The sequence below is a fragment of the Juglans regia genome, chromosome 9 (genome assembly GCF_001411555.2).
Source record: "Juglans regia cultivar Chandler chromosome 9, Walnut 2.0, whole genome shotgun sequence".
NCBI classification, from domain to species: domain Eukaryota; kingdom Viridiplantae; phylum Streptophyta; class Magnoliopsida; order Fagales; family Juglandaceae; genus Juglans; species Juglans regia.
Genome location: NC_049909.1, coordinates 18,036,909 through 18,098,327, shown reverse-complemented (window position 1 = coordinate 18,098,327; position 61,419 = coordinate 18,036,909). Strand labels below are relative to the sequence as shown.

At 36.7% G+C, this 61,419-nt stretch overlaps 5 protein-coding genes and 2 long non-coding RNA genes across 11 annotated transcripts in view; 3 read left to right on the top strand and 4 right to left on the bottom strand.

Moving 5' to 3' along the window:
- The window catches only part of LOC109014233 (LRR receptor-like serine/threonine-protein kinase FEI 1), a 10,615-nt gene extending 8,538 nt beyond the window's left edge, over positions 1 to 2,077 (bottom strand). Inside the window, exons 1-3 of the mRNA XM_018996611.2 lie at positions 1,894 to 2,077; positions 908 to 1,135; positions 362 to 497 (exon numbers count right to left, since the gene is read on the bottom strand). Of these exons, the coding sequence (XP_018852156.2) occupies positions 362 to 497; positions 908 to 1,004 (233 nt within the window). The 5' untranslated portion in view covers positions 1,005 to 1,135; positions 1,894 to 2,077. The remainder of the gene's footprint in view (positions 1 to 361; positions 498 to 907; positions 1,136 to 1,893) is intronic.
- Positions 2,078 to 5,372: 3,295 nt separating this feature from the next.
- LOC109014232 (pentatricopeptide repeat-containing protein At1g71420) lies at positions 5,373 to 8,390 on the top strand. Its single transcript, XM_018996610.2, has one exon. The coding sequence runs from the start codon at positions 5,629 to 5,631 to the stop codon at positions 7,891 to 7,893; it is 2,265 nt and encodes a 754-aa protein (XP_018852155.2). The 5' UTR covers positions 5,373 to 5,628; the 3' UTR covers positions 7,894 to 8,390.
- Positions 8,391 to 13,250: 4,860 nt separating this feature from the next.
- On the top strand, positions 13,251 to 17,023 carry LOC109014241. Its single transcript, XR_001999700.2, has 2 exons — positions 13,251 to 13,504; positions 16,641 to 17,023. It is a non-coding gene; the product is annotated as an uncharacterized LOC109014241 (long non-coding RNA).
- Positions 17,024 to 22,518: 5,495 nt separating this feature from the next.
- Positions 22,519 to 23,953, top strand: LOC109014237 (F-box/kelch-repeat protein SKIP25-like). Its single transcript, XM_018996616.2, has one exon. It carries the CDS (start codon positions 22,677 to 22,679, stop codon positions 23,895 to 23,897), a length of 1,221 nt encoding a protein of 406 aa, XP_018852161.1. The 5' UTR covers positions 22,519 to 22,676; the 3' UTR covers positions 23,898 to 23,953.
- A 9,581-nt stretch (positions 23,954 to 33,534) lies between these two features.
- On the bottom strand, positions 33,535 to 37,555 carry LOC109014239 (phytochrome-interacting ankyrin-repeat protein 2-like). The gene is made up of 4 exons (XM_035693925.1): positions 37,320 to 37,555; positions 36,940 to 37,062; positions 34,195 to 34,366; positions 33,535 to 34,058 (listed from the first exon to the last, which is right to left on the bottom strand). Exons 1-4 carry the CDS (start codon positions 37,437 to 37,439, stop codon positions 33,844 to 33,846), a joined length of 630 nt encoding a protein of 209 aa, XP_035549818.1. The 5' UTR covers positions 37,440 to 37,555; the 3' UTR covers positions 33,535 to 33,843.
- An 8,081-nt stretch (positions 37,556 to 45,636) lies between these two features.
- On the bottom strand, positions 45,637 to 46,715 carry LOC109014243. Its single transcript, XR_004802390.1, has 2 exons — positions 46,635 to 46,715; positions 45,637 to 46,001 (listed from the first exon to the last, which is right to left on the bottom strand). It is a non-coding gene; the product is annotated as an uncharacterized LOC109014243 (long non-coding RNA).
- An 82-nt stretch (positions 46,716 to 46,797) lies between these two features.
- The window catches only part of LOC109014231 (pentatricopeptide repeat-containing protein At5g65560-like), an 18,820-nt gene continuing 4,198 nt past the window's right edge, over positions 46,798 to 61,419 (bottom strand). Inside the window, exons 1-7 of one of the 5 annotated variants that reach the window (XM_018996605.2) lie at positions 54,315 to 54,608; positions 53,790 to 54,035; positions 53,188 to 53,280; positions 50,271 to 53,098; positions 50,051 to 50,165; positions 47,936 to 48,014; positions 46,798 to 47,219 (exon numbers count right to left, since the gene is read on the bottom strand). In XM_018996605.2, the coding sequence (XP_018852150.2) occupies positions 50,342 to 53,098; positions 53,188 to 53,280; positions 53,790 to 54,035; positions 54,315 to 54,425 (3,207 nt within the window). In that variant the 5' untranslated portion in view covers positions 54,426 to 54,608 and the 3' untranslated portion in view covers positions 46,798 to 47,219; positions 47,936 to 48,014; positions 50,051 to 50,165; positions 50,271 to 50,341. Of the gene's footprint in view, positions 47,220 to 47,929; positions 48,015 to 50,050; positions 50,190 to 50,270; positions 53,099 to 53,187; positions 53,281 to 53,481; positions 53,770 to 53,789; positions 54,036 to 54,314; positions 54,609 to 61,419 lie in introns of those variants that run through there. The other 4 variants (XM_018996603.2, XM_035693924.1, XM_018996604.2 and 1 more) reach the window with 4 other exon arrangements.

Here is a 61,419-nt window from a genome sequence, read left to right as displayed (position 1 = left end):
AAATACAAAACATGGTCAAGGAAGAGTTTACTAGAAAGCACATTAAAACTGCAAGCACCTCCTCCAATGCTCATTAGCTGCTTCTCATGATTATCAAGAGCAAAATGTAAAGAAGTTTGGTATGTAGATAGTAGACATTTTTTTATAAGCAAGAATGTTTGTATTTAGTAGACATGCACTTCAAAGTAATTGCTTTGATCAAAAAGACAAAAGAGATAGGTTAAGCAATGCTTTAAGGGCACATACTTTGGACATACAAGAAACAAAGAAACAATCACTGATTATGTGTTAAAAAGGAGGAGGAAAATGAAAATAAAATAAAAGATAGAATACAGATTTGGAAATTATTATGAAAACTCACAAGTATATTACTCTCTTTGTTTTTGGATCACATTTCACACCCTTCCAATTGCATGGGTCCGGATCTTCAGGTCTCCAATGAAGAAGAACTCCATCTGAACTAACCACTGCTGTTCTGAAACTTAGAAGTGCCTGACCTACAAATCACAAAGCAGACGTAGATGACACAAACAAGGTGAATAAATCCACCTAGAAGTCAACTAATGCTTGAACTCGTGAAGTCTATAACTGCATTATCATGTGTGTGCATGACACTTGCATTGTGAGAGCAAATACTACGACTGAGCTCTAATTCAAAATAACTTCTACATGAGGCTAGTCAAATAGTTGCTTCCACCAAACTCGACAAGTGGCACAATAAAAAACAAGAAGTAATCTAGAGTAAACCATTTCCAGTATAAGCACCAAGACTCTGACTAAATGAAGATGAAAATTGCAATAATTAAATCATCATTACTTTGCGACTTTGAGATGTGAAGAATTAACTCGGAAGTTATAAAATGGAAAAAGAAAGAAAAAAAAAATTACAAATACACAAACCCCATACCATCAGGACTGATGGCTCTAATTTTGTTCGTTACGGTAATAGTCAGTAGAACACAAAGAAGCCACAGCCCTCGCCATTCCATCAGACAGAAGCCCATAGTGGCACTGATCAAGCATAATATAGCTATTACAAAACATCTAACGCACCAAACTCTAGAATGCCTGCCGTGAACATATAGTTCTCTTGGTGATGATATATCTAGAAGTCGCAAAAGAAAGAAAGCTGCACCTGGAAGAAAAGAAAAGGGACCGTTAGCTACAATAGCAACAATGAAACCTATTCGGGAAGATAAGCAGAATAATACTGAAAACAATATTGCCGATTCATATCAATCATCCGCACCCCCTACCATTCCAGGCCAATTCATATGATAGTACAAAGAGATCTGTAGTGAATGCCATTCTAGATTTTTTTTTTTTATATATATATATAGGTAAAATTGAAAACTAAAAAGAAGTAGATTTTTAACACAGCATTTTCACATAAAAAATACCAATGCAACAAATACTTCTTCCGAATGATAGGGACACTATAGCCACCAATACAATTATCCATACTCCCCACTTCTTACAGCCTTCTAAACACAAGTAAGACTTACGAATTTCACAATTTTAGGGAAAAAAGCCTAAAATCAAACTACCCAACGTTCCAAATAACAGCCACAACAGAAATTAAATATTAAAAATCATGTAGTAACTGATCAATTTAGCCTAAGAGTAATTAAGCTCTAATGCGCACAACTCCAACTTCCATCAGGGCTGGAGATACTCTAGCGAAAAAAAGAAGAAGAGGAAAATCTAGCAATTCAAAAGGAAAAAAAAAAAGGAGCATTGCATTTCCTCAGTCAAAACACTGACGTCAAACCCAGCTTTACAACTTCAAAAATCAAAATCAAAATAAAGAATTGGCGACTAGTGTAAATGGGGTGAAATCTTGAGCTGGAGTTGAGCTAAAATGTTACATAAAATTGCAGGATCAGAACGCACCGGTGGATTCGATCTGAGATGCAGAGAGAGAGAGGGGGGGGGGGGGGGGGGGGGGAGATGCAGGTTGAACTGTAAAAAGGAGATAAGAACGAAACCGCCCCCTCTCACTCCTCAGTGTGAAGAAGTATCTGAGGTTTGAGTGATTCCGAAGAGAGAAACAGTGAGCGCGTCTGTGCGAGGGTGTGGGGAATAGATGCTTGGTTACATAAAAGGCTTTCGGGGGGGGCAATCAGCACCACCAATTAGATCCACGGGTTCGCACGTACGAATAGAGACCTTGCGTACGTGCGACCGACGCCCCTCTCTTTCTAGAACGAAACTCTGCCAGCCTGCCCAGTGCCCGCTCCGCCTCCAACTCCAAGCCCACCTTTTTTTTTTTTTTTGGGTAGTGATTGACTGATAGGGTTACTATCCTATTTTTAGACATCTATTATCCAATTCTATTATTAGCCATTTACTATTTAAATATATTTTAAATTTTTTTTATTTATTTATCATTTTTTTTAAAATAATTTTTCAACATATTTAATCATTAAAAAAAATTAAAATATATATAATTTTATTAATACTCACTTTTTTAATCATTAAATAAAATAAAAAATTAAATATAAAAAGAGTAATAGATAAATAATAATAAAATAATAACCCTATCATTATTTTTTTTTTCTCAACAAAAAAGAAAAATAGGAAAGAAAAAACATGGGCAGTTTTCTGCCCCATAGTTTTTTTATAAGTTTTTTTTTTAGTTTTATGAAAATAATAACACCATTAAGAACTATATTTTGTAAGAAAATAATAAAGTCCATTAAAAAAAATTTTGGGAATAAAACTTTATTATAAATATTTTGTATTTTGTGAAAAGTTTTATGATATAATAAAATTATTTTGAGATTTGTTTTAGCTTGAAAAATTACTTTTCCTTTATTCAAAAATATTTTTTTTTCATTTCACGTGAAAAAGAAAAAATAAATAAAACAAGTATTAGAATCCTTATTCTTTTCATATATATATATATGAATAATTCTTTTCACCAGTCACTATTTATCTCCATACCTTACACTCTATAAAGAAAAAAAAATTATCAGATGTAAAGCGTAAAGATGAATAATAACTTATATATAAAATATATATATGTATGCCTAATACATTATATATTTAATTAAATGAAGTAAAATATAGAATGCGATCGTACTCTTTTATGTCTCGCGGGATATGTGCAATTATGCAATTAAAGATGAAAAATTTACTCACAGTTGGGAAAGAGCTATGAAAATTGCATAGGATGGAAGAATACAATCAATCTCCATGGAAGTACAGATCCTCCGCCATCTATACTTTCTACGAAGCTGAACCCTTATTGCCAGCTCTCCCTCAATAGCAAGACCAGTTTCATGTACTACTTTGTTTTTAAGTCAAATCAAACAAAGTCTTCAGGACAATCTGCTTTAGCTCGAGAGGGACTAATGAAAATGGCCAAATTTCTGAGGACGTCAAGCTTTTAGCAATTTCCAGGTCCCATCCATTTCACATTGCAAGCTAATCCTGCCAAAATGCATTAACTGGCCTTGACATTTGACATGTTACATGATTACATGGGAGAGGAACTGTGGGAACAAATCTTATTTTTTACTTTTTGAAGTCATAAATAAATTTTATAAAATTAAATTTATAAATTAATATTATTTGATAGGTTATGTTAAAATATAAAATTATTTTTATTATAAAATATATATTATATATATTATATAAATTTATTTCAATTTATAAATTTATTTTTATAAAATCTTTTTATAACGTAAATCTTTTTTTTGAAAAAATGATATAGCAGGAAACTTGTCAACCGGTGCTAAGCAAAGAAAATACCATTGGTTCTTCCTATCAGCAATGCTTTCCGAACGTGGGAGCCACGAACTACAGTAGATGCTCAAAGTCTAGCAGCCGAACTGAACCGCTTACAGTGATGCACCAAAGATGCCGACTTTAATCAAAAGTCTTCTCTTTGAAGAACTCTTTCTGATTTTTTTGGCATCTGTTTTTTTGAAAGAATTACTTGGTTTGATGTAGCTACATTAATAGCTCTTCTCTCGAGCTCTCTAGCCTGCTCAAATGGACTTGCTGTCACATAAAGAAAAGTGATGTGCATGCATATGACAGAGCAGCCTCAGAACATGACCATTCCTGTTTTTTATGGCAGCAACTTTGGCTTCAAAATATTAATAATTTCTCTAGGACTCATTTGTACGACAAAATAACACTTGCAAGCTGCTCCTACTCGGCATGACGAGCTTTTTCTCGCACCAAAACTCATTTTCATCTCCTATATGAGACGTGGAATCTTGATACATCCTCCGATATCACCTTCCACGCGCCACGGATGGTAGTTTTGGAATTAGCGATATCAAATCTTTTCGATTTGACTGTTCTCTTCATTCTAGATGTGGCGCGTGGCATGCACGTGTTGCCATCGCCAATAATAGCTCCCCGCTGGCGATTTGTTATAATTTTCGGTTGCTACGCTATGTTTTCGCCTTTTCTAACCATGGATCAAGTGAAAGTGGACGTAAAAATTTATTCCAACCAGTCCAGACCAACAAGTTACAGCACACAACCTTTTACTACGACTTCTAGTCACAGTTCTATAGTTTGTTTATCAGATTATATAAAAACTGTCACCAAGTGATCTCTCATTGAGAAAAATGGGTGGGAGCCATACTTTTGTCTCTAGCTCCAGATTCATCTTTTTCTTTTTCGTGTTGTAATATGTTAAAATGGGAAGACTATAAAGAACTCTCACCCATTAAATATTGTATCTTGTAACCATTAGTTTATCTATGAATACTCTACTTAGCTGAGATAAAAAAATAAAATAAACAATAGTCAATCTATTTTATATATGTGAAATTATCACTTACCCTAACAGCTTAAGTCGATGAAAATATATAGAATTTTATTATTTAATTTATATTTTAACATTCTCCATCACATGTGAGTCAAACTCTTTCTCAATAAATGAACCCAACATAAAATATTTAATTAAATGATGTAGAGTGCTAAGTTAGGATTCGAATTCAATACCTATACTCTGATGCTATATAAAATTATCACTTGTTTCAAAATCGTAAACTAATAAAAAGGTACTAAAAAACTAAAATCTAAGTACAAGATAACTGATCAACATATATAACATGTTCAATAAAGACAGAAAGAGAGTAGATTAGCACCACGACATATATCTCAACAATGTATAATGTTGTGTACTCCATGAATGTCATTTGATAAAAAAAACTAAGATCAATTATTAAAAATATTATTTTTTATATAAATTTCATATTTATTTATTTAAAAAAATGCAAAAAATTTATCCAATCTTAAAATTGCAGATATCATTCGATCTCCTTTTCCTTGAGTAAATCGTTTACCCTTTTTTAAGTTTTTAGAAGTGGAATTAGCTCGACGGCTTTAGCCAAATTTATAAGCTCTCATTAAAAGTGGAAAATCCATGGCACTTGACAGCCCTTGACTCGCTCGACCGTTGTCGACACTCCATGATCTGTTCCATGGCAACTCTATTCAGATTCTCATATAATCTACAGAAACTCTCAACTTAGTGCCTGTAATGCAGAAGTAAATTTCGAATTCATTTTTCCCGAGGTTTCTAAGCAACCAAGCAAAGCGATATGCCAATTAACAAGTGCTCTGCAATCGAAGACAGAATCGTTGTTGTGAGATTCCGTGATGCCACGTCCGACCATTCGCGGGTGGTATGTTTCCTTCCGACACTTCGGATCGGCCCATATTACCACAATGCATGGTCTTGAGGCAGAAGCCAACAATCTGCTCGAGAAGGTGCGTGTGCTCGACACACGCAGCCACCTCTTAGAAGCTCTCTCACTGTTCTACACCCTAGCACCGCCCCACTCCCACCAAGTCTATGCCACTCTCTTCCACGCATGTTCTCGCCACCAATGCCTCGAAGAAGGCATATCTTTGCACCGCCACTTGCTATTCTACAGTCCCGCCAACCCGCCTGACCTCTTCGTCACCAACCATCTCATCAACATGTATTCTAAATGTGGCTACTTGAATTATGCTCACTGTCTATTTGATGAAATGCCCAGGAGAAACCTTATTTCTTGGACTGCTCTCATTTCTGGGTACGCGCAATACGGGCGAGCAGACGAGTGTTTTCGTCTATTTTCAGGAATGTTGGGGGACTGCCGCCCGAATGAGTTTGCGGTGGCAAGTGTACTTAGTTCCTGTGGGGAGCGGGATAAAGACCGTGGTGGGCAGGTACATGCACTTGCGTTGAAAATGTCTTTGGATGCTTGTATTTACGTTTCGAATGCTCTTGTTACCATGTATTGCAAGAGTTGTGGTCGTGGTGGTGTTTATATTTATGATAGGGACGAGGCTTGGAATGTGTTCAAGACCATAGAGTTCCGGAATCTTATTTCTTGGAATTCAATGATTGCAGGATTTCAGTCTCGCGGGCTTGGAGCTGAAGCTATCAGTCTTTTTATGAGAATGCACCGTGAGGGAATGGGGTTTGATCGTGCCACGCTTCTCAGTGTCTTTTCTTCCTTGTGTGGTAGCACTGGGAATGACGTTGATACGAGTCTCATACTTTGTTTTCAGTTGCATTCTCTCGTGATCAAGACTGGGTTTCTCTTAGAAATTGAAGTAAAAACTGCATTGGTTAAATCTTACACAGATCTCCGAGGAGATATTATCGACAGTTATAGGCTGTTCATGGAGACGAGTTGTGGTCGAGATATTGTTTCATGGACTGGTATTATAACGGCATTTGCAGAACGGAACCCAGAAGAAGCTCTCTTCCTGTTTCGTCAGTTGCGACGAGAGGACTTAGCTCCAGATTGGTATACTTTCTCAATTGTCTTGAAAGCTTGTGCGGGCCTCGTGACTGAGCGACATGCCTTGACAGTTCATTCACAAGTCATTAAAGCTGGGTTTGAAGGTGACACTATACTTGCAAATGCCTTGATCCATGCGTATGCTAGGTGTGGCTCCATTGCCTTGTCTGAGAAAGCTTTCAATGAAATTGGTTCTCGTGATTTGATTTCTTGGAACTCAATGCTAAAGGCATATGCCTTGCATGGGAAAGCTAGAGAAGCATTGCAACTCTTTTCACAAATGAATGTCAAACCTGATCCTACGACCTTTGTGACTCTGCTCTCAGCTTGCAGCCATGCTGAACTCATAGATGAAGGAATCAAAATATTTGACACTATGTTTGGGAATTATGGCATTGTTCCTCAACTTGATCACTATGCTTGCATGGTAGACATTTTTGGACGAGCTGGGAGAGTTCTTGAAGCTCAAAGACTTATAAATAGAATGCCGATGGAGCCTGATTCTGTAGTTTGGAGTGCACTTCTTGGATCATGTAGGAAACATGGTGAGACAAGCTTAGCCAAGTTAGCAGCAGATAAACTGAAGGAGTTGGAGCCTGGAAATTCAATAAGCTATGTGCAAATGTCGAACATATATTCCTCTGGCAGCAATTTCGATAAGGCTGGCCAAATTAGAAATGAAATGAAAGGCTTTGGTGTGAGAAAAGAACCCGGATTAAGCTGGGTTGAGATTGGGAATCGGGTGCATGAATTTGCCTCTGGAGGCCGATCTCATCCAGAACGGGTGGTGATATGCAGGCAGCTTGAAGGACTGATTGGGCAGTTAAAGACAATGGGTTATGTGCCAGAGACAAGCTTGGCACTGCATGACATAGAAGAGGAGCACAAAGAGGAGCAACTGTACCATCACAGTGAGAAGCTAGCTTTGGCCTTTGCCATAATGAATGAAGGCGGTTTGTGTTGTGGTGGAAAAGTAATACGAATAAACAAGAACATCAGAATTTGTGTTGATTGCCATAATTTCATGAAGTTAGCGTCAGATCTACTCCAAAAAGAGATTGTTCTCAGAGACTCAAACCGCTTTCATCATTTTAAACACGGATTGTGCTCATGCCGCGACTACTGGTAGCCACGACTAGCCTTGCAGACTCAAATCTATGAGGTTTTCACTTGTGTATGCCTGCATGGTTCATCGATTCCATAGGCATTAATGGAAAATAGTCATGTTGTGACTTCCTCGATGATAAACTTTGGTTCTTCGAGTGATTGGTCCAAAGTAGGACATGATTGCCGTATCAGTTCCATTCTCAGTCCATGGAGAAGCAGAAATCATGACTATGAGTTCTTGGTGAAGGTTGTTTGTGAAGCATGGTCCTGCGCTCATCCAGATTGCACAACTGTTGGCAATGATCTTGAGGTGATTTTGGGGAACATTCTTCGCTCTGACAGAATTACTTGCAAGACGGCATGCTGCTGCAACATTATATTTGTCCCTTCATCTTGAATATTGTTATTAAATGTGACATATTTTAAGTGATGTCACGTGTCATTCACTTAACATACATAACATAATTAATTGATGTGATTAGTGATGATTAAATTTATTAGGAAGAACATCATCTTACAACCTTTGTAACATTGCATTACAAAAGTAGAAAAAAAAGGTCGCACATGATTTGATTGCCCGTGGGGCCAGGGTTTGGAGTGCCATTTGCTCCCGGGCCCTTGAGATTTTCATATAATAGGAATCACCGAAGAAAAGGTGAGATACCAAAAAAGGAATTTGATAGAGAATTAATACTTGAAACGTATTTTCTTCTCTCATGATTTGCTACAGGGAATAATTGCTAAAGGAATATAATTTATATATATGGTTTTAGACGGTATAAGTTTTGCTTTTTTGTTTTAAAAAAAAATTGGAGAAATTTGGAATCCACTTAAAAAAATTAAATTTATCATAATAGACTATTATTTTTAAACGGAGCGTGAGGAATTTGAATTCTAGGATAAGTTTAGATAGTGAAATGAGAATTTTTATTTTAGATAAAAGTTTAAAATATTATTTTTAATATTATTATTATTTAAAATTTTAAAAATATTAAATTGAGATTTGAAAAAAATTAAATTATTTATTATATTTTATCTGAAAATTAAAAAAATATACAGCATTTATAAAACCCAACGCCCAGGGCCAAAGCAGACCAGGCAGAAGGAAAATCAGCCTTTGAAAGAAAACGACGCCGTTTTGTTGGTAAGTCTTCTTTCTTTCTTTTCCCTCCCCACCGCCAACGGTTTCTTCCCTCCCGAATTTTACTCCACTCCGTCTCTCCCTTCTCCCTATTTCTCTCCGATCCCCATTTATGCCACTCACCCAGGTTTCCCTCTACCTCTCTGCCCAACAGCCCTCTCGAAATTGTTTCACCCTCTTTCTTTTCTTATCTGTGATTTGAGATTTCTACCGCCCAAGCCTATCCAGCTCCAACGTCTCTCTTTCCCCCTCTGTGTTCGGTTCCTCTCGGTTTTTCTCTCCACATCTCTCTGCTGTCACTGCCCTTACACGCCAGATGACCGCACGTCGCCATCGTAGCTCAATCACCACGCTGTCACCCATACCCGAACTACCGCAACAACCCATGCTTTACACCATAGAAAACAGAGTAGCGCTCCTTTCCTCCACCGTGAACGCAAACCACAGCGATTCCTCGTCCATGTTGAATCACTCCAACCCGTAAGAAAATTGCGACAAACCACCTTGCGCTGCAGTGTTTTTCGTGAACCAGCCAGCCACACGTGGACCACGAACACCCAACGCTACAACCAAGCACCACTGCCAACTACAAACCACCAATCCGCCGTCAACCACCTCAGATCCGTTGCACCCATCACCACCATCGTTGAACCCAATAACCCACGTCTTCCCCACGGCAAACGGAAACCATCGTTATCATCATGCCAAAAAACCACCGAAAGAGAGACTCGCAACGACCGTGAACTACTCAACTTCCACCCCCACGACCTCCACTCTGTCACTGCCGCCACAAACAAGTAGCCACCAACGGACCATCAATCCGCCACACCAAAGGATCCCCACGCACCGTATATTGCACCGCCACGAAGCCAAGAACAAGCTGACGATGCTCAGCTCAGATCTGCGTTTTCTCAGCCCAGCTCCGACGCACAGCGTTTCTCTTTTCTCCATACTGAGTGGCCGCTGTAGACTCCACCGCACGTCGTTCTCTCGGGCTCCGTCGCCGTCGACCCCAGCCGCGCCGCTGTCGATCTCCACCCAGACCCACCGCCACGTCCAGCCCTTCCTTGGTGAGCAGCCGCCCGACTCTCTCGTCTGTTTTTCTCAAATGGGAAGAGATTTATCCCTTCCGTAATCTAGCATCCACAAGGTAAAATTAATTACCAAAATGCACATTCCCGTTTCCGATGTTTTCCAAAAATAAAAATTTAATGTGAAGTTATTTTCATGTCTTTTTTTTTTTTTTTGATATATTTTATTAATGTGATTAATTATATTATTTTTTAATATAAAATAATTACTTTGATCAATCATATTATTAAAATATGTAACATAACTCGACAAAAAAAAAAAAAATGTAAATTTTTGTTGAAGAGGATTGCAAATAATTTCAGAGTTATTTGTGAATAATCTTGACTTTATAAATTTGTGGAATCTATAAAAATAGATATTTAAAGAAAAATTCTAAAATTTTAGTAAAAGATTTAGTAATGAGTAATGTTGTAACACACCAGTATCGCGTGGGTCGGAGAATTATTTATTGCCACTTTAATAAGATCATATTCTAACCATATAGTCACAGACTCCAAATTTTTAATAACACATAAGATTTTGTTTTAAATCAACCACTCCAATATAATTATTCTAAATATTATAAAATCTCAAAATAAATATCAACCTTCCAAAATATCAAGCCGTCTCTAATAATCAAAGTATCATCTTTATACTTAGGGCAGATTTGGGAGGTGAGATAATAATTTTGTGTTTTATTTTGAAATTTAAAATATTATGTTTTAATATTATTATTATTTTGAGATTTGAAAAATGTGTATTGGGATTTGAAAAAGTTGAATTGTTTATTATATTTTGTATGGAGATTTGAAAAAAGTGTAATGATGAGATTAGATGAGATGAGAATTTTGTGTTTTGTCTTGTGCCCCAAACCTGCCCTTAATCTACTATACTCACGTAGCTTTATACATGCTTTTGATTCTCGATTATCGGTTGAAATATTCAACACATCTAAAAATATTGTGGAGATAGGAGTGAGTTATCAACAACTTAGTAAACAAATAACATATACTAATATATAAACATAAGCCTTTTTAGAGAGTTCATAATGCATAAGCAAATTATTTCAGTTTTAGTATGCAAGTCTAAAAAACGTGTTATCAGAATATTAGAATGACTTTTCAAGCTGTTCATATTCAAAAACCAATTGTTCATATTCAAATACACTTTATCAAAATATGATTGAACATCTTCATCATATTATATCGTATCGTATCGTATCGTATATTATGTTTAACTTTCATGGTAGGGTTATACTATATCCGGTGGCCAAATTAGGCAGTATTAGAATGCGAGTTTTTCCTTATTCATTATTGGAGACCCAAGTGTGCACACAAGAAAAAACACATAGAAAAAACTATTTTTATTTCCAAAATAGGCGCACTCATATCAGATATGTTGATACCAACCATATAACAGAATTAGAGCTATCATATAAGAACCAGAAACATAATCATATACAAAATCAGAAAGTCATGTCAAAAATTTTTTAGATGCATATCATATCAAACAAAGTGCCGAGCATATTCATATTATTTTCACATAATCAAAAACGGATTCAGAATATCTTCATATAACATATACAAATTTATGTACTTCATATTCACTCTTTTGCACAGTTCAGAAAGTAACATGTCAAATATTACTTATGTCTATACTAGTCATGCTAGAAAATACTTTTTCTTTTTATAACTTTCATGAGTAATGCAGATCACATGACTGATGTTGTTTTCACATCTCTTTTCAAAACATAACATGTGTATTTTTTATAAAGTCAACTTCAGTTAATTTTTTTATTATATAAAGTCTAGTATAGAAACTATACTTACCTAGATCTTTTAATTTTTTTGAATCTTTTCACAATCGTACTTAACGAATATCAATCCTCACTTTTATAGAATACTAAGCATTACTAAATTTCTAAAAGTACTTGTTAAAATTCTCCATGTACTTAAATACATACTGCAGAAATAGCTTTAATATTATCTAGTTATCATAAATCTAATAAATACTATAATCATTAAATATATTCTTAACTTATTATAATATAGCAAAACAACTTAAATTCATTTCAAAATTAGCTTAATCATATTTAAAACTCATATATTTATAAACTATTATTGAAATCATAATTCAATACTACTAACATATAATGTATTAGGAAATTGAAAATTGAAAATTTCTTAAACAATAATAGTTCATAAAATATCCTTAATCATATTTAATTTAAAGCCTTCAAAAATTTATTTCATATAATAGGCTTAAAGTGTTTAAAATAAAAGATTAAACACTTACAATTTATTGCCAAAATTTAATTATAAAATTAATACTAAATAATATAATTAAACCCTTTAAATATTTTATGTGAAATAAAGTTTGTGGGCTAATATATTTATTTGAGTAAAATTATGGCTAATCTTAAAATATTAAACACAACTCAAATTAAAATAATACATTAATTTCTTAATACAATAAAATAAAGCTCATTTAAAAGAGTTATGTTAGATTGCTATATATAGTCATTTTTACGTATTTCTTATATATTTTATTGACGTGATTGGCTAAAAGTTCGTTTAAATAGTGAGATGAGATGAGATAGTTTCAGACGAGTTGAATAAAATATTGTTAGAATATTATTTTTTAATATTATTATTATTTTAAAATTTAAAAAAATTAAATTATTTATTATATTTTATATAAAAATTTAAAAAAATTATGATGAAATGAGATTGAATGAGATTAGTTAAATTGAAAGTATTTCTGTATCAAATAAGCTTAAATCAATTGTTTTATATTATAAAAATTGATGCAGTGAATCGTATGAGTAGAAAATGTAAAAAGTTTTTGTTTGGAGTAATGTTATACAAACTTTCTAATCTCTACGCATCATATTTTTTTAAATTTATTTTTAAAATGTTTTTGAATTTATTATTTTTAAATTAATTTAATTCGTTTATTTATTATTAATATATTAAATATTTGATAAAAAAATATAGCATGTAGAAATTATATGAATAGTAAATGGTTGCGTAGCAGATTTGTTTTCTGCCGCCAAAAAGAAAACGATGAACTTGTGGTCATCAAGTTCACAAAGTTGAAAGTACAGACCACAAAAAATTCCATATAAACAAAATCACCGCGTGTCAAAGCGGTGCACGTGGCAAAACTGAGAAGTGAGAAGGACTGTGGGTCCCATCGCTATACGGGAAAAAATTTATTTTTTTCCGGTCGGCTAATTCTCGATCAGAGTGATAGATAGAGAGAGACGAAGGAGTAGGGGGAGGAGGACGAGAAGGAGATGACGAGGGGAAAGCAGAAAATCGAAGCGCAGAAACGAAATGCGGAGAGGAATCAGAAGGCAAAGGGATCTCAGCTTGAGGCCAGAGCCGTTGCCCTTAAAGTCACCTGCCCAATCTGTAAGGTATCTTTGGTTCATTCTTATATGTGGAAGTAGAACTCGGGGGATTCGGGAAGAAAATCTGATTTGATTGTTATGGGGTTGGCTTACATTCATTTCATTCAGAGGTTGATTTTTTTAAAAAAACAAAAATTACGAAAAAAGGGATTTCTCCATTTGGCTTTCTAGACAACGAGAAGATTTTGCTGAAAAGAAAAAAATTAATGTTTGACCTTGTGATTTCGCTTGTTCTCTTGTCACCATGTCTTGGGGCTTGCCTCAAATGTTTCTACGGGCATGAAATATGTAAGCTTGAATGGTGAAGTAATGGACCATAACAGGCGGTAATTAAGTCGAAAATTATGTTCGAGCAGTCAAACTTTGCTTGCAATATTTTGAAGTTCATTTTATCAATGTCGTCGTAGAAGTATTCCATTATTATTGTTATTGATTTGCGATACGACCAAGTCTGATCGATGAAATTCCTTTTGAAGAAACAACTCTTTTTAAAAGCTTTTATCCTCGAATCATAAGAAAATGAAAAGTTAAACTACTGGAGCAACTGTAGCCCTTTTTCGTATGTAAAATGAAGTTTTACTGAATCATGTGACTAGGCCTAGTCCAAGTACACAGGAAGTATACGAAAGATAACACCTAATTACAAGTTAGGAACAATATATGGATACAAGAAAGTCATGAAAACTAGTTAAGTTGTGGCCTTACCAACTTGATTAAGGAAAATGACATTTTTAGATGACAGAAAGATGGAACTCATTGGTTCTTGACGATGGAATATTGTAGGTCATTAGATTAGGGCAGGATATCTTTTTTGATGTACAGCTTTTCATTATTATAGTTTTTTTTTTTTCTTTTTTTATTGTTTCCTGCCCTGTCTAAAAATCTAAATGGGCACTGGGGATTACTGTGCTCTTCCTTCTGGAAAGTTGTTTAATATGGCATTATCAAAAGAGTTAATCTTCTGGCCGGTCAGGTTGTTGATCTCCATAGAACAGCCCTCCAATGAGTGAGTGCCACATAGGCTTCTCACCCTAGCTACCATGTGCCCCCACTGCAGGAGATCACGCACAGTGACTCATCCCCCGTCCCCTCTCCATCCTCTTGCACAGAACATACACAAGGAATGCGACCCTCTCTGCCCCCCTCTCCGCCACTCTCTCTGCCCCCCCCTCTCCGTCGTTGCTTCCATTGCTCCTGGCCCCCTCTCCTGATTCTAGTACAGAAAATCAAAATTTTCCCAAAAAATAAACGAATATCAATGATTAATGTCCAAAATTGGTTCATTACTATTGCCAACGAAAAAAAATAATGGGTTAAGGGAGTAAACTTGAAATACGACCAATTTGTCACCAAGATCAAAACTTTCCATTCCTATTATTTTTTCCCTGATTCTTTACCTGTAAACAAGCAGAGGAAAAGAGGAAGACAAAATTATTGTATGATGTATTAGTTAAAATTGTATAGGATTTGGCGAGCTTGAAGGAAGTGGCAGATTTATCGAAGAGATCGGCGGCGTCTTCATATTTGGAACTGAACAAACCCCAGCCGTTGAGCTTCTTTTCTACTTTTTTTTGGAACTCCTCTGCTCTCGGAATCTGATCCCCCATTTGATAATACGGAGATTTTTCTCCCGAGTTGGGAGAGAAGGTCAAAGAGGTAGAGAATTATGCAATGGAAAAAATGTTGCCGTCAAGGTCAGGTTTGATTGCAACGAGAAAGGGAGTGCCTTTCGGCTTTTGTAGTCTTGGATTTGGAATACTAGAAGAGTTTGTATGTGGGCGTCGGAGATGGTGGGCGGTGGAGATGGTGGGCGAAGGCGAAATTACTGGAGGGTGATAGAGCGGCGGTGGGCGACGGCGGCAAGAGAAGAGTGAGGTGATGAGGTTGAGGTCGAGGAACGTGAGGAACGACGGTGGCTTATGGGTTTTGGTTCTACAGAATTCATATTCCAATGTGATGCACCTCTTTTGGTTTATGTGGAATATGTGATGTGGTAAAATGCTATTGGTGTTTGTTAAGGCCTCAACAACAGCCCGACCAGTTCAAATCGGAACTGTTATCAAAACTGGGCATCTTTCTTACCCGTCATAACATATATGGAAAAAGAGTTCACGTGTTTCACATTTTATTAATTTCGTCTCAGATGTCCTGGACTCAATTCTACACTAGGAGTTCCCCTGGATTATTTATTCATGGTTTAGGCAGGTGGGGTCATAAATCTGGGGTTTGCTCCCTAGGTTTGGGTCCGAAGGGTCCTACCTTGGTGAGATTCCACTTCATTAAAAAAATAAGTGCATATTTCATTAATTCCGTTGACATTTATACATCTGTTATAAGCAAGAAAGTCCTACACGAGTTGAAAAATGTATCTCTAAAGTTTTCAGAAGTTGCTAAATGGTCTGATTAAAGACAAGTATTTTCTAGAAAGTTTTCGTATGATAAATTTCTAGCTGATGAAGCACCTTGCGATGTGGAGACTGAAAGTGAGTGGAAACTAATGAGAAATTAGGCTGTCTAGTTTCCCTTGTAGCATGGAGCTCCCCCCTCCCTTTCTCTCTCTCACCACGGTGATTTATCTTGGGAATAAGATAGATTTATAAGAAATTGGTCAAAGATCACAATGTCATTGCCATTGCCCTGCAAAAATGCATCGTTGATCTTGGCTACTAGCAGAAAGTTTAAGCATGTTTTCTTTTCTGAAGTTTTTTTTCCTAAATATTTTGGGTTCTTCTCAATTCAAGGTTGTTGGTGTTTGATCATTGGGAAAATTTGGCATACCATTAAATTTTTGCCATGTGTATTTAAGGAGTACGATATTTAATGTCCTTAATTACACTTTACCCATAGTTTTGTTTTTTAGTGAAAAACCACCTTTGCATCAAACCAGATATTCTTTTCTTGATGAAACAGGAAATGTTGGTGGTTTCTTGGAAATGGTGATTTGTTTATGGAATGGTAGGTGTTGCTAGATTATTAGGGAAATGTGACCTTATAGTGTAATCATATGCATCCACTCCCTCAGTGCTTGTGGTAGTATCATTATGTTTATAATATATTTATGCAAGTAACTTGCATGTATATTTGGAGTTCTTGTTAGTGCTGTTATGGTAAGCTATGATTTTGTGGTGAATTGTATTTTCAGGTGCAACTAGCAAATCAGAACCAACTTGGTGATCACTATGCCTCCAAACATCCAAAGGAAAAGCCTCCAAGTGACTCAAGTTGATTATATCTTTTGTTGGAGAAAAAGAGGGCAAAGGTACAAAACTGAAAGAACAAATCAATAAAAGATGCTCTCCATGTGTGCTTCCAGAACTTGTGTTAAATGAACCAAAAGCATGAAAGTATTTTAGCATATGTTTTCGTAGTGTGGATATTGACTATGAAATGCCTGAAGTATGAATAGTGCATGTTTCCAGTAGATGCTATTGAATAATATAGACTATAAGCTTGTTCGATCTAGTTAACTCCACATCTGAATATTAATAAGCAACTCTACAGCACTGTAGTCTAATATTATTTTCAGCGGAATGTTGTATCTACACTAAAGCATCCATGTAACTCTGGTCAATGCATTGAAATTGGATCCGCACAGTCCATCTATGTTATTATAAGAGACTGACAATAGGCGGTAATTCTATACCTTTAGGTGAAGAGCAAAGGAAACCATGTTGTCTTGATTGAAAAGCTTTGGCAATATTTTGAGTTGCAGTTACTCAAGATTTATAGGTTGAAGTAAGAATGTGGTGTTAGTTCATGAGAATAAGTTTCAACATAAAAAAAAAGGGCAATGTAGGGGAAGTCCATTTATGTCAGACAACAATAGAGACTAACTCATGAAGTCCACCAATGGTTGTTATAGCTTGATATGACTCAAGGAAATTTAGTGAACATCAACTCCACACTTTCATGGTAGAAATGATCAGATTCCTAGGAATCTTCCTGCATTTGGTGGAATCAAACATTGGCATGAATGAGAAAATAGGTTTTTAACGAGTATTGCATCTAGAGTAGATAGCACTCGTATACATAGTAATTCCCTGGCTATCAACTGCAAGTTGTTGAAACATATTCTTGTCACAACTGGAACATCCCTCTTACTAATGCTCTCTTATTACTTTAAGAGTGGAATTCTAGAAAGAGCCAGCCTCTCTCTCCTCTCTGCCAACTTTCGAACCCTGACCATTGGAGCAACACTATGATACAAGGGATGTTGGGTTTGAAAGGGCTATAGCCTAGTAGATATAAAATGTCCTACGAGTATTGTGTGTATTTTTAGTCGGGACTTTGTTGTGAAAACCCGTTGCCAATAAAAAAATAATAATAATAAAAGGGGAAAATGGTATATATTATATACTTATCTCACTCTTATCTTACTACGTTTGACATGACATTTTCTATCAACCATTGATTAAAAAAAATTATAACGAGAGTTAATCCAAATGGATTGGCAGTTATATAGCATAGGACTTAAATCCAACAATATAAAAAAAAAGGGAACTTTTGGAGGCTTGTTTGAATCTGTTAGGTTATGAACAAAGGGACAACTGTTGACATCCCTTTTCCCCCCACTTTAATATTTTCCGACCGTGCTTTGCTACTCATCATCTTCACATATTACATATCATATTTTTTTTTAAAAATTATTTTTGGTTGTATTCTTCATAAACTAATTGATTTCATCTACTCATTATCTATAGATAACACATTTGGTAAGAGAAAATAAAAAAATTTATGTGGTGTGTGGTATGAGAATGATGAGTAGAATTTTTCTTTCTGAAAAGGGTAGATGCTCAAATAAAAAATGAGTAAGTTAGAACAATCCAATTAAAAAATGAATAAATATAATGTATTGTATGTGAAGATGATGAATAGCATATAACTCAAAATGGACACAAATTACAATAGCTAAGATAAAAACCGAGTCCTCGATCTTTGCTTTTCTTGTATCAATCCTGAACACTTTTGGACTATTTTCCTAGAACATTTTTGGACTATTTTTGGGAATCGATCCAACTTTCAGTAATTGTCACAGGTCCGCCACATAATAACCAATTAAAATATGACAATGTAAACAGAATATTACTATGGGCTCGATCCAAGCCCAGGTAGCAGAAAGAGAACTTGTAATTTGGAGAGGCCCAAGAGGGCATATCAATGCGATCGATGATTCAACCATCCCAACAAATTAAATGGATTTGATAAAAGAAAGCAATTAAATGAAAGAAAGTAGAATTTAGAAAGCATCATTAATTGATAAAAAAAAAAGGATAATTATAAGGGCATGGAAATCTAGCACTGTGAGCACCAATCGTGAGGGTATCTACGAAAATTTGAGAAAACGGAGGACTCAAGAGGAAAGGGATCATAAATCACCATTTCATGCAATTACTCTAGAAGTTTCCGTATGTTGGGGCTTGTAAATGACGTGTTTCACACCACCAACTATTCGGATAACTTGAAACATATGAGAGGGGCCACTGGGTGTCCGGTGAAGCTATGATGCCTAACTTAGAGAGATGTAGTCTCAATATAAGTATGTAAGTAATAATAATTATATGTTACATTCAGGTGTTATTTATAAAGGTGCTGATGATGTAAATAACCATTAAATCCAAGGATTCATCTTGAATAATCCCTTAATAAGTGGATGAGATAACTATCCTGATCTATTGACGATATCATATCACGCGGTTTGCGCCATGAGCTCCTAGGCCGTAAGTCTCCCAATCTTGGGTCCGTAGGCTGAATCCGTCCTCTAGTTGTGGGCTTATTGCCATGGGACCTAAACATCTATTTTAAGGCTCTTGACTCACTATTTAAATAATAAATACGAAAACACTACTTCCACAAAAAATATCTACATAAAATTTATACTGAATTATTTTATTTTTATTTTTTTTACTTAATAGTTAAGAAAGTGTTTTAATGAGTTTGTGATTTTCTTCATTTTTTTAAAAATGTTTCAATAAAAACAAAAACAAACAAACAAACAAAAAAGTTTTTTACAGGTATAAATTTTCGGTACTATTTTTTAGGGTTGGGCAACGTGGCCCACACCCCGTTCGCCCCACCCCCTTGTGGCAGGGGGGGCGCCCCGCATCTGTCCCCCCTTAACGGAGGCGGGGGGCGAGCAGGGCCCAACCTCGCCTTGCATTTCTCCCGCCCTGTACTTATATATTTTATTATATAAATATATATATATACTATACATATTTATAAATATTTATTATTTGTACTATATATAAATATAGTAATATATATTAAGTAGAATTTTTACTTAATATTTTGTGTAAGTTGAAGTGTAGTAGAGTCATTCTTTTATAGATTGTCAAGGCAATACAAGAGTTCCACATTACTTAAGTGTGAGACTTGTATTGTGAAGGCAATACAAAATATTCATTAGCAAATTTAAAAACTACATAGTTTTTATTTTAAATTATAGTCATATTTACAAATTTAAATTTACAATTTGGGTCTAAAAATATATTTTTGATTGCTTTTAGACCCATAAATAATTTTTGGATTAGTAAACTGTAATTCATTATTGAAATGAACGGGAGCGGGATGGATTGGGAGTCTGCCCTGCCCCTGGGATGCGAGGCAGGGTACCCCACCTTCGGGATGTGGGGCGGGCGGCAAAGACAAGGGGCTAGCCCGCACCCCTACTTTTTTTTTTTTTTTCTATGGCTCTAGCATCACTTTATAAATATCTTCGATTGTTCGTTCTTAACTTAATTGGCATCACCATCAACCACATATATATATATATATATATATATATATAGAAAAATTATATTCTAAGTCGGTGTACATAATACATTTTATTAAAAGATAAATTTTGAAATTTAAATTTTATAAAATAAATTTTATTATTTAAGTGATATAGATGTTCTGCTTTTATCTTAAGAATATAATAACTCTCTCTTAATTATTGGCATCTGTGGATGGGATTCTCAATATCACATTTTTAACACTTTTTTTTTTGATCTTTTTTATTAATTATATAATAAATAGAACTCAGTCGTAGTGGCGCAAAAAAAAGTGTAAGAAATGTTGAAAGAAAATACTTATAAACAGATGGCTGGGCTCAAACTTCATTAATTCCCTTTATTTATCTATTTATTTTTCTCTTATATAATAAGGTGTCTCTTGCCTCTTGGGATGGTTGGGGGAACATAAGAACATCCTGCATATACTGCATTAAACGAAAATACAGACCAAAAGGCGACTTTTTGAATGAACCAATTAAAAAGCTCTTTATTGTCAACCGCCCAACCCAACAACGCACCAACCACCACCTGTTCTAACTTCTAACTTTTCTCATTTATTCTTCTTCTTCTCTCTCTCTCTCTCTCTCTCTCTCATTCATTGCTAAAGTCCAACCCAAGCTTTGTCTTGTGATATTTTTTTGTAATGTCAGTGCCTTAGCCACAGTATCTTCGTGATCCTGAAAGCATCCATGCACCCTCCCTGCAGCACGCATCTGCCACGAAAAGCTAGAGCCTGTCCGTTTCCCTGACAGCTTTTTGAAGAAGACTAAAAAAACAAAAACAGTGGTCACCGACTCAAGCATGCATGCATCCTCTAGAGTTGTAACTCAAAAACTTATCTTTCCTTCACTCTGCAACTGGGATCGAAGGTCGCAATATTCTGCAATCCACAAGGCAAACATGAAGAGATCAGGGTAGTGATCAAAATATAGTGAAAGTGACAAGAAAACAGACATGAACAAAAGATTGATTGGTTGCAACTATGTGATTTTATATGGGAAAGCAAGAAGACAATATGTCATAACCTATGAACAACTGGACAAGCACGTGAGTGTTCTAAGCATCTCTTAGTGCAGAAGATTGTCAGAAGTTTCTTTGCAGTAAAGATTATTATAGATATGTCTTGTATTATTCCTGTTTTATATTAATCCTATAACGTATAAACAAACAAGGAAGCACGCGAACATAAATTACCTTATTTTCCTGATAATTTGGTTAAATTACAAAAAATGCTTCCATCAATGGAAATAAATTAAGGCAAACGCTGATCAGGTGGTATTCTTATAATTATTGGTATTCTTATAATTCTTACAATATCATATGCACAAATAAAGAGCGCAACCCCATCAAAAGGCCACTATTAGAAGACAACATAAAGAGGGAAATGAAGAAAGAGAGAATGAATGAAGGGTGAAAGGATAAAAAAGAAAAATAATATCATAAGAAAAAGTGAAGATGTGACATTAAAGAAGGAAAGATAAGTAGATAAAGTGGATTCTACACAAGGGGGACTTCTTATGACTTCAATTTTTTTAACTTTTTCAACCTTATGAGAGAGATTCTATCGATGGAATCATTACTAGAAAATAGAACTTAGATCTCTATTATATAATGAAGAGGAAAGATTATAAAATACGTATATTATAGCGGATTTGTCCTCTAAACAATCCGTAAAAGTGGCTCAATCTCAAATCACATAAATTTATATATTTCTGTGTCTTATTTTTCTTATATTTATTTACTATTTATTGTTATGTATGTACATGCCAGCACCATATAGCCGCATCAAACCACGGTCGATAACTTCACACTAGACCGACCGAGGCTCAAATAGTATCAATAGGCCGAAAATCAATCTTTCTTTACTTCCGGCTTTGGGGTCTTTTTTAGGAGTTAACAATTATGATCAAATGCTTACGCTCCAGGGTGATGACGTCTTGGACCAGATCAGCTGCCTTCTCATCTCATGACTAATTGCCTTGGAGATAAAACTTTTTTTGAATTATTTATTTATTTTTAAGATAAAGAAAAAAGGTAAAAATAAGGAGAAATGTCCGACAGATGGGAAATGAATGAATGGAATATTTGCCTTTTTATTATGAGATTTGTTAATTATTTGAAAAAAAATATATATATATATATATATATACAGTGTACTGTGAAAACGACGAGCAGAAATTTTCTTTTATTAATATTGTCCTGACATCGTCATGATTAGTTCCTATTCACCTCCAAAAACTAGAGATTTCCATTTTCCACAGCTACCTGCATGTTTAAAGCTTACCTGCATTATAAGGTAAAGGGCTCCGGTAGTAGTAACGTTCCAATTTCCAAAAGCCCTCCTCCAACACAAAAGTGACAAAACCCCTGCAGCCGCCTCCCCCAACCCGGCTTGTATAGCATCCATGGCCGACGCCATCGCCAGTACTACTCCAACCACTGACACTGAGACCCTCACATTGGATCGCAGCCACCGCCATGATCTGCCTCATCATGATCAACCGCTGCTACCGGGACTTCCCGATCATATTTCCCAACTCTGCCTCTCCCTCGTTCACCCTTCGTCACTGTACTCTGTCTGCCGCTCATGGCGCCGCCTAATCTATTCCCCTTCCTTCCCTCCTTTCCTCTCTTTGTATGCGCTTCTATCTTCTTCATCAACAGCGTCTCAAAATCATTTGAATGCCATTGATTTCTTCACCTTCGACCCGATCTCATCGTGTTGGCATCTTCTCCCTCATCCACCACCTGACCCACCCCTCCGTGTCCTCCTTCACCACCCATCTTTCATATCCCGAAACTTTCCCATTCAATCCGTAGCCGTCTCCAGTAACCTTATCCTGCTCGCTGCCACCACCCATAATTTTTTCCCAGCACTTTCTCACCCTCTCGTCTTCAACCTACTGTCTAAAGCATGGACCTTTGGCCCTCCACTCGCCGCACCGCGCCGCTGGTGTGCAGCGGGTTCAGTGCGCGGCGCGGTGTATGTGGCCAGTGGGATGGGATTCCACTACTCCGTCGATACCGCTCGGTCGGTGGAGAAGTGGGATTTGCGCATACAAGATGAGAACGACAGATACCACCTCGGATATTTCGGATGGGAGTGGAAAAGAAAGAGCGGGCTTAAAGACGGGAGATTTAGCAGAGAAGCAATCGATGCGGTCGGATGGAGAGGGAAGCTTTGTATGGTGAACGTGAGAGGCGATGCCGCAAAAGGAGCGATTTACGACGTGGAGAAGGACACATGGGAGGAGATGCCGGAAGGCATGCTTGACGGGTGGAGAGGGCCGGTGGCAGCCATGAACGAGGAGGTCATGTACGCGTTGGATGAGGGTAATGGAGCTCTGAGAAAGTACGTCCCGGAGAGGGATGTGTGGGAGAAGATATGGGAGTCCGAGAGGCTCAGAGGTGCCCAGCAGATTGCCGCAGGTGGTGGGCGAGTGTGCGTCGTTTGCCGTGGGGGTCTTGGGATCATTGTGGTAGACGTGGTGTCACCACTTCGAAGATTCTGGGTGTTGGATGTGCCGGCGGGATTCGAAGCGGTGGCCGTTCATATCCTGCCGAGGATGGACCGGCTGGATATTAGTTTTCCGGTGCAACCTTCTACATCCATGGAAATAAGATGATTTTTCAATATTTATTTATTAAATTCATTTTGTTTGGTGAATTTTGGAGAGACTGGTCATGATGTTTTATTATTATTATTTAATTATTCTCTGAGATTTTCGTGGCTTTCTGGAAACTTTGAAAGTGAAAATTTGTCCGTTTCCTCAACAGTATATCGTTCGTTCGGGGAGGGAAAATTACACGAGAAATGTAAAAATTTCAACCTCATACAAACTGGTGTAAAAAAGTTGTTCTCATTTAAAAAAAAAAATTTATTATTAAAAAAATTTATCTATTTAAAACTTATAATTAACTTATTCAAATTCTATGAACAGTCAATTTTGTGTACCCTTTGGCTCACAAATCTACCTGGCGTGTACGGAAAAAACTCAAATGGAATGTTTTTGTCAAAGAGAAAATGGCATCACGATTTGAAAATTAAGAGATTAATTTCAAAATACACCCGATTTTTCTCCGTGAACTAGGAATAATTACCATAAAAATATCAGGCCAAAAAATGACGAGAAAAATGAGGATATTTTGCATCAGATTCATCACAAATTGAAATAAAAAAATAAAATAAAATAAAAAATCAGCTAGTTGTGGAGATCGAGGATATGGACAACTGGGTTTTATTCGGATGTCATTTATGCCATTGAAATACTTTCGAACCAGATCCTCCTCGCTGCTCTTCTTAGTTCTTAATCATTCCGCCGCCATGACTACTGACCTTCATGACCTTTGCTATTCCATTTCTAGAAGCCATAAAAAAACATTGCCTGGAGAGATCGAAGACCCACATACATATATAAAAGCTATAAAAAAATGGCCTTTACTTCAACTTCACGGCTCAAAACACAAGCTCTATTTATTAAAAGAAAATCCCCCTAACTTGCTTGCTGCAATTTTGGCAGGTCCTTCTCTCTCTCAATCTCCTTGGGGACAGGTTCTTTCCTCCTGTCTTCTTCTTTTCTTTATTTTTTTAACAACCGTAGACTTCTGCCACATCAGCAGCGGAGTACGCAATTCATCCACAAAGTCGTCTGTACGTAGCATTTTTTTTTTATAAGCAAGTTTCATTCATAATAAACCAGAAAAATATACAAGAGTAATTATACAAAGCTAGTGGGGAGATCTTTGTCACTATGAAAATTTAACAAACATTGAAGAATACAAATAAGGGAATTTTTTCATAGGCTTGCGTTAAATCTGTCCATTGCGCTATGTTATGCGCACATCGATTTTGATATTGATGAATTTTTGTAACCTTCCATTCATCAAAGTTACAAAGTTAATACTTGATATCTCTAATTATGGATTGCATTGTCCAATCTGTTACTGGTTTGGAATGTGAGATTGCTTGCACTACTAGCTTTGAATAACCTTTAATGATGGTTTTTTCCAAAAAAAATTTCTACTGCCTCTTGAAAAGCCATTGGTGATGTCGATGCTCCCAATATTAGGATTTGTGTTGTGAATGAAACCCCTTTTCACAAAAGTGGGCTTCCTCTATTGGATCGACAGATTGTTGCTATAGGGCTTCAATGGTAACTTACTGCCACATTCAATGGTAACAACTAAAAGCCTTCTGGTGGTAATTGTTGTTCAATCTCCTGTTGTTTGAATTTGGTGATCCATGCTTAATAGTGTTCTGCGAAGCTTTGTGAAACTGTTGACACAAGCCAGGTTGGTGAAAGGCAGGGGGAGTTATGAACCACTAAGGTATCAAAGAATATCCATAGCTAGAGTGGCAAAAAGTTGAAATGAGTGGTGTTCTTCTTCAGGTATAGCTAAACCAGAAGAGGGGTTAAGAATATTCAAGACCCAATTAGAGATAGATTGACCAGCAAAGTGTGAAATATTTATGAGCCATTTGGATTGTCTCCATAAGATTCTCGAGTAGATGTACTTGAGAAATAAGTGGGAAGATTCTCTTCTTCAGTTTGGCACAAAGAACAAAGGATCTGGTTTTCCTCTAATGATATAACTCTTTTTTAAAGGGATATAGTAGGAAGGATGTTTTGAATGACCTTCCAAAGAAAGAGTTTTAATCTGTCTTGCATCTTTAATTTCTAAATTTTCTTCCAATTAATAGTTGTGTGATGCATGGGAGAAATATTTTGAGAGATTGCCAAAGCAGCATAAGCTGATTTAATAGAATAGTTACTAGAAGAGTGATAAATCCATTTAGTCCTATCTTCAATGGAGTAGAAGTTTAAGTTGGAGAGAGGGATTTTCAGGATTTCCTTAATATAGTCAGAAGAAAAAAGTGCCTGGAGTAGGAGAGTGTTCCATCTTCTAGACTCTTTCATGCTTGGTTCAATGAGAAGATTATTTTGGTTAGGAAGTGGCCTTAATGTATGCAATGTGGGAATCCATGGGTCCATCCATACTTTGATAAAGGTTCCATTATTAATCTGATAACAGATGCTAGATTTGATTAAATCTCTTTGTTTTAAAAGACATTTTCAAAACCAAGAGTCTGTTGGTTTAGCACTCACTTCTAAGAAAGTAGTGTTCCTCATATACTTCTCAGTAAAAAAATGTTCAATTTTGCTAGGTATAGTCGGTATATGCAACCGGCAGGTAAACATGAGGAATAAAAAAAGTAAAAATGACAAAAGTAAACCAAACTTCTCTCTTTCTCTTTCTTCTTTCCCAAAAACTTTTCTTTCTTCTTCGGTTTCTTCTTTCTAGTCTCTCTCTTTTTTTCCTTTTTTTTTTTTTTTTTTTTTTTTATGGGATCAATTATTTTGTGGTTGGTTCTGTGTTTTTTGTCCAAGAATTTTGAATAGATCCATTTGTTGGATAAGTTATTTTTTTTCCTTCTTCATACACTAGTCCGTTATCCATATACAGATTTTATCTCAAGCATCTCTCTCTCTCTCTCTCTCTGAGCAAAATTTTCATTCTTCCCATTATTCTTATTTTTATTTGTAGGATGCTGATTTAATGTGTATATTGTGGGTTAACAACTTATCGCCAATGCATGAAAAAGAAGAAAGAAAAACAGTAATTGAAATTTGTTTAGAATGGTGGTGGTCTCCAATCCCGTAGAGAACATGCCATCAGAAAAAAGAAGTGGAGAGAAAGAGAGAGGAAGAAAGCGAGCAGATGAAAAAAGCAATGGAGAGAAAGAGAGAGGAAGAAAGCAAGCAGATGAAAAAAGAAGTGAGAGGAAGAAAAGAAAAGAGTGGGACCCAATTGTCAGACAATTGCATTTCGACTGCACACACCGACTGTATATAGAGTTCTTCAAAAATGTTTCCATAAACTATTGGTGTCATTGAGAAAGAACCAAGCAATTTTAGAAATGAGAGATTTGTTGAATAGAGAGAGTTGCTTAAAACCAAGACCTCCCATAGATTTTGGCATACATATGGATTGCCAGGATTTTGGGGTATATTTATGGATGCTTTGAGAATCAATACCCCACCAAAATCTACAAAAGGAAGAGTGCAATTGTTTTGTGATTGTACTGGGCATCAAGAGAGTGGACATGACATAAGATGAGATTGAGCTTGCAACTAATCTTATAAGAGTGGTCCTACTTACTTGGGATAGGATTTTAGATTTCCATCCTTGCAATCTGTTCTGGATTTTTTCTTGGACTTCTTTGAGGATTTTAAGAACTCTCTTATCTCACTTTTACTATTGGGAAGGGTATTACTACTGAAATGCATGGAAGATTTATTCTGATTAATGTTTTGACCAAACCAAAAGTTGTAGGTGTCAAGGCAGTGAGCAAAAGTTGATCAGTTTGGGGAGTAGCAGTTCCAAACAGAATAAGATCATCAGCAAAGAGTAGATGAGAAAGAGAGTGTCCCCTTCTAAATATATTGATTCTTTTGATGTTATTGAAAGTTCCTTCTCTAAGAATTAATCTGGACAGTACCTCACTGCCAAGGATAAAGAGGAAAGGTGACAAAGAATCTTCTTGTCTTATGCCACAAAAGGGTTGGAGAAATTCAGTTGGTATCCATTAATTCTTGGCAGTTCCAAAAGGGAGGGGGACACTTTGAAATTTAAGAACTCTCTTATCTCACTTTTGCTATTGGATAGGGTATTACTACTGAAATGCATGGAAGACTTATTCTGATTAATATTTTGACCAAACCAAAAGTTGTAGGTGTCAAGGCAGTTAGCAAAAGTTGATCAGTTTGGAGAGTAGCAATTCCAAACAGAATAAGATCATCAGCAAAGAGTAGATGAGAAAGAGAGGGTCCCCTTCTAAATATATTGATTCTTTTGATGTTATTGAGAGTTCCTTCTCTAAGAATTAATCTGGACAGTACCTCACTGCCAAGGATAAAAAGGAAAGGTGACAGAGAATCTTCTTGTCTTATGCCACAAAAGGGTTGGAGAAATTCAGTTGGTATCCATTAATGATGATGGAATAGGACACAGTTGTGATACATTCTTTAATCCAATTTATCCAAGTTTGATTGAAACCAAGGCGATGGAAGATAGCTAGAAGAAATGACCAAGTCGAAAGCCTTTTCCATATCAATTTAATGGCCATAAGAACAGTCCTACCCCTTTTTTTTTTTTTCAAATGGTGAAAAATTTCTTATGCTAGAATAGTGTTTTCTTGTATTAATCTGTAAGGAACAAAAGCTGTTTGATATGGGGAAATGATGCTTGGGAGGATGGTCTTGAGTCTGTTAGCCAGGATCTTTGTTATGCTTTTATAACAAACATTTGAAAAGCTAATTGGGCGAAATTGATGTACATCATTTGAGGCTTCTGTCTTAGGAACCAGAGCAATATTGGTGTGGTTTAGTTCCTTAAGAAATTTTCCATGGGTAAAGAAACTATTAATGGCGGCAAGAAGATCATCTTTGATAACATCTGAGTAGGTTTTGTTGAAGAGACTAGTAAAACCATCAGGACCAGGGGCTTTCAGGCCCCTTCAAAGCTTAGAAGAGGGTATTTGACTTACAGTACTTAGAATTTCATCCTCTAAAGGGATTTTACAAAGAAATTCATTGTTAGAGTCTGATATTTTACTAGGGAACAAACTATCCAGATCCAGGTTCATGATTAGTGGATTTGAAGATATTTTGAAAGTGATCCTGAAATTTGGTCTTGATGACAGAAGGGTCAGATAACCATTTTCTTCTCCCAACTCTAAGACAGTCTATGTTATTCTTTCTGCGCCTAATGGAAGTGGATGCATGAAAAAATTTTGTATTAAGATCAGCAGTAGTAAGCTAGGTGATCCTAGATTTTTGGCGCCAAAGGGATTCCTCTTTTCTGAGTTGTTCATTTAGATTTTCCTTAAGATTCTCTTCTAAGTTGATAGAAGAATGGGTGGGAAATTGAGATTGAACATTGTTGAGGGCAATGTGTAATCTTTTAATGTGGGATTGAATATGCCCAAAACAGTTGATATTTCACTTTTTTAATGCTTTCTTCATGACTTTTAATTTCCTGGATAGGATGTAAGCAGGTGTTCCAATGAAATGTGAGTTCCAAACCTCTTTGACCACATCAAAGCTTGATGGGTCCCTAGTCTAGAATTCCTCAAATTTAAAGGATCTAGGGGAGTTGTTATGGATGGTAGTTTCCAGTAGAATTGGAGAATGGTCAGAGGACACCCTAGGGAGATTTTTTTATGGAGGCTTCAGGAAAGAGAGCGCTTCATTGAAGATTAACTACCCCTCTATCTAACATTTCACTAATATTATTGGGGTCATGCCTATTGGTGGACCAAGTAAATTTAGGACCCGAGAATCCTAAGTCAATCAGGCCATTTTTTTCCATAAAAAGTTGTAAACCTTTTGGAGTGGAGGAATTGGCTACTGGTCTACCTCCTATTTTCTCAATTGAAGAAGAACTAAATTGAAATCTCCTATAGCTAGCATGGAACCAGGATATGATTCTGTGAGTGAATTCAGGAGGTCCCAGAAATGCTGTTTTTCGCATTTTGAGCTGGGAAATAAACCAAATTAAGGAGCCAAGGCATATGGGATGGATTTGAGTACACCAACACTTGTATGATATACTAAAAAGTTTTACAAAGTCCACATCCAAGCCCGAACGATACAAAAACAAAAGCCCTCCCCACTTCCGTAATGGGGGAAATTTACAAAAAGGGAATAACCTAACCTACTCACAACATTAGCAGTATTTACATTCAGCAACATTGTTTCTGAAAGGAAAATAGCATCAGGATTATAGTTCTTGATATTAGCCTTCTGATTGCTCGGGGTCGGGCAATACACCGACAGTTCCATGTTAAGAGCTTCATGGATTCAGTGGTGGCAGTATAGATCCTGTCACATTGGTCATTCGATTAAGGGGAAATAGATTCATAATTTGAGTATGAGACTTGTTACCATGATGTTGTGCTTCTGATTTCTGGTATGGAGAGAAGCGATTCCTCTTTGAGATGCACTTTGCATACTTCTTTTCTTTTTTCACCATCTTGACCAGTTGTGTGATTGGTATCTCCTCCTAGATTTCTTCTTTTTGGATTCCCTTGATGATTTCTTCATGGTTGCTGCTGTTTGGGTTTTCTTTTTCTACATTGCCCTCCATTGAAATCACTGAGCTAAGGAAACACTTTTTCATGGGTTGGGAAAGTGCTCTGTTCTCGAAGAGTAATTATTCCTCTTTTCATAGTCGCAGTATTATTGTGGTTTGTTTCTGGAGAGGTGATTTCTTTGGGCTGTTCTGGGTTTTTTTATTTAATTTCTTGGGTGACATACGTGTTTGTGTAATGGGTTTGTGGAAAGATTGGGCTTGGGTCATATTGGAAAGGATTGAAGGCTATGCTAGCTTGCCCTCATGGACTCACCAATAGTGAAATCTTGTGGTTGTGAGGATGTGTTTCTATTGGGCCAAAGGGATTTTGGAATTGGGCTATTATTTGTTTGAAAACATATAGTTCTGATCCAACGGGTATTTCTTTAGGTGTTGGGTTTTCTCGCAGGAAACTGAAGTGGGGAATTAAATGAGCTGTTTCTTTTTGAAAAAATTCAATTCATAAGCCTTACACACTGCACACTATTTTTTTTTCTCTTATCAAATGTGTGGTATATGGATGATGATTAGAATAATTTAATTATTTTAAGAATAAAAAAAATAAAAAAAAAAAAAAAAATAAAAGAAAAAAAAATTGTGGTGTGGTGTATAGGAATTATAACAAAGCTCTCATTTTTGGGATATTGCATGCAGTAGCATAGTGCATTTGTTTTTCTTGTGAGTTCCAGCAAGCTCCACATCGAATGAGGGGGCTATGTTGTTTGCTGAGAAGGGTGGGTATATCAGAGTGGATGGGATTAGGGGTGCTACCCGCCCCCTACGGGGCGAGGGCACCCCTTCCCCTTCCCCGCCCCTGAGATGCGGGGGCGGGGTGCAGGGCGGATTCCCAATTCGTCCTGTCTCTTTCTACTTTAAAAAAAAAAAACTACATTTTATTTGAATTAAAAATTATTTCTAAGTGCAAAAGTAATTAAAAATACATTTTTAGACCCAAATTATAAATTTAAATTTTGTAAATATGATTATAATTTAAAAACTATATAATTTTTAAATTTGCTAGTGCATATTTTGTGTAAATTGTAGTTTATTAATTTTTAAACTATGTAGTTTTTAAATTTACCGATGTATATTTTGTGAACAAGTCTAACAAATTGTAATATATAGTTATATATATATATACAATTTGTAAAATATAAATATATATTTATGTTTATATATATGCATATAATATATATATAAATGTAAGTGGGGCCGGGGCGGGGGAAATGCGGGGTGGGGTTGGGCCCTCCCCGCCACCCGCCCCCGCTAGGGGCCTTAGATGCGGGGCGGGGCAGCGGGGGCGGGCCCCGCAGCCCACCCTTAAATGGGATGCTTGACTTTTGACTAGTAGGTACCAGATGTTGGTGTGATGTCTCAAGAAGACGACTTTCATTTAATATCACTGTGTTAGCTGGATTGTTACCTGGATTTTCACCACTTGTCTGCATGGATTTTCCAAAGCTTTGCATGGCTGATTCTCTGGGAGAAGATGAACAGGAGCAGTCTGAAATTGCACTACTGCTGCCTATGTCGTTTACTGGTTTTTTTGGCTTGCTTTGTTGATAGCCTTCTTCTTCAATTTGTTCAAGAATTGACTTTCCTTTTTCTACTATAGACTTCTTGGACCAGTGGTTGTTTTTCTACTACAAAGGTTCATTACATTTTTTTTTTTTTTTTTTTTTTTTTTTTTTTTTCGGCTGTTGGCTCTCGGATTCTGATGGGGGTAGTGTTGGAAGTCTTTCATGTATTGCTGACTCCATCACTGGTTCTTCTGCTCTAAAATACCTATGTTGCTCTTGACCTTCAACGCGCATCCATTGACCATACAGAGGTTCATCGACATTTCCATGGTTTAGAGGACGGGATTGGTGTATGTGTCCTAAACAACCGCATCCATAACAAAACTCAGAGAGTCTTTCATACTAGAATATGATTTTTGTTGGAGGTTTGTTGAGACGAGGAAGTGAAAAGCCGTTGAGGAGTGGCTTTGTAATATTGATTTTAACTCTAATCCTTAAGAGCTTTCGGATACATATATTAGAAGCAATACTATGATCGACTTCTAACAGGTTACCCATCACTTTTCCCATTTTTTCTACATTCTTCAGTGTCATCATTTCCAAAGGGAGTCATGGATTTGGACCCAAAAAGCTGAATGTATGAGGTCAATTTCTTGTAAACTTTGGCCCGGATGCCACTCCTTAAGATCATATGGTATCCTTTGAAGTTCCATGGCCTGTAGTTAAAAACTCGAGCTTTTTCTTGTGAGGTGGGGAACGTGAATATAAATGTGTTGATGCCAAGATCCTTTATGTTTAGACTGGCCAAGGATGAAACTCCAGACTGCTTTAATGGTGGAGTGAAAAATATGCTTGTTTAGGAGTTTTGAAGAGATTAGTTTACCGATGAGGGGATGGTTTGAGATGTTTACAGCGGTTCAAGGATGATATCTTCTCATGAGTCATGAGTGCTTTAGTTTAGGAGATGAGGAGGTCAATATCAGGTTGTGCTTGTTTCATGGTTGAGCGATTAGGGATGGAGAGGGTTAGGCTCTTTGTGGCCGAAAGTAATGTGGATAGAGTTATGATCTGGAAAAGGGATTTGGTTTATGCTTGGGGAATGGTATTTTGGAAAGACTACTAAGAGGAGAGATTACTCATCTAGAGAGAGATGGATGAAACGGATAATAATATAATACAAATGTACCTGTACGTAGCATTGTTGTTAATATATATATATATATATATATATATATATTCCTGATTAGTACCTGTACGTGTACGTAGTCTGTTTTCGTGTTTTTTTTAGTTCATCTGGCATGCCACGTAAGGGTCTATCTTAGTCGGTAAAAAGTTTCTGTGACTGTAGCATGACCCTTTGCTAAAAGAAGATATTGGCCGGAAAATAATCACTGTCCGGTTGTAACAGATATGAAGAGATTCCTAATAATCCTTATCCAGCCATGATAGAAATGGAAAGAAATAAGGATCCTAATTAATCCCCAGTAAGAAATTTTAAGCAACACAAAGTGAGGGCTTCATCTTAAGTTGTCATTCATTCCTATTCACATTGTTGATTTGACACATTTTACATTACTTCATAAAGTCAACCACTCAAATAACATCAAGCTTAAGACACACCAACATTATTGGTATAACTGGAAATAAACATTTAAGATGAAAAATAGCATTTCTTTCAATAAAGTTACAATGATCATGAGAATGTAACAATAAAGTTTCCAAAGATACGCAAATGGCTTCAAGGAAGTCTGTGTAGTGAGTCATCATAACATTCCAAACGTCAAAAGTTGGCAACCAACAAATAAAGCATGTTAACTCCAGGGGCCAACCGAACACAAAGCAGGAAATTTCAAGCAAATGCAATAAACACCAAGTGAATCAAAAGCAACAGTACGAGGCCATGGCAATGAGGGTATTTTCAGCTCTCTGAGCTGTAGGAGGTCTCACTAGCTGATGAGTTCTCTTGCCTAAAGCGCACCATCTCATCATAAGCCCACTCAAGACCAGTGCAGTAATGGAGCGGTGGATTAAATCTGCTGTCATTGATGTCAGCTGCCAAGAATGCACCATTCTCTATCAGGAATTTCACTGCTTCCTTCCTCCTTTCTTTAGCTGCATTGTGAAGTGGTGTCCCTGGGTTTAACAAAAAACAAAGAGAAATAAATATCGTCCATCTGAATTCAAAATCATTGATTCATTTGGAGAAAAAGGAAGAAAAGACAGGAGGGGAATGCTGAAACCGCTTTATCTATGAGATGAATTGACTTACAACCACAAGCACCCAAAGTTCTAGCATCAATGTTAGCACCACGCTCTAGCAATTCATCCATAACCTCAAGGTGACCACCCTCAGCAGCAAGGTGGAGGGGGGTCACTCCTTTCGATTTGGAGCCCCAGGCAGCCACATTCACATCCATCCCTTCATCAAGAAGTCGTTTCACCTGTTTCAAAAAAAATTAACTCAACTACTCAGAAAAATATAACTTAAATTAAATTAAATCGACTTCTCTTTAGGCAGATTATAATTGCAAATTTATTAGGATAGCAACAAAGTTTAACTGTTACTAGCTTTCAGGTTAAAACATCGATCAGTAATGTGTGTATAAAAATTCCAAAGTTCCTCCAAAGTGCACTCCTTATCATTGAAACACCAATCATTCCTTTCCATCCAGATACACCACATAAGACACAGGGGAACCATCTTCCAAGCTGCATCCACTTGAGAGCAACCATGAAGCCCGTTCCAACACACAAGAAGATCTACCAACTCTCAAAGGCATCACCCAAGCCAAACCAGTTCTACAAAAAATTACATCCCATAATGCCCTTGCCACCTCACAACGCAAAAGTAATTGATCCATTGATTCCCCATGCTTCTTACACATGAAACACCAGTCCATAACAATAAAACCACACTACCTCAAATGGTTTGTCGTCAAAATTTTTCCGAGAGAAGCAGTCCATGTGAAAAAAGCAACTCTGGAAGGCACATGAGACCTCCAAATACACTTCCAAGGAAAAGGAGAACTATTATGAAATGTCAACAGCTTATAATATGATTAAACTGTGAACTTTTTGCTCCCCTTGGACCTCCACAGCATCCTATCCCCATCAGTACCACTAAGTCTCAAAGAGTATAAAAACTGAAAAAAGCTGAAACTTTATCAATTTCCCAATCCTGTACAGCTCTAGCAAAACAAACATCCCACTGAAAAGAACCATTAGAATGAACTAACACAGATCTGAAACAGAGGCATGCCGATCAGAAACCAGGCGAAAGATGACTGGAAACACCCCATTGAGAGCTTGCTCACCACACCAAATATCAAACCAAAAACAGATCCAAGATCCCTCTCCAACTGCATAACTAACACGGTTTACACCATATGAACTTCCTCAACCCATCTATTTTCTCTCTATTCCTATTGAATAATGTTGCCACCCACCAAATTGATAACCCATTCTCAAAGCTTCACACTTACAGAAAGATTGGCATTCTCTGTGTCCTTTTGTTGTTGTAGACTTGATTGTCTTGTTAACAATCCAAGATGAAATGGGTTTGGATTAGGGTTTAGGAAATATAAATAAAAAAATGAATATGTTCAGCTGGCTGATTGCTGTGAAAAATACCCAGAAACTCAAGTTTTTTAATAGTGTTATGGAAGACTTTCTACAAATTTGTCTTTATATATACAAGTAGAGTAAAAAGAAGAGCTATTGATGTAATTACATATCCCGAGTTACTGAATGATAGTAATGAAATTCCTAACACAAGCACTCGGTAGTTCTCATACCAATGGCCTCTCCATCCACCCTGATCTAAAGCTCATTTGCCCAGAATATTGATTCCTACTATTGAAGATACCTTTGTCTCTCACTAAAACCATCATATTCTACGCTAGGGCTGTACAAGAAACCGGAGAACAAACCGGAACCGACCCAGACCGGCCGCCAGAACTCGAAACCGGCCGAAACCGATCGGCCAGTGGTTGAATTTGCCAAAAACCAATGTCCAGCGGTTTGGTCCAGGTTTGATCCTGGGCCGGGCCGCTGAACCGACCGAACTGATAAAACGTTTTTTTTTTAATTATACATGTACGAAACGACGCCGTTTCACTTAAGTAAACAGCGTCGTTTAGGACTCAGTGTTTGAAAAAAAAAAAGATAAAGCAAACGGTGCCGTTTCTCTCTAGGGTTTAAAATCCCAGCACCTCTCTCTCTCTCTCCCACTGAAGCTTCGCAGTTCGTACGAAGCGGCAGGGTCACCTCCGTCGCAACCGAAGACACTGACAAACTGACCGTAGTTACACTGAGACCGATATCGACGGTTTTCTCCCCCTTCATCGGCCGGTTTCAGTTGAGATTTACATCATTTTAAGGGATCGGTGCGGTTTCAGTTTTGGACCAATACCTTCGGTTTAAGGGATCAGTGCACCGATACCTTCGGTTTTCACCCATACTCAACGCAGGTTTTCAGAATATTCTTCAGCACATAAAAAAGTTTCTAAAAATGAGCTTTTGCTCCCCTCATTGTTGTTGATAAGTAGAAATTAAATTATCCGAAACAAGGAAGGGATTTTATTTTGGATAAGTAGAAGAAAAAAAAAACATAAATAAAGCACAGTCCATTAGCGGAAACAGTTCACAAAGCATCATTAAGTCTTATAGGACCTAGGTACAATATTCTTATCTCTTAAGCGTTATAACAGTGAACATCATAATCGGAAGTCTCTCACCACATACTCCAACAAAAAACTTCAAAACCTTTATAGCTAAAGCTCTCGTAAGATGAGTTATTATATAACTTGAAAACGTGCAAAAGGAGTTCAAAAGAATTTGAGTTCCCCTCATATCAGGTCCTATATTAAATCCAAAGAAGTTACGTATCAATAGAAAAAGCAAACATACAAACCCTTTAATATGCATTAAAAAAAAAAATCAATCCCAAAGGCTCAATTCAGGTCACAAAATTATCCAAGAGTTTAAAAAAGTGAAGCAAAGCAAGAAATCTTACCTCCTTGACATCACCTTTACGAGCACCAATATGGAGCAGAGTCCATCCTCTATCATCCATATTTACACCAGATCTCAACGACCTCCTTCTCGAAAAGCTCCGACGAGCAGAACCCACCTGCTCCTGGGGCATACTTCCCAGGAAAAAAAATCACCAAAATAATCTCCTCGAAGCCAATATGTACGTATATATGGGAACAATCGTAAGATTTTCAAACAGTACAAAGCCCGCGATCAAGAAACTCCCAGATAAATTTTTTTGCAATTTTCAGTTCGGTAATATCCTCAAGACCGAGAAGACAGCAAATTCCATACACTTTTGGGAAAACTTAGTTGCGAAAACAAGAAAAATAGGTGGGGAGAGCAGACTTAGCGAGAGACGGAGAGGAAGGAATGATTGGCGATGCAGTAAGGTGTGATAGGATTCAAACCAGGACCCAAGACGCGAAGATTCTGAAGGACAACTACGGAGGTCACGCAGGGCGAAGAAATTTTAATCATGATATAGGTGATGCGAGGGGGACGGGAAATCTGGAAACAGAGCAGCAGAGGAAGAGACGGATATACAACAAAAAAACAGTCGATGAATCCTGGTTTGATTCGGAGAATCGGAACAAACCCTAGGGGCGATAGGCAGGGAATGATTGCGAGAAAGAGGCGGCTGTAAGAGGGGGATGAAACTTCGCAAGGCCTGGCTTCGGTTTCCTGACGATCTCTTTGGTCCTTTTAAGTTTTAAGTGAGCCTGTGAAAGGGTCGGGTAATCGGACTCTCTCAGGCCCAAGGTATGAGTCTTCACATTTTCTAGAAGGAGAAATAATATTTATAGTAAGGAAATATGCAACTTGTCAGTGTTGTGTAATTTTTTTTAAAAAATAAATAAATATAAGATTTAAATAAAAAAATTAATTTTTTAATAATAAATTTATCTATTTTTTAAAATAATTACACAATATTTATACATTTCATAATTATATTTAATATTACTCCTCCTTGTATCTTCTTTGTATGGGATAAAAAAGAATACACATTCTACTTTATCTAAAGAAAAATAATATTTTTAATTATTTTAATCATCATTATTTTATTATCTCTCATTGAAAAATTATTTTCTAATTGTCACTTATCTATCCCATTTTACTGTCAACTTCAAATATGAATTGAATATGATTAGAAGAATAAATAGTATTATTATATTTTTTTAATTAATACTCGAAGTGGGTTGCTTATTATGTACTGATGCTCTAATGGCATGATTGAAGCTCTAAAGGCTCGTTTTGACATTTGCAATATCCTAAAATATATATATATATATATATATATATATATAAAATTAGTAATGAAATAGTTTGTGAATAATAGTAAAATTATTTGAATTAATATATTTTATTTGATTTTAAAAAGAGAGAGATAAAAAGTTGAATAAAAATATTATAAAATTTTAATATAATTTTTTTAAAAAAATTGAAAAAATTATATTATTTTTTTGTGTTTTATTTGGAATATGGATGGACGGCAGGGCGCCCCCCCGGTCCCGCCTGGACACGTGGGTAACCAGGCAGGAATCCCAGCAGGGGCGAAAGACAATCTAGGCCCAGACCCACCCCCCACCGCACCTCGAGTTGGGCTTTAAACCCAGCCCAATTATATATATATTTATATATATATACTCTTTTTAGACAGGCGACAAAATGTCACCCCCCCCTCTCTCTCTCCCTTTGTCGTGGTTCTTCCCTCATGACTCAAACCTCTCTCTCTCTCCCCACCCATGGACCAATTTATTGTTCGGTAAGGATTTTAAATTGTAGTTTAGGATGCTTTTTGTTGTGTATTTTGTTGTGAAATGTGGATTTGTATTTCGGTTTGGGTTTTTTGTGGATTTTGATATTTTGTTGTGAATTTGTGATTTTTTTTGTTTGTTCCCACAACCATTGGTGGACGGGTGGCCCTGCCCTCGGTGTGTGAGAACAGATCCCGGATAGCAAACCCCACCCCACCCATGCGGGTAGCACCCCTAGTTTGGAAGTTTGAGAAAGTTGGTTTTGTGTTTAGATAATAATTAGTTAATGATCGAATAAAAAAGCTGAAAATTTGAAATTGAAAAATTGTATGGTGTTTGAGAAAGAAATATCTAAGAATACTTTGTTAAACAAACAATACCTCGTTTTCTAGAGAGAGATGTGGGCAAACCTCGTTTTCTAGGCTTGCCAAAAATGGGATTTGCATTTGGGTATTTAACAATTACGTGTACATTATGTCCCAATTAGGTACCACTCTCTCTCTCTCTCCGGTGGACCGATTTATTGTTTGGTAAGAATTTTAAATAGTAGTTTAGGATTTTTTTTGTTGTGTATTTTGTTGTGAAATGTGGATTTATATTTCAGTTTGGATTTTTTGTGAATTTTAACATTTTGTTGTGAATTTGTGATTTTTTGTTTGTTTTTTTCTCACAATTGTTGGTGGACAGTGACATGGTGAATTGGGAGAGCCCACCCTCTATGTGAGGGGGTGGATCCCAGGAGGCAAACTCCACCCTCCACCCATGCGGGGGCGGGGTGCGGGAAGAGGGCAACCCCACCTCGTAGGATGCGGGTCGCATCCTATATTTGAAAGTTTGAGAAATTTAGTTTTGTGTTTGGATAATAATTAGATAATGATTAAATGAAAATTTTAAAAATTTGAAATTGAAAATTGTATTACGTTTGAGTGATATTTGAGAAAGAAATATATGAGAATACGTTGTTAAACAAACAAGACCTCGTTTTCTACGCCCACCAAAAATGGGACTTGCATTTGAGTATTTAACAATTACATTTACATTATGTCCCGATTAGGTACTACTTGATTTGTCCCTAATAAGTAGAAAGAAGCTATTCTCGACTTTGACCACAAAATCATAAATTTTGTGGTCAATTAGGCTCGATTTTTCTAGTGCTTCATGTAGCTGCTAACTTTTATTGAGCCACCAGAGCTGCCAAAGCATCCAATTTAGCCATCCATCATTCATCATCACCGTTGGGATCATGGGCATCGAGGGAGGTTGGGGGTTCGAGCTTGAATGATAGGGCGTGGGAGCCAGTGGATTGGGCAGTGATAGGAAGGTCGAGGTTCTTCATTCTCTAGTGGCTTTAGAAGACCCATATAACATTGATGAGAATAACACCTTCAGTGTCATATGTATGTTGGTGTCTGGGCATTTGTATTTTCTCTTCGTACGCATGAATTTTTTTTGTGCTGCATCCTGCAACATTTCTTTTCGTTGATGGTGTTGCTGGATTTTTGAGTTTTTGTAGTGACTAAAATGGGTGGTCATGTAGAGGTGGTGATTGAATCCAAATGTTTTATTTTGTCAAAGGCTGGGGGTGGACTGCTGGGACTTATCGAAAGAAAATGGAAGACAGAACATGCGGTTCTTCTGGGTCCATCTTCATTGTAGTGGCTTGGGAGGGTGTTAGAGGAGAGCATGCAAGGAGGAAGAAAGGAGGTGTATTCAGCAACTAGAGAATGTTATTGTAGTCTTATTGCTCAGCAATGCTCAAATCATAGAGGGAGATACCTTGAGGTTGCTAAGTACAACCAGGGGGAGAAGGAATGTCTTATGCATTCCAGATGAGAATGGGTGGGGGGTGGAGGAAGATGAGGGAGGCGTTGTTAGAGCTAAGAAAGGAGTCTTCTGATGGAGGCCAGTCGAATGTTTTCAAAGGGGTGATGAGGCACCAATCTCGATTGTATAAGGAGGTGCTGACGATGCCGAAAGTGGCAAGGAAAGGTGACGGTGGTGTGAGGGGCTCTGTCAGGGGACATGGGCATCACGATGCTCCGTCAAAACCGTACGGTGCGATGAGCCATTCCCATGGCAGAAGTCCTGTGGCATGTCAGGAGGCATGGGAGGTCCGTAGGATGTTGTTGGAGGTGTAAGGGCAGTTACAACTTCTATAAAGGGGTATGGCTGAAATACTTGATGTTGTCGGTCTGTTTAAGGTAAGGGATGAAAATGGAGACTTAAAAGAAAAGATGAAGGCAACGGGCGATGGGCTTAGAAAAGCCAGAGGGAGGCCCAACAGAAAGTTAAGCTTGGGAAGGATAGGGTTGTGTGGCGTCAAAAGGGTGGGCCTACTTGACCTAAGGCCAAGCAGCAAGCGTCGACTAGTTTGGGCCCCTGTGATGGGGTTGGGCCGTCTAAGCCCAGAGCCCATTGTGATGGGCCTGGGATTGGGGCAAGCTTGTCTCAGCCCATGGCAGGTTCAAGTTGCTTCGTGAACCCTAATCCAGTGTGTTCCGCTGAGTTGCACAGTCTAGGCTTCATACCGGAAAGCTTGCCGCCGACGGAGGCTCAGGTGGAGGGTGCACAGACGTCGCCGATGATGGTATGCCAGTGTACTGTGTGCAAAAGGCACTGGTGGAGTTTGGAACACGTTTCTCTCCCCCGAAGGAAGCTCATATGTCGCCAATGACTGGAGGAGATGCGGGTGTGGCTTCGACGAACCCGTCTGTCAAGTTGTATGAGGATTTCGGGGTGGCTGGAAAGGATGATGATTCGGTCGACCTTATGCATTCGGTGGAGGATGAGTTTTTTCTCCCTGAGGCTTGTGATCAGGTGCTTATGCATTCGATGGAAGATGAATTTTTTCTCCCTGAGGCAAGCGATTAGATTAATAGGAGGGGGATTCATATTCCTTTGAACTACTATTATCCAAACCAAGCATCAAATTGGGTCATTAAAAGGTGAAAGAAATTCAACATTATGTGGGGATTAATTGTGAGGGGTATGAAGAGCAGTTCATAGCATTGTTAACTGCTATAGAAGTTGGACATCAACAAAAAAGAAAGGGGGATTCCAAAAAAATTCGGGAGCTCAAAAAATTGGCGTGGTCGATGAATTCGGAGGAGAGCTCTAATAGGAGTAGGGTAAAAGGGAAGGGGCTGACTATTCCCAAATGAAGCCTAAGATTGTGTCTTGGAATGTGCGTGGGCTTAACGAGGTACATAAGCGCCACCGGGTTCGAAACTTGATTCTTGAGTGGAAAGCAGACATTGTTTGTTTACAGGAGACGAAGATGAAAATGATAAATAGGAAGATTGTGCGAAGTTTATGAAGCGGGATTCATGTGGATTGGGTATACTTGGCCTCAATAGGGGCATCGAGAGGAATTGTGGTGATGTGGGATATGCGGGTAGTGAAAAAAGTGGAGGAATATATAAGAAAATATATGATAGCGTGCCCTTTTAAAAATGTGTTCGATGATTTCTTATGGGCTTTTGCAAGTGTGTATAGACCAAATCTAGACGTTGACAGAAGACTATTGTGGGATGAATTAGCAGGGGTTCATAGTTGGTGGGACCTTCCATGGTGTATTGGGGAGATTTCAATGTTGTGAGATTCCCAAGTGAAAGCTTAGGAAGAAGAAGATTGAGGCCTGCAAGCGTGGAGTTCTTAGAGTGTATCTTTGACTTGAATTTGGTAGACCTTCATAACCAGACTTGGTCTCGCTTGGATCACTTTCTAATTTCACTTGATTGAGAAATCCATTTTCTGGAGGTTTGGCAAAAGCGTTTGGTACGCTTAAATTCAGATCATTGGCCTATTTTGCTGGATTGTGGAGGCATTCGTAGTGGTAGACGTTACTTTAAGTTCGAGAATATATGGCTGAAATCAGAAGGTTTTGTGGAGAGGGTTAAACAATGGTGGATTTCTTATCAGTTCAATGGTACACTCAGTTTCATTTTTGCGAACAAACTGAAAGCCTTAAAAAGAGACCTGAATGAGTGAAATAAACAGTTTTTGGAAACGTAAGGGAGAACAAAAATACCAAGTGGATGGAAATTCAGGAATTAGAAAGATTCCAAGCAGGAAGACCACTTTTTGAGGATGAGCAATCACAACGGGATGTATTGGTCACAGATCTTGAGAGGATTATTTTACAGGAAGAAATCTCTTGGCGACAAAAGTCGAGAGCACTATGATTAAAGTCAGGGGATCGGAGTACGAAGTTCTTCCATCGAATCGCAAACTTGCATAGGAAAAACAATAACATTGAGGTACTGAAAATTGAAGGGGTGGAGTGCAGGGAAGAGGAGGTTATTAAAGATCATGTTGTTGATTTTTTTGAGAAGCTTTTTACTGAGCAAGTGGGGTGGAGGCCTACTCTTGATGGTATGGTTTTTGACACTATTGAGACGGGGGATGTAGATAGGCTGGAGAGGGCTTTTGAGGAGGAAGATGTGTACGAGGTAGTAAGAAATATGGTAAAAGACAAGGCTCTCGAACCCGATGATTTCTCTATGGGATTTTTTCAAGAATGTTAGGAAGTGATAATAGAATATCTTATGAAGGTGTTTCAGGAGTTGTACTTGGTTGGAAATTTTGAGAAAAATCTCAACAACACTTTTCTTGCCTTAATACCTAAAAAGGTGGGGGCTAGTGAGATTATGGATTATCAGCCTATTAGCTTGGTGAATGGAATTTACAAGATTATTTCTAAAGTACTTGCTAATCGGTTAAGTGTGGTGTTGGGGAAGATTGTAACTAAGCCTCAAAATGCATTTGTAAATGGTAGATAGATTCTTGATGCGGTTCTAATTGCCAATGAATATATGGACAGTAGATTGAAGGCTGAGAGTCTAGCGATTATGTGCAAGTTAGATGTGGAAAAGACATATGATCATGGTAATTGGGATTTTCTCCTATATCTATTCGATAGGTGTGGTTTTGGGGAGAGGTGAAGGTCTTGGATTAGCTGGTGTATTTCCACGCAAGATTCTCTGTGTTGATCAATGGCAGTCCAGAGGGTTACTTTCCGAGCTCTTGAGGTTTGAAATAAGGGGATCCGTTATCTTCTCTACTTTTTGTTATGTTATGGAGGCATTGAACAGGATGATCTCGGCGTTGGTGGCTAATGGTTTTGTAGGAGGTTTTCAGGTGGGATCCTCGAGTAGGGGTATTACTACTATTTCTCATTTGTTGTTTGCAGATGATACGCTTATTATGTGTGAGGCTAATTCAGATCAGTTACGTGATGTGAAGGTGTTGCTTCTTTGCTTTGAAGTGGTATCTGGCTTAAAAGTGAACTATGATAAATCTGAGTTGATGCCGATTGGGGGAGTCCAAAATGTCCGAGAGTTGGCTAGGATATTGGGGTGTAAGATAGCGTCTCTTCCTATGACGTACCTGGGACTTCCGTTGGGTATAAATTCGAGATCGTGCTCGATTTGGGATACGGTGATTGAAAAAATAGAGAGGAGACTGGCAGGCTGGAAGAGAATGTACTTGTTGAAAGGGGGCCGGATTACGTTGATCAAGAGTACACTTTCTAATCTGCCTACTTATTTCTTATCCTTATTCCCTATACCGACAAATGTGGTAGGAAGACTTGAGAAGTTACAGAGAAATTTTATGTGGAGTGGTTTAGGAGAGGAATTTAAATTTCATTTAGTCAAGTGGGAGAATGTTTGTCGTCCTATCTCTAGTGAAGGGTTGGGTATTAAAAATTTGAGGTTACTTAATCGGGCATTATTTGGAAAATGGTTGTAGCGATATATTAAGGAACCAGAAACCTTATGGAAAGCAGTGATCGAAAACAAATATGGTGGTTCAGTGGAGGGTTGGTGTACTAGATAAGTTAGAGGCACCAATGGAGTGGGGCTATGGAAACATATAAGAAGAGGGTGGGAGGTTTTCCATCATCATACTCGGTTTTAGTTGGGAACAGGGTCCAGGATCAGATTTTGGAAGGATGTTTGGTGTGGTAACAGTGCGTTTCAAGATTTGTTTCCTAGATTGTTTCTGATCGCTAGTGACAAAGATGCCACAGTGGCAGAGGTTATGGGAATCTCGGGTGGGAGTATACACTGAAATATCAATTTCATCCGGGTGGCACAAGACTGAGAGGTGGAGAGATTTGTAGATTTGTATAGTCTGTTGTATTCGTGGCGTCCGAATATCCAGCATGAAAATGGTTTGTGGTGGACTCCTGTAGGGAGAGGGGTATTCACAGTTCGTTCCTTTTATAAGGTTCTCTCACAAGAACCTGAGATACAGTTTCCTTGGAGAAGGCTTTGGAAGAACAAGGCTCCACCCAAAGCTTCTTTCTTTGTGTGGACAACTGCCTTAGGCAAAATTCTCACTACGGATAATATGAGAAAAAGGAGGATAATCATTACAGATTGGTGCTGCATGTGTAAAAGCGGGAGAGAGTCGATGAATCATCTACTTTTACATTATGAGGTTGCTAGGTCTTTCTGGCATGAGGTGTTAGAAAGAATGGATCTAGCATGGGTGATGCCAGAATCTGTGGTGGAGATGTTGGCCTGCTTGACCTCCATTCGAGGAGTACAACAAATCAAAACAGTTTGGAAAATGATTCCAATTTGTATTATGTAATGCTTGTGGCAAGAGCGCAATGAGCGAACATTTGAAGACAAAGAGAGATCTATGGCATAGCTTAAAATTTTCTTTTTTAAAACTCTATGTACTTGGACAATTGTTGTGAACTTTAATAGCATGAATCTTCATGATTTTTTAGTTTCTATTGCGCCTACATCGATAGGGCATAATGATTTTTGTAATAGAAAGTTGGTGCCCATTTTTAATTAATAATACTTGTTTACTTATCAAAAAAAGAATAACACCTTCCATTTTGAGGTAAAAATTCACAAATAATATTTTTTTTCCAACTATTTTCTTCTAAGGGGTAAACTCAATGCCATCCCAACCTATCTTCTATTTTCGGAGAGGAAAAGAAAGGAGAAATAATGAATAAAGAATAAATAAATAAAGAATAGAGAAAAATCTCCCCCCGCCCACCGAGGGGGGGGGGGGACTCAATTGTGGGAGCAGTCAAGATCACCTGTCCGGTTAGAAACATACATGAGAGTGTACATAATGCCCACTTTGATTTACTCATCCACTCTATGAGACCGATAGCCTTCTTGGTGGTAGCTCTATTTTGACTTTCCCGTTCTTTATTCACTTCGTTGGTCAGAACAGAATTGGAGTACTTCTCAACTTGTTCAAGAATTCTGCTTCTTTACTTCTTTGTCTTCAATTTCCCAATGATTTTCTCCAACTGCAAAAAATATAGTTCAGGTTGATGGGTTGTTCAGGAATGACAAGTAATTGCAGCAACGGAATGAGCAATCGAGTTGCTAAGCTCTAGATATTAAAATTGCTAATCAAGTTGCTAGGCCCGGTTTGAATACACAAACATATCTCATATTATCTCATCATTACAATTTTCTCAAATTTCCACATAAAATATAATAAACAATTCAACTTTTTCAAATACTAAAACAATAATAATATTAAAATTTATATTATAACAATATGTTATTCAATTTTCAATAAAACATCTCATCTCATCTCATTTGAATTGCGTAACCAAACAAAGATTCTCATTTTAATACCTTCGTTTCACAAATATTAACCAAACCTTAATTCCTGCCTTTCTCATATCACCGTCATCATCTTTGAACTTAATTTTCATATTCAATGGTGGACATTGGATAGTGAAAATGTTTAATCTTATCTCATCTTATCATTACAATTTTTTCAAATTTTTACATAAAATATAATAAACAATTCAACTTTTTCAAATCTTAAAACAATAATAACATTAAAAATTAATACTCTAACAATATTTTATTCAACTTTTAACTTTTATCTAAAACCATATCATCTCATCTCACTATCCAAACCGTACCTTAGTTTAGGGTCAGCAAATGAATATGTTATCTGTGGTTTTCCATACTTTGAGACAACTATTTTAGATGCAAAAGCTACAAGCTCAACAGATCAAAACATTATTGAAACAAATAGAGGATTAGTACACAAAATTAACTCGACTACTGATGATAAAACTTGCCTGATTTATTGAATTTGGCTTCTGAGCACTCGTGATGCTGATTTGTTGAGTATAGAAGACAATTCAACCCCTAGGGGTTGGCTCAAGTGTTAAAGGCCTTTGGCTTGGGGGTATGCTCCCTCCAAGTCTAAGGTTAAAATCCCCTTGGACCCAAACAATTTCCAGGGGCCATCGGATTGGGGGATTTTTCTCCTTGAATTACCCGAGATGCACTTGCGGGAAACTCCTTTTTGAGGGCCTATGCACCCTGAGATAGTCGAGACGCTGTTCCTAAACATCCGGTGCCAATCAAAAAAAAAATCTTTCCGCAGCTCATCAAAAGCTCAAATGCCAAAACAGAGGACGATAGGCTGCATTTGGATGATTTTAAACCAGCCATATTCTTCTCTCCACTAGAAATTTGAATCTTCACACTTTTCCTTCCTGCATGCAATATGCAAAAAGAACAGTAGGAATAATTTCCATTATAGCATAACTAGTGCGCAAAAAATGCCTAACTTGGGCATCAGCAGGATTAACTTTTCTTTTTAAAGTTTTTTATAGAAGTTCCTGGGACAAGTTTTAAATGGTGGATGAACAGAGAAAAGTTAGTAATGCACAAACGGCAAGATAAATAACCAGGTTCGCGGTGTTTCATTTTAAGGGAATTTGAACATGATCAGGTGAGATAGGTAGCACACCTGTCTAACATGGGTAATTATTCAATTTTCAAGTGTATCCTGATGTATGTTTCTCACGTGTACAAGGAATCATGTTAAGAATGTAAACATCGCAATCTGGCACTCTATGACTTGAACCATTAGAAATCCACCTTTCTTCGTTGAACATCATACATAGGTAGTGCAGTAAGTCCAGCCGATCTCAAATATTGAGAGAGAGAGAGAGGGAGGAAGTAGCAGTAGCACATGGACTACACAATGAAAACAGATTCTAACGCAAAAATGGCTAAAACCCAAGGTTTCACAAAGTCAGCAGCCTTGCCTTATGTATACGGCGTGTTGAGCTTGGACCTACCTTTCGCAAATAATTCCAGTAAACGTCAAGAAAAGGAGTGGAAGTAACAGCAGCCAATGACACAAGCAATTCTAACAATTTTAAGTGTCTATAACCTGGCATGTTCTTTGAAAGAGCACCCTTACCTTGTAATACTTGCTTGGAAATGGCCCTACTGTTACATAAGCATTTGTTTGCCCAAGTTGTGTGCTAAAACTCTTCTCTCTGCATCAAGAAGAGATTCGTTGGAAGTGTTAAAAGAGAGATTTTACCACATTGCAGCATAATGAAGAAGGTCATCGCAAAACATTTGTTTTTCTGAACATGTTTTAGGAACATATTTCGAATTAGCGCTATAAACCATAAATAACAAGCAATTTCTTTTTTTATAATTAATAAGAGAATTTCATTACCAAGAATAGGCAAAGCCCAAGTACACAAGAAATATATAAGAGGAAATACCTACATTCACACTAGAAACATAAAAAGACTAAAGCAAAACAAGAAAATATTTTTTTTGATAAGTAATCAAGAAGTTTTATTCATAATAATAGGCAAAGCCTAAGTACACAGGGAGTATACATGAGAAAATTATCTCCATTCAATACAAGAGCCTTAGCCCAACAACTCAAGGTACTAAAGAAAAACTCCCTAAGTTCTCCCATTTGAGCGTTCTTTATCTTTAAAGCACCCCCATTCCTCTCCAACCGTAAGCACCACATCAAGCACAAATGAATCATCTTCCATATGGCAGTAATATGTTGACTCCCCTCAAAACCTTTCCAACATGCAAGAAGATCCACCACTTGCTTGGGCATCACTCAATCAATACCCGACTTACCAAAAATCTCATTCCACAAAGTCTTGGCCACCTCACAATGAAGAAAAAGATGGTTAATAGATTCACCATCTCTCTTGCACATGAAGCACCAATCTACTACACACATTCCACGCTTTCTTAAGTTATCCATGGTCAGAATTTTACCAAGATACACCAACCAACAGAAAAACGCCACCTTACTAGGTAACTTAACTCTCCAAATGCTTTTCCAGGGGTAATCATAGACACAATGACAAGTTAGCGCCTTATAAAAGGAGCTAACCGAAAATCTACAGAACTTTTTCATTTTTTTAAAATCAAATCATGCTGAAAAGAGTCAGACTTCTTACCAAGTTGTTCCCTTTCCCCTTTTCAGTTCAGACCCTATTCAATTGGCTCCAAGAAGTACATTAAAGAGAGAGAAGGAATTTTTAAAAATATATTTCCTCCTAAAGAGAGAAAAGGACAAAATGCAAGGATCAAGAAGAAGTGACATGATTTTTTAAAACAGTATAAGAAGAAGCAGAGAGAGAATCACACGCATGCTTATGATCAACAATAACAAGCATTTTAATCAACCGTTTCCTCTAATTTCCCTTCATTTAACCAGAATACTAGCGTCCTAATAGTATTATGTTATATGGGGGGAAGCATGTGGAGGAGAGTGGGAAGAGAGATCCTTCAGGCTAGAAAGATGTGATTCCCAAAGACAGGAAACTCAATTGGTCTGGGATGGCACCTAAGTCTTAGAAGAACATAAGCAAGTGGGCCTCCTCTTCAGCTTTTTACTCGGCTCTCAAATTATCTCCACCTAGAGAGTGAATGTACAATCTTGCATCAGAGGATTGTAGTATCAAAAAGGTGAAATTTTAATTGCACAGCTAGAAATAATGGAAGAAATTCCCAGTATCTTTATGGTTTCTCAATTTGGAATTCAAGTTCAAATGTGGAAGCTTTAATAAATCATGGTGTAGTTACAACTAGAATTCCCAAAGGCTGTTTGTGGGGAAATACCCCTTAGGAAGCTTTATAGGTCTGTGACTTTGTCAGAAACCACATTTAGGAGCTGTTTGATATCAATAATATGAACTGCAGTAATTTAATCAAGCATATATTCAAAAGCTCTCATCAAATAATCCATAAAATTTTGTGATCATGGGTAGCAGTCTATGGTATGACCCAATTGGCTTTCAAAAGGACCAAAAATTTTCTTTTGACCCCAGATTGCCTAGCTAGGTTGCATGTGGAATGTGACTGGCAAGCACTAGTAGTCTAAGAAGGCTATAATCAATGACAAAAGGAACAAAACTTTTATTCCCTGGCAAGACAAATGAACCAAAACAATAATGATAAGACGGTCCTAAGAAAACTAGAACAGAACAAGAAAGTTACTTGAAAGATATGGTGAAAGCAATAATAAATCTCTGAATGTGAACTTTACCTAAACATGACTGTAAGGCTACTTTAGAACCACATTTGTGTACACTAAGCCTTCTGATTTAATCTGAGGTCCGAGATTCTTTAAATAGTATGCCAGACGCACGATCATCTGTCATCTTCTTGTAATTAAGAAATCATACCTGAAAATCAAATTATTGACATAAAAACGGAAAATGAAGGAAACAGAAAAGGTAAGAAGAGTTAGAAGCACGTCTGCTTACCCACTGTATGATGGCAAGATTGAAAGGCATTATTGGTCCCATTTAACAGACGTTCATACTTCATCGTCAATCTATGTCCTTTTTAACTTGTCAGATATTTCAGATGTTTCAATGGATTTGTCTAATTTAGACAGCTCTCTGGCCAAGATTAAATATGTATAAGAATTGAGAATGCAATTTCTGGCCTCCATAATGTGCAGAAGCTTCATACATGGATCTACTTGCCCTTCCTTCAGCAATCCATCAACCAATACTGTCCAAACAATCTCATCATTATTCCATCCTTTCTCAAGCATGCTCTTAAAAAAACTTTGAGCCTCTTCTACCCGACTTGCACTGCAGAGAGCACAAATAAGTGCTTTGTAGATTGATAAGCGGGGCTCCAAGACTCTAATTGTCATTTTGTTGAAGATTTTCAGAGCATGGTCCAGTTCTAAGTTCTTGCAATGAGCAACCAGCATTGAGTCGTAAATTTCTTGATTAGGACACAAGCCTCTCTCCTTCATGTTTTCCATCAATTGACTTGCCTCCCAAGATCTGCCTTCTCTGCACAAGCCTGTCACCAGAGTACTGTAGGTATCAACAGTAGGGTCACATCCATTCTCTGACAATCTAGTTAAGAAATTACATAAAACTTCAAAATTGGTATATCTCTCGTCTGAGCTGCAATTGTACACTGCTTCATGTTGTGCCACAGCCTTTTCTGTGAGCAACTTATACTCCCTTTGCAACCCTTTCAACAACACACACAATGTTCTGTAGTTGGGTTTGCAGCCCATGTTAATCATTCTCCTAAGAAGTAAGAATGCATGATCTAGCTTACCATGCATAACAAAACCGTCCATAAGTGATGTATATGTCACCTCATCGGGAACCAATCCTTTCCTCTCCATTTCTTCAAGTAACCCCTCCGCATCATCAGCTTTTCCCTCTAGACATAACCCATAAATAAGTAAACTATATGTGTACAGATTTGGTGAGCAATTTCTTTTTTCCATTTCATGGGATATCTTGAATGCAAGCTCAGTCCTACCATTTCTACATAGCCCATCAATCAAAGATGTGTAGGTAATGACATTAGGCTGTAAGCCTTGCTCTGCCATCTTGATACAAGTCTTTTCAGCTTCAGAAAAGCGATTATCTTTGGACAACCCACTGACAATGGCATTGTAGGTTTCAACACTTGGATGGCAACCACTTTCCTCCATCTTCTCAAACAATGTTAGGGCAATATCTAACTTACCCACTGTACAGTATCCACTTATCATAGCAGTGTAACAGACCTGGTTTGGACTAATACCTCTTTTCTCCATTTCATGGAAAAGACTAGATGCAAGATCCAACTTGCCACCCTCACAAAACCCCGAGATAAGTTTGCTGTAGGTCCACTCATCTGGTTCACAACCACTCTCCTTCATCAACTCCAATAGTCTAATAGAATTGTTCGTGTTTCCTAATTTAAGGTACCCATTGATGAGTGTGTTGTATGTAACCACGGTTGGAGGGGGACCAGCTTTGAGCATTTTGTTGAAAAGGACCATTGCCTTCTGAACATCACCCAGCAAGCAAAATCCTTTTATAATCTCGTTGTATGTTTGAACATTCAGTGCCATACGATGGCCTTCCATCCAATAAAAAATCTTCAACGCAACACCAAATCTTCCTCCAGCACAAAACTCATTTATCAAAGCATTAAATGTTACTGTGCTTGGAACCAAACCATTCCTCAACATCTTGTGGTATATCCCAATTGCAATCTCATGTTTCCCAGCTCGAAACAACCCACTAATCAATGCTGTATGTGTGTGAACATTGAGAATACATCCCCTCTTCCTCATACTTCCAGCCAGCTCAATCGCATCATTCACACGCTGAGCTTCACATAAGGAAGTAATTGGAACCGTATAAGTATACACAGTTGGCTCAATCCCTTTCTCAATCATTGCTTCAATCATGTCCAATGCCTCGTCCACCCGCCCATCATTGCATAGGCCATTAATAAGGGTTGAGTATGTAACGGAATTTGGGTCACACCCCTTCATCACCATTCTATCAAAAACCCCAAAAGCTGCACTCAAATTACCATTCCTACAGTGTCCAAGAATCAAAGATGTATATGTAAACACATCTGGGCACATATCATACTGAAAAACCTTACTCAAAACCAACTCTGCCTCTTGCACCTTACCCTTCTTACATAATATATTAATCATAGTATTGAATGTCAGCAAACTTGGCCTAATCCTGCTGTTCAACATCTTATAATATACATCTTGTGCTACAAAAACCATATCAAATTTTCCCAACTGAATTAAAAGCGTATTGAAGCTATACAGAGTAAATTCAAAACCAGTTCCACTTATCTCGTTGAAATATGACATAGCCCGCTTGAGATCGTCCTCATTCTGACAAGCTTTGATCATAAGGATTCTCACGTGGTCTGCTTTCGCAAATTGGCGGTCCTGCACAAGCCTATTGAGCATCGATATAAAACAGCTCATATCACGTACGTAGAAATGCCGGTTAGAGACCCAATAGAAGAAGCGCAAGGCTGAGTCTGTGTTGTTATGGATTTCAAGGATCTTGGATACATGGTAGGGTTTGAGTTTGGGGCTCAAGGTTTTGAGTTGGGGGTTCTTTTCCCATTGGGGACCAGAGAGGATGTTACAAATTTTGGAGACTAGATTAGGGGGAGGGTCTTCAAAGGGTGTGAACGAAAAGTTGGGTTTGGATGAGAATCCCCGAAAATGGTGGGAACCCGATTGAGAAAGGAGGTTTCGAAGGTGAATCGAAGATGAGGTTTTGATGGGTTTTCTCATAATTTGTACCTTCAGGAAGGCATAGAAACAAAAATTAGTATGATATAACAAACAATTTTACAACCCCCTAAAAAGGTTAAAAAGACAATGCTGCTTACAATTTGACTCTCTGCAAGAATCTCACGCGGGACATTAAGTGGAAGGTTCGTTGAGGCCACAACACTTTTCACAAAGCTTAGATATTGCAGGAACTATTCAAGAAAAAATTAAAACAATTATTTCACCACAACGTTTTTTGACAAGTAAAAAAAATTAGCACCACAACTTGACATTATATTTTTACATATGTTATTAAATTGCATTCCTCTCTTGTCCAAACTTTAGCAATATTTTTTTATCACTTTTCCTTCTAAGTCACCAGAAACAAGCCGCTGTTTCTCATAAAGCCTTACATGTTTGGTCTTGGGATTGATTACGTTCTCCTTTCTTATGGAAGCGATGGCTGGCGCATAGAGTACAGATTGAAAAACTATTTCACCCGGCAATTCAGCTCAGAAAGAGAGGCACCATGATGAAATAATAGATGCTACAAATAATCGCATACATCAGGAGTAGAGCCTACACTTAGCTGTAGTTTCCTCATTTAACTATAGCTAATTGTCGCCCATTTTAGACGGAACTAATATTTTGAAAAACACGTCAATAGAGGACAAGCAAACATTTCCAAATCATTACCATACAAAAATATAATGCTTATTACCTCTGTTATAAAGCATGAAGATGGTAATGAATCCAAGTCTTTGTCAAAGTTTCTCTTATAGAATTCAAATTTCTCAGCTGGTAAGGCCGACACATAGGGTGCTGCAGCAGTGGACTCAGTGGACTCATATCGATTGCCCGGAAACGAGGTGTCCTTCAAGTTTACTTGAGTTGAATATTTGATGACATGACTCCTTCTAGCACTTAACACAGAGTACCAACGACTCCTGGACTCACTCTCTCCCACCTACTACGGATCAGAAACATCAAGATATCATGCCCAAAGAAAATGGCAATCGACACACATATAGAGACACGCAAAAGGGCATTAGCACGCATAAAAGAGAAACCGCAAATCTACATTTCGACAATATTTCACTCAAAACGTCTTAAAACTGGAATTTCCGACCAAAATTTAAATGTGTATATATATATATATATATATATATATATATTCGTTTCTTTTAAACAGTTTTTAAGAACTATTGATTAGAAAGTTTATCGATCAGAGAACCGAAAAGCATACGGAATCAAAAAGTCGTGAGGAGCAGGAAATCGGAGCGGCGGCGTTCCTGTAACGTGCGCCATCGCCGGTCTGCAAGAAACCGGAGAGAGAGCTTCGTGAGAGCCCGTGCATATGGAAGAAACTACTGAAACAACCAGAGAGGAAGGGAGGGCCCCGGGAGGGTTTTGGGAAGATCCTGAAGATTGGGCTAATACTCTCCGCTCCAGCCTTCTTCACGTTTTCAGAACTAGCCTCTTATTCCTTGCGTTTTGATTTTGGCTCTTGGTCTCAAGGAAAGGAAAAAAATGGTATACATTTGGTAGACGTGTCACGTTTAGGTCTCCATGTACCTCCTAACCTCCTAACTGGGAAGTGTATTTTAGGGTTTTGCTATTTATTATTTTCCTATATCACACCTTATATATTTAAAAAAAAAATTTAAATTATTTTTTTTAAATTTTTATTCTTTTTAAATTTATTAAATTTTTCTACTCATCATCCATATATTACACATTTAGTAAACTTAAAAAATAAATAAAAAAGTAAAAAATATGGTGTTTAGTATATGGAAATTATGAATATAATTTTTCAGAAATTTTTTTTTTAATTTTATTCTTTTTAAACTTATTGAATTCTTCTACTCATTATTTATATACTATACATTTGATAAGATTAAAAAATAAAAATAAAAATATGATATGTGGTATATAGAAATGATGAATATAATTTTTCAAGAAGTGTAATTTGTTTGATGAGACAATTACTCGATTACAGTTTTATCCTTATGATTTGTTTTGGACTGTATATTTATGTTGTGATTGTTTGTCTACTGTCTGGTTTTTTTGGTCTTTTGGTCAGTAAAGTTAGGATGCAACTAACTACCTTTCTAAGAGTATTAGCATTAGAATTAGAATAGGCAAAGGCAAATTTAGAATTTAGCTTATATCATATGTTTTGCTCTTTGTTTATTCCATTCAAAACCTAATCATATATTTGATTATCCATCTATTAGCTAAAATTGTAAAAAAATATTATTAATTTAATATTTTTTATTTTTTTATCTAATTTAAATGTAACATACTAGTTTTGGATTTAGGGTATATAAGTAAATTTTCTAGTAAATTTTTTCTATTATTATTATGATTATAGTTTTTTCAGATTTTAGAGTTTTGGTTGAATTTAAATTTTATTCTTCCTATCCTCACCCGTAACCTTCATCCCTATCTTTCGAATTTGTAATCCTAACCTCATCTTTTGATTTTAGTCTTTATTTAAACACTTTAAACTTCAAAACACGTACGTTTCTCGAAATTAGTTGTTAACATTGAAACCGACTCTGTTGATGAGCAATTTTTCTCCACTCCGCACGTCTCCACTCTCGTGCATATGCACGTCTCTATTCCTCTAGGTTTCCTTTTATTTTTCTATATTTTCTACATTTATAAATTTTGTTTACCCCATATACGAGAGGAGAAACTCAAAGCCGTGAGCCACCCCACTGGAACTTCTCCACATCATGAGCCTTTCCCCACTCTCAACCACCATGTAAGGCCAAGAGTTCCCCAAACACAGTAAGCCTCTGATCCACCCTCTTCGCGAAATTATTTGTTTGTGAACCTCTGTTTTCTATGTTCGAAACAGAGTCGTCGCCCTCCTCCACAGTAGCCACCTCAAGAGGCACCGAACCACCTATCCGACGACACAGAAACCGCCGACCAGTGTAGCCCCGTTGAGCCCACTCCCTTCTGGTAAGCCCACCGCCATCGACCACTAGTTTCTCTCCTTAACTCTTTGGTTTTACAGTTCTCTCTCTCTCTCTCTCTCTCTCTCTCTCTCTCTCTCTCTCTCCCACTTCCAGTCACCCAAAGCTACAATCGCCTCAACCCCCTCCCTCGGTGAGTTTTGGCCCCGTGAGCCTCTCTCCCACTTCCACAAGCCCTCTATTTCTCTCACATGACATTTCTTTGCTCTGTCAGTGTATTTTGGCTTCTTAAGTTCTTAAGGAACCTTTGATTCACAAACGGGCCTGGGCTCATTTTGATAAACTAGTGTTTTAAAAGGTCATATGGCCCTTGTTTTAACTTGTTCGGTGTTTATATCTGGTGGACTAATTTCCTTGTGGGCTGAGCTTGAGGTTTAGACATGTAATAGATTTGTATTTTAAATTGGGCTTGACTTTATTATATTTCAATAATTGTTTTAGTGATTTTATTGAGCTTAATATCTCTGGTTGAGTTTAGTTTTATTAAATAAATATATTAGTCATAAACTCATTTTTATAAGGAAATGCTTAAAGAATTTGAAATGTATTTTAAAGCATATTATTGAGCCTAATATTTTATTAAAATTCATTTGTTTATTTAGTAGAATTTTAATAAAATTATTATATTAAGAATATTTAAACAATATTAGTATTTATTAGGTTTCTTATAAGATTTAATAATTATATTAAGAAATGAAACTTAGTTTAAGAATTGAAGTTTTAGGAATTATTTTAAAATAACTCAAATATTCTACTAAATTATAATATGTTATTAGTATGTAAGTAATTTAAATACTAAGATTTATTGATTATGATGTTACACAAAGATTTATTTGGTTATCTTTTAGATTGTGAATTTAATTTAGTAGGATATTAGTAAATATTGTTTCCAAATAAATTTAGTGATAGTTATTATTGCATATAGGTGTCGAGTTACGAAGTGTTATTCAAGAAGAAGAGCAGCGAGATAAGTAATTTGATCATAAATTAGAATCATCACAGTTCAACTTACATATAAGTATTATTCAAGCCAGTTCATTGACAACCATTATTTATGAACCACTAATGTCATATGCAAACATGTCATCCACCACAGCATACGATCATGTCATTCCACATCATGTTCAAATTTATAAATTATAATTATGTATGTATCATGTCATGCATCTCATGTGTATAAGACACATAAGCTATCTTAAGTTCAAGTGCAATATAGGATAAGATCAATTAATTAGATGGCCATTCAGATGCATGGTACCAATGCAAATTCAGTTTTCAGGGTGGATGTGCAAGCCACTGGTTCAAGCGTGGTCCACCATAGTATGCCAGAATACTATCAGTGACTCTTCTTGCGGCCGCGGGATGTGGGGCCGGTGCACAACCTCGCACACATGGTTAAATGTGTTGGTCAGTCAGATAAATTAGTTAAATCAGATAAATTAGTCAGTTAAATCAGTCATATATAGCATAAGTATCAGTATGAACACTCGTGAATTTTAAACTCTCAACATGAAATTTTTTATGAAAACCTTATATTTATTATGTTTACGTTGTGATGAATTTCTTGCTGAGTCTTCGATTCATTTTAGTTTTTTTTCATGTTTTTAACCACCCAGGTGAGAATGATGAATACGAGCAGACAGGCCAGGAATTGAAGGAGCAGTTAATTTTAGTTTCAGACTTTCTAAAATAAAACATGTTTTTATGACATGAATTTATTCAGTTTATTCATTTAATATGTTTGTAAGACATTTTATTAGACCTTTTTCTACAAAATAAATTTCTAATTTCATTTATGAAATTTGAGATCTCTTGCCAGGTTTATTTTTATGAAAAATACGTGACACTCATAGCCTACGAGAAATGGGTGTTACATTAAATTTTTCATATTTTACAATTATATCGATCGTATGCTAATTAATAATCAAATTATAATTAAATTATTATCTAAACAATCATATTTTCAATGATCATATTTAACACTAATAACTATAAAATTTGTGTCTCATCTGCAATTCTGTTGAAGAAACCGCCTATCATCTTTTTCGAGTGCCCTTGCTCTAAAATTATTTGGAGACAATCAACATGGCCCCTTAGCATCTCAGCTATAGGTCACAATCTTCAAACTTGGATTAGGTGCATATTGGATTCGGTTCATAACCTTCAAATTTGGATACTTAAATCCACAAGTTTCAAATTTTTGTTGTGATTGCTATGGATAACTTATAGTTTTATAGAAATCAGATTATGCATGACTCTCTAAACCTCTCTATAGAACAATTTGTTGTTAAACTAAATGATTCTTATAGCGACCATTGTAATGCATGAGATTCGACTGGAAAAAATAAAGGGGTAGAAAAAAGATGGATTCCCCCTCCCATAGGTAAATTCTCAATCACCTTTGATGTGGCGGTAATACCATGTGGTAGCACCCCAATTGTAGTTTGCAAATCACACACAGGGGAGATAATTTTCATAGTGGCCGAACATATAAGAATTTGCAACCCAAATCTAGGGGAAGCAAGGGCAGCGTTTTCAGGAGTTAAAGAAGCACATTCCATAAATATATTGAACATCTCAATTGAAGGGGATTCTCAAAGAACGTTATCAGCATACACAGAGTTAGAAAAAACTCAAGACTGGATAGCAGAATGTACCATAAGTGACACAAGATTGGAAAGTAAAAAAAATACATTGATCTCATAATCGATATGCGCATGCCATTGCAAAATGGGTAGCTTCCAATAATATTACTAGCAGCATTCCTCTAATTAAAGTTTCGCAGTGTTTGTTAGATTTCATAGTAGGAAAGAACCCCCGTTATTGTCTCTTATTCTTTATATTAACTTCTATTTTTTGAACTGATGTATCTATTTTATTTGCGTTAATGAATTGTCTTCTCTGAGAAAAACAATTATTGATGCAGACAATATCTTCAAAAATCAACAAGGCATTCATCCAATGTCCTAGGCCGGTTTTAGACCTGAAAAAAACTCGAGGGAAAAAGCGGTACTGTGCATGAGCCCTGTGAAAAATAATGAATAAAATAACTTTTGGCTAAGCTTCTATCGAGAGAAATAACTAAGGGCTTATGTGGAGAGAGAGAGAGATAGGGGGGAGATAAATTATTTATAAATTATTTAATAAATGGGAAAGATTAACCATACAAATATGTGGAATTACTGTAACTTGTAAGCAAAAAAATTGCGTTTGTCTATTCCAATTAGGGGTGTAAATTCAAACCGAAAAATCGGTCCGGACCGGACCGATTTTACCGGTTTTGAACCGGTCCGGTCTAGGACCGGTTCTTAGAATGTAAAAATCGGCCGGTTCCGGTTTTAGGATTTTTCAGACCGGACCGGTTGATAAAAAATATATATAAAAAATAATATTTGTATTATTGTATATATAATTTTTATACAAAATATTATATATATATTAATATATATAAGTTTTATATATTATGTATAATTATAAATTTCACATAATTATAAATTTTTATGTGAAATTTATATATATATATAATTATATATATTCATATATGAAATAATTTCTTATTATAATTTATAAATTATTACATAAAATGTTAATACTAAATCACTAAAAGTTTATAACTAATACTAATAGTCTAATATAGACTAATGACTATAGTTATACTTATAATTAATACTACAAGTTTATAACTAATACTAATATTAAATATATAGTTTATAACTAATACTAATATATAACTTATAACTATACCAATAGTCTAATATTAATACTATTATATAGTCTAAGATATTTATAAAAGTATAAAACAATTTTTTTTTTAAATCAAATTTTTTTTTATAAACAAATTTTTAATGATAAATTGTGAAATTTACATTTTAAAAAAAATTGAAAAATCGGACCAGACCGGACCAAAAATCGGTAAAATCGGAGGTACCGGTTTAGGAGGGTAACCGGTGTATAATCGGTTTTGGAAAATATAAAACCGGTACATACCGGTTTAGTCCTAGATTTTGTCTAAAACCGGACCGAACCGAACCGATTACACCCCTAATTCCAATGTAGACAATTTAGTGGAGTTGTTAGCTAACTTTTAGTTTGCATTTACATTTGGCTACACCAATACTAATGCTCTAGAGATTGTATTGTCATGCTAACCACTAAAGAATTCTTTTACTTGGAAGTCGGTATGCAAAGTACACCCTCTATTTTATCGACATAAGAAGACTTGGCTAGTAATATATTTTAAATTTATTTTTTTCTAGCAAATCAAGTATTGTCATGTCAATTAAATAGAGGGTGTGCTTTATACACTGGCACTCGCTTTCAAATATAAAATTTCAATACTAAAATCATGTCATATTAAGATGGCATTTGTCCTCATATTTTTTTTTCCTGAGCTTGCTAAATAGATTAATATCACTGTTATTCTTTAGTCCTGTTTTTTATATGATCCTCTTGAGAAGATGTCAAATTTCTAAAATTTTGCCAAGAAAGCAAAAGCAAAGTCTTATAAATATATCAACATTTGTTATTAGGATGACATGGTTTAAAATGAGAAGAAGAAATATTTGTATATTTTAGGAATGAGCAACGATACTCTTCATTATAATCCTAATTGTTCTAGACGTGCTTCTGTTTCTGGTTCTCTGATCTCAACCAGTCATGCTTTTTTCTCAATTGTGTCATTTCTAACTGTTAGATCCTAGATCGAATGATGTAGATGAGTCTGATTATTATCACTTAATATATATCATGTTAATGCTTAAAAATAACGCAATAGGTTGGAAGGGGGGAAAAAGTCATTACCGGCCCGCTGAGACTATTTGGGCCTTGATCGGTGTGATTTGGAACACCTGATGGTGGTTTGGTGCAACTGAATGGTGTTCGTGCATACATCCAAGGCAATGAATAAAAAATAAATGCAGGAAAAATAAAAAAAAAAGATGGAAATACACAAATTTATATGATTCGACATAATGCCTACATCCACGGGAGTTTGAGGATGAGAAAATCTACTATAATACAATTATTTTACAGTCTCTCATAGTATCTTATCCTTACTGTACAATGAAAATTAGAAGTCTATCTTATTGGAGAGATGATATTGCTGAAGTCTTTGTCGTGAGGTTGAAGAAGCTCTAAAAATTGTAGTCTGGCCAAAAAGTCATATGGAAGAAGCCCTCAAAAGTCCCTCTCAAATCGTCTTGTTTCCCTATTTTATTTTCAATATCTCATTCCTTCATGTTACATCATCTCTCATTTCCCTCCTGACATATTGTCATTCCTCTCTTATTTTGTTGTCTTCTAGTGGAGGCCCTTCATCTTGGGCTGGGCTTAGAAACTCATTGTGAGTTTAAAATATTTGATCCC

Coding starts and splice junctions, on each gene's coding strand:
- LOC109014232 (XM_018996610.2), top strand. CDS start 5,629: ATGCCACGTCCGACCATTCGCGGGTGGTATGTTTCCTTCCGACACTTC.
- LOC109014237 (XM_018996616.2), top strand. CDS start 22,677: ATGGCCGACGCCATCGCCAGTACTACTCCAACCACTGACACTGAGACC.
- LOC109014239 (XM_035693925.1), bottom strand. CDS start 37,439: ATGATTAAAATTTCTTCGCCCTGCGTGACCTCCGTAGTTGTCCTTCAG. Junction 37,063..37,319: donor CCAATCATTCCTTCCTCTCC/GTCTCTCGCTAA, acceptor AGTATGCCCCAG/GAGCAGGTGGGTTCTGCTCG. Junction 34,367..36,939: donor GTAAAGGTGATGTCAAGGAG/GTAAGATTTCTT, acceptor TTTTTGAAACAG/GTGAAACGACTTCTTGATGA.